Source organism: Arachis ipaensis, chromosome B5, assembly GCF_059453495.1.
Source record: "Arachis ipaensis isolate K30076 ecotype BB chromosome B5, ASM5945349v1, whole genome shotgun sequence".
NCBI classification, from domain to species: domain Eukaryota; kingdom Viridiplantae; phylum Streptophyta; class Magnoliopsida; order Fabales; family Fabaceae; genus Arachis; species Arachis ipaensis.
Window position 1 is genome coordinate 50,007,333 of NC_142440.1, and position 72,089 is coordinate 50,079,421.

Consider the following 72,089-nt stretch of genomic DNA (forward strand, 5'->3'; position numbering starts at 1 on the left):
TTCTTGGGTCTTTTTCCATGCAGAACCAGCTTAAATTTGGGCTTCTTGAGCCTTAGAAATCGCTAGGCACGATTTCTTTAATGAGGTCACGTGCAACTCGTCACGCGTACGCGTCATGCACTCGTGCGTGTCGCCTGAATTTTGCCAATCCATGCGGAAGCGTCATTCTTTGCGCGTCGTGTCCAGCTCCTTGCATCCACGCGTGTGCATGGCGTGCGCATGCGCATCGCAGCCGATTTCCCCAAAATACAATTCTTCATGTTCCTTCCTATTGTACATGCTTTCTTTCTCTCTTCTAGGTCATTCTTGCCTTATAAACGCTGAAACCACTCAACAAACATATGACGGCATCGAATGGTAATAAAAGAGGATCAAAATATGACAATTTTAAGGCAAAAGAAGCATGTTTTCCATCATGAAGCAATATTAGGAAGAGAACACAAAACCATGCTATTTCATTGAATAAATGTGGGAAAAGGTGATAAAATCCATCAAAATAAGCACAAGATAAACCACACAATTGGAGTTTATCAGCTATCAATCCACTACAGAGGGCAAGAGAGCATAGAGCTCATGTGGAAGCACCACAAGAGCCACCACAACAAGAAGAGCCATATGTCCAAGCACCAATTCCAAAAGTCCAAGCACAATTTCCATAGGGTTTTAATTGGAAAGAGATGCAGGGGAACATCCACCATAGGCAAGGAGATATCAACCAACTTATGGAACAATAAAAGCACTGGGAACAAATGCAAGAGAGCATCCAGCAACTTCAAGGAAATGTGGATTAAATCAGGGAGCAACCAGGGCAATTCCATTGGGAAGAAATGCAAGGCAGCCTCAACAAAATTCTGGAGCAACAAATGGTTCAACAGAGGAACCTTGCTGAGTTTAGGTCCCTTTATGAGGCTAGAACCACTTCAAGAAGGCAATATGAGATAAACACACAAGCGAAGCTGAATCACTTGTGCAATGTGCCCCTGAACCCAAACTATCCAACATTTATGCAAGGAATGGAAGAGCTAAGTTCCAGGCAGGAGGAGATTTTAGCCAAGCATAACGAGGATGAAAGGATTTTTATGAGGAGGTTAGGGTTTTGGAAGCCAAAGAATACTCAAGAACAAGAAGGAGCCACTACAAAGAAGAATGGTGATGAGTCCTCCAAGAAAAAGGATAAGGGGAAGAGACCAATGCACTGATCAAGGGAGAAGCATCATGACAAGCAAAGGTTGTTGAGTCCCATTTGGGAAGCTATTTTCTAAATTTATTGCTTAGTAGTTTCTTATGTTAGTTGTTTGTGTTTTAAGAGTCCTTCTGTGAGTCCTTAAGTTTAGTTTTATTTTGAGAAAGAAAATGTTGGTTGTTAAGCTTTACAATATCAATGAAATTAGTTTATTTCCACAAGGAGTCAATGATGAGTTGTTTGCAAAACAAAAGTAAGGAACTAAGACCCAAGTGAGTTTAATTCAAAATAAGAGATGAGAAACAAGTATAAAATTATGAATTGAAGTTTGGAAAGTGAGTAATCCATAATGAACAAGTAGACAGAGAGGACATAACAAGAAGATACTAAGGATGACCCTTGAATATAAATAGAACCAAGAAGTAGTAAGCAAGACCCAAGGCTCTAAGCATCAACTACTAGGAAGAAAATAAAGAAACAAATGGCTCAAAGAGCCAAGATCCTAGTAGATGCTTGTGGTGAAGATGTGTCAAGAAGAAAGACCTGAGCAAGTAAATTCTTAAAGGTGTCTCAACACCTAATACCCTAAAACCAACTGGTTTGGGAGTGCTAATTGAAAGCTTACTTTAAAAGGTCGTCTTGAGACAAAACATTTAGAGTCGTGGTCAATCAAAGAAGCAAAAGAATAATGAAAGAAGAAAAGAAGAACAATCAAAAGCAAAAGAACAACCTTACTACTTCAAGGTGACAATCAATAGAGGGGGCTTCAGAAGCAAGCACTTAAAGAGGCCACACAAACTCACCGGCAAGTGTACCAGGTCGCATCAAGTAGTAATAACTCACAAGAGTGAGGTCGATCCCACAGGGATTGATGGATTGAGAAAATTTTGTTAGGTGATGAATTTAGTTAAGCGAATAGTTGATCATTTGAGTGAAACTTGATTAATAGAAGTAAAATTGCAAGAAAATAAAAGGGAGAAGGTAAATTGACAAAATATTAAAGTGCAGGAGAAGTAAATTGAAAAAACTTAAAGTGTAAGAAAGTAAAAGAGCTGAAACTTAAAGTGCAAGAAAGGTAAATAACTGAAACTTAAAGTGCAAGAAATTTAAATTGCTGAATCTAAATTGACAGGAATCTTAAATTGCATCAAGAATAAAGAGATTTTGGTATTGGAATTCAAATTGAACTCGAAAATGTAAATTGAAGAGAATTAGAGAGCTATGAGATGAAGAGATTCAGATCTGGATCTCAGTAGCAAAACAGAAATGGAAAATTTGCAAAGGAGTCAACACGGAATGAGAACTTGAATCAGATTTAAAATCTTAAAGAGAAATCAACAATTGCCTTCAAATAACAAAACAGAAAGAAGCTTAAATCTGAATTACTCTCTTGACCAAAAAGCAAAGAAGAAGTTGTAGAAGAAAAGAAAATGAAAACAGAAAAGAAGATTCAGATCCAATCTCCAATTCTCATAACTATAAAAAGGAAAAATAAGTTCACTTCTTGCCTCCTACCAGCGTTCCCTTAGTGAACGCTAAGTTCACTTCTTGAGCCCTCCCCCTTGGCTTCTTTGGTGTGCAGCACCATTTGGTGCGCTTATTCCCTTGCCTAACGCTCCCTTTTGAGCGCTAAGTTCACTATTTGAGCGCTACTTAGTGCTCACTTGGTTGAGCGCTTCTCCTAGCGCTCCCTTAGTTGAGCGCTACGCTCAATATTTGAATGCTCCTAGTGTGGGGATGGCACGAGGCCTTGGCTCCTAGGCTGATATTCATGAAAAAGTTCACAAAGTGAATGCCACGTTCACTTCCAAAGTGAACGCTTAGCCCAAAAGCGTTGCTGAGTATGGCGTTCTCTTTGTGAACGTAACGCTTCACTGATTGCTTCTCTTTCTTTCTCATTTCTTCACCTTCAAGCAACCAAACAACCAATCAAAGTCTCACCAAAATTATAAGATCTTTGCATCATTCATAAAATCAATTAATTCTAGCATAAACCTCATGATTTGGTGTAAAATAAATGATGTTTGATTGATTCAAGATAATCATGAAAATCCACTCCAATCACTTACTTATTGTGCAAGAAAGTTCATAAAACCTAATGAAACAAGTAAAAAATGCTTGTAAAACTAGCATAAGATGACCTGTCATCACAACGCTAAACTTTAATCTTGCTTGCCCCCAAGCAAGCACTAAACATGAGAAGAAATGAAACAAAATAGAGAAGTATATGTGTCCTTATTTAGCAGGTAATTGAATTAGGACCATGGGGTTTTATGCAGACAAAAATGCAGCTCAATTATTCTTTGCTGATAGATATGAAATGTCTCTTTGAGGATTCACTAGAGTTGCTGCTATAATGCCTTGTTCTTTTATTGATCCCTGTTAGCTTTTTCCTTCTTTCTTTTGCTTAGAAACTTATTTCTCAATGATAGTTAAGTGTCAAGTGTTGCAACAGCCTTTTGGCACAATTTTTCTCAACACCTCTTCACTACAAACACTTGACTCACAATCCTTCTTAGGAACATTGATGCCCAGCACCTCTTTGGGTTACTAAATGATTTGTAACTAGGTTGCTCTTGATAATGGACTTTCGGTTGGTAATCCCGGATTAGTTAATCCAAGTTACCAAGTTTTAAAAGACTCCTCAGAACCTAATTGTCCAAGCATATCCTAGTACAAGAAGCATCACAGACATATGTCCTAAGGTCTAAGCTATTGGTGTCTAGCCTTATTATTTGTTTCTCTCTTTCTTGTTGCCATTCATTGGCTTTTCTTTTCTTTGTCTTTCTTACTTTTCTTCATTTTCCAAGGATGATCAGTAATAAAAAGTTTTATACCAGCAACTAAGTTCACACTACAAGAGATATTCTATTCTGCTGCGTTTATTACTGAGCTTATCATCTAATCAAGAAATTACCACCACAAGTCTTTATTCTAATTCCCACTACATTGGACAATCACTTTATATTTCAAACATTTTCTCTTATTAATGCAAAAGGGAACCAAGACAGAATTTAATGCAGATGAGTGATAACAAACATAATGCAGATCCTAATAAGAAATATACTAAAGATATAAAAGTGCAGAATATAAAATATTTGGAGGCATCTCATGTTTCAAATATGCATTATCCTTATTCAATTAAAACTATAAAAGGGACTCCACCACCTCTAGTGGTTGTGCTATTTCCTTTGCTAGATTCTCCTTTCTTCTTCCGCTTCTTGCTTATTTCTTGGGGTTCCTCAACAGGACATCTACGATCCCAAATGTGGTTTACTTGATCCCAGAGCCCAGCATCCTTCAATCCTTGTTGCATGTGTGCTGCATTGTTCTTGGCTTTTGCTCTACCAATTCTTGGCATTGAACATATGGCTTGATCTCTCGGTTTAATATTGGCATGCCACTGACTACATAGTCTAACTTTGCTTGAGTTTCTATATCATACTCCATCCTGTCCAAGTTTCTATGCTCTCCAATTGTATGATATATATTCTTCCATTGGTAGAGATTTTGGATGTACTCTCCTTGCTTGGCTTGTTGTAGGGATAATCTATTAAATGATTCTTTAGAGTGTGCCGATTGTTCCCTTTGCCAATCAAGAGTTCTTGCTTGAAGTTCTTTCTGTTGATCCAACATCTTGAGCTGGAAGTTTTCTTGTTGTTCCATCATTTGCTGCTGCCAATGCTCTTGTTGCTCTTGGACTTTCAAGTACTGCTCTTGTTGCTTCAAGTATTGCTCCTGTTGTTGCTCCTGTGCTCTTATATATTGTTGAGACATTTCTTCAATGGCTATTTGAATTTGGCTTAAGTCCATTGCACCAGAAGCTTGTTCTCCCTCTATTTGTGGCCTCCTCCTTCTTCCTTGAGCTCTTCTCTCCTCCTGGGTTTCAGGGATACCATCCATTTTTTGCTTGGTGATTTCTCTGCCTCCCTTTACCCGATCTGTATCTGCATCCTCAAAGAGTACTCCTGCTCTATTGCACAGCCTCAGAATGATGCTTTGGTGACCAAGTCTGCTTGATTTGCTAGTAACCTCAGCCATCTCTTGAATGCTATTCGCTATGAGCTGTGGTATATTGATTCTCCTCCCCTAAGTATGCAATATGTCAGAATTGCTCTCTTTATTGTGACCTCAGATGTGTTTGCAGTGGGGAGTATGGATCTTCTCACTATCTCATACTACCCTTTGGCCTCAGGTATGAGATCCATTTTCTTCAAGCGGCTTGGGGCCCCCTCTGAGTCCCTTTTCCAGTCTTTGCCTTCAAAGCATAAACCATGTAATATCTCATCAGGATCACTCTCACCCGCTATTCTTTCATCAAAGCTGGGTTCTCCATAGGGTATCACTTTTATCTATAAGACTCTCATGATGGATGGTGGGCTGAAATCTACCTCAACCCCCCTAACATAGCTCTTGTAGGGAGGGCTAGTCTTGCTTGACCTCACAACATTTGCATGGAACTCCCTTATCATGGTTGCACTTATGTCTGTGAGAGGTTCACATAGAAGCTCCTATCTCCTCTCTGCGGTTATTCTTCTCATGATGGGGCACTCTCCATCTTTCAATCTGAAACCCATCTCTGGAATGACCTCTTTTGATTCCATTAGCCTATGATATCTTGATTCATGAAATTGAGACTTAAATCTCTTAGTATCATAGGTTGGTGGTTCGATTTCAGCTGGTTCCTTTCCTTTCCTTCCTTTGGAACTTGATGAAGCCATGAATTAAGAAGGAAAGAAAGGAGAAGGAAGGATGAACTTTGATTAAGGCACGATTTAGGATTGATGAAATAAGAAGTTGGGTATTGTGTGATGTCTTTGGGTTAGAAAGGGCTGTTGTAACGTATTTAGGAAAGGTGTATGAATGAAACAAAGGCAAATAGATTAGGAGGTGCCACGAACTGATTTATAGCACGGGAAGGTATAGTTGGAGAAAGGCATTGGTGGTTCGGTTATGTAGCAATGGAGGGTGAGGATTGAGCATGCCTTTATTGAAAATTCATGGAATGGACAGCTTGCATGTAAAAATGAATGAAGACAAGGATTGCTCCTTCATTGAGCACAAGGTTCGGCCTCCTAGGTACTGATTCCTGCAGCGTTGTGCTTCCCAAACATGCACATGTGACTTGCTTTTCTCCTTGGGACAACCATGCATGCATGAGTTTTGTCCTTTCCTCAAATTTCATTATTCCTATCCACGTGAATCAAGGCAATAGTGAGCACAAATTTTAAATTCAATACGGTGGAGGTTATCAAGTGAAGAGTGATGTAGTGGAAAATGATTCGACACAAAACTCACCGGCAAGTGCACCGGGTCGCATCAAGTAATAATAACTCACGGGAGTGAGGTCGATCCCACAGGGATTGAAGGATTTAGCAATTTTGGTTTAGTGGTTGATTTAGTCAAGCGAATCAAGATTTGGTTGAGTGAATTGTGATTTGCAGAATTTAAATTGTATGAGAAGTAAAGGGAATGGGTAAATTGCATGAAATTAAAGAGAACTGAAATTTAAAGTGCAGAATCTTAAAGAACAAGAAATTAAATGGCAGAAACTTAGAACGCAAGAAATGTAAATTGCAGAATCTTAAAGTGCAAGAAATGTAAATGGCTTGGATTGTAAAGGGAATTGGGAATTGGATTTGCAGAAATTAAACAAGGAAAAGTAAAATTCAACAAGTAGAGGAGTAGAAGATAACTTGGATTGAACCGGATCTAAAAAAACAGAATTGTAAATGAGCATGAAAAGCATTAAACAGAGGATGTAAAATTGAAATTTAGATCTCAGGACCCAAGAGACTAGATAACCAAGTCTAGATCTCAATGCCTTCCTAGATCCAACAAGAACAATCGCAAAGGAAATGTAAATTGCAAAGAAAGTAGATGAAGAAGCAATTAACCGAAACTGAAATTCAATTAAGCAGAGAATTAAACAAGATCCCAAGGTGAGATTGAAACAGATTTCCTTCAATTCTCCAACCCAAGATCCAAGACAATTGTAATTGAAATTGAAAGCAAGAAAACTAAGAGGAAGGGAATTCAATTCTCCTTCCCCGAGACTTAGAAATTAAAATTCACTCAATACCAAAAGCTCTCCGAAAACTCTCTATGAAAACTAAAAGGAAAGCTCCCCGGAAAACTTAAATCCTATGCTATTTATACACTTTCTTCAAATGGTCTTCAAGCCTTCAATTGGGCCTTTGCTCTTGATGGAATTGGGTTGATAGAGGCCTTGGTTGATTGCTCTTGGAGTTTGGAGAAGAACCGAATTGAACCGGGTTTGGAATCATGAAAGCTTGAGTAAAAGTTTGAGGCAAACTTTTACTCCAACTTTTCACATCAGCCACCCTCTTTTGCTGATACCAACATTGGGGCAAAAGTTTGGGGTCAAACTTTTGCTCCAACGTTGGCCTCCCCTTGCACACTCATGGCGCCAACGTTTGCCAAAAAGTTAGAGGCAAACGTTGGCGCCAACTTTTGCTCTCCAGGGTGTGTTGTTCATGCGCCAACGTTTGCTAAAAAGTTTGAGGCAAATGTTGGCGCAAACTTTTGCTCTCCAGGGTGTTGATTTGTGATGCCAAAAGTTTGCCAAAAAGTTTGAGGCAAACTTTTGCTCCAACTTTTTGCCCAAAAGTTTGCTCAAAAGTTTGAGGCAAACTTTTGGTCCAGCTTTTTGCTCCCTGGTTCATTTTCACTTATTCCAAAAGTTTGAGCTAAAGTTTGAGGCAAACTTTTGCTCAAACTTTTTGTCCTCTCTTCCTCCTAGCCATTCCTTCTTGCTTCAACCTTTCTCCAAGCTTTCTTCACCTATCATTAATCAACCAAACACATCAAAGCTATGCTCAAAATCATGAGATATTCATTCTTTTATAATATATGACAATTATAGCATAAAACCTCATGAAATTGCATTAATTCATCTATGGTTGATTAAATCAAAGGAAGCATGAATATCTACCCAATTGGCTTGCTTATGGCTCAAGAAAGTGCATAATTCAAATGAAAACAAAAGAAAAAGGCTAATGAAACTAGGCTAAGATGACTTGTCATCACAACACCAAACTTAAAGCTTGCTTGTCCCCAAGCAAGAAATGATTTATTGAGAAGAAAGAATGAAATGGAAGAGGATGTTCATGCTAGTAGAGTGTTATTGGTAGTTCATGGGGTTTTATGTGGATATGTAAACACTCGCCTCTTATTGACTCTTAAGCCTAGAAAGTCTCCTTCAAGCTTCAAGTAACATACTGCTATGACCTCTCATTATTTCTTTATCCTTGGCTATTATTTTGTTCATAAGCTTTATTTGAGTGTCATGTGTAGCAAGTTCATTTCCTTTTCTTTATACTTGACACATTATTCACTATAGACACTTGGCTCACATTCCTTCTTAGAACATTGATGCCCAGCACCTCTTTGGGCTACTAAATGCCTTGTAGTTAGGTTGCTCTTGATAGTGGACTTTCAGCTGATGATCCCGGGTTAGTTAACCCAAGTCATCAAATGTTGATGCACTCCAAAGAGCTTAATAATCCAAGCAGATCCTAATACAAAGACACCACAGGCATATATTCTAAGGTTCAAGCTATTGGTGTCCAGCTTTGTTTCTTTTTGTTTTTCTTTTGTTCTGTTGCCATTTTTGGCTTTTTCTTCTCTCTTTTTGTTTTTGTTTTTCTTTTCAACCAAGGACTTTTATTTGATTGAGATTTATAGACAGTAAGCCACTTTCTACTTAAGAGGAGACATCCTAGTTCTTTTATTCACTAAAAGTGAGCTATTATACAATCACACACACATACCACCACTTACTTTTATTGTACTTCTGTCTAACAGAGAACTATCTCACTTCACTTTCAAACATTTCTTTTATTGAATTGAAAATGCAGGGGACAAAACATGCTTTTTGTTCAATGAAAGTAAACACACAAGCACACACTTGGACTAGCTTACTTATTGCAAAAGAAAATTGAATCTACTTGAACTAGATGAACACTTTAGCAAGACATAAATCAAAGCATTTCTCAATAGCAAAAGTTAAGTATAAATACAACCTATTGGTTTGCAGTTCTTTTGTTCTTCCTTATGTTGTGCCCCTTTTGAGTCATGATGCATAATGTCTTCAAATGGTGGTTCGTTCCCTGCACAATTCTCAAAAGCTGCTTGCTTCTCAAGCCCTTAGGTGACTGGTTAGTATGCATGAATTGAGTGTGGCTTTTTGGATTCAATTTGGTGTGGGAACACCAAACTTAATTCCTTGCCACTGTCTCTAATGCAATAGGTTGTATATTTATAAATTCTTTTGGCCTTGCTAAAGGTTATGGAACCAAACTAAGAAGCAATTAACTGGTTGAATAATTTGTCTGATTGCTTGGAGCTATCATTATGCAAGAGGTGAGAGTATGCTTTTAAATGAGATTTTGGTGGAACACCAAACTTAGAATCCTTCATTCTCCCTTAAATTGTTTTGGTGTGCAACACCAAACTTAGTTCCTTGCAATACAGACAAAACTACTCAACCTTTTTATTGAAATAGCTATGAAAAGAAAACTACCTCAGGTTGGGTTGCCTCCCAACAAGCGCTCTTTTAATGTCACTAGCTTGACATCTTGTTTTTTGATCATGGAGGTTGAAAATCATAGTGCCTCAGCTTTTCTCCTCTTACTGTGAACTTTCTTCCGGTCTCCTCTTTGATGATCTCTAGGTGTTCAAGTGAAAGGATCCGGTTCACAGTATAGCATTCAGATGATTGTGGGGACACCTTCATTGGTTGGGCGTTTAACACTACTTTATCCCCTGGTGAAAAGCCTTCAGTAGGGATCTTCTTGTTTCTCCACCCTCTTGGCCTCTTCTTCTTTTCTTTCTCAAAAGATACTCCCTGCCTTGGTGGTTCCTTATCTGAGATGTTGAATTTCTCATCTGGAGGTTTTGGATCTAGTTCCTCCTTGATTTCTTTGGTCTGTTGCACCATCTCTACTTCTTTCAAGCATGAATTTGGAAGTCTTGGAGCTAACTCATTGACTACCTCCTACAAACTTTGATCTCTGGCCTTATCCTCCGTACACTCTTCTTCTTGAGTGGGCTCATGTGGGGTTTTAAAAATATGGAATGCTAGGTGCTCATCATGCACTCTCAGCAATAATTCTCCTTTTTCAACATCTATCAATGCTCTGCCCGTAGCCAAGAAAGGCCTCCCCATGATGATGGGAGTGTTAGGGTCTTCATCCATATCCAGGATGACAAAATCAGCTGGGAGAAAGAATTTTCCCACTTTTACCAACACATTCTTCACAACTCCCAGTGCTTGCTTAATGGATTTGTCAGCCATTTGGAGAACTATTCATGTGGACTTCAGCTCAGAAATTTGAAGTTTCCTCATTAGAGACAAAGGCATTAAGTTTATACCTACACCGAGGTCACAAAATGACTTCTCAATTGTTATGTTTCCTATGGTGCAAGGTATGTAAAAACTCCCAGGATCATCTTTCTTCTCTGGCAACTCTCTTTGGAGGATGGCACTACATTCCTTTGTCATCTCAACAATCTGTCCTTCCTTCAGGGATCTTTTCTTTGTGAGTACTTCTTTCATAAATTTGGCATATAATGGCATCTGTTCAAGTGCTTCTAAGAAAGGAATATTGATGCTAAGAGTCTTGAATATATCCAGGAATTTTGAGTATTGCTTATCCTCGTTTTCCTTTTTGAACCTCTGAGGGTACGGAAGTTTGGGGACATCTGGCTTCACCCCTTCCTTCTTCTCTTGTAGCTGTGTTTCAAGGATGTCCTCATCTTTCTTTGAGCTTTTTGCATTCTTGGTCTTTCTCTCCTCTTCACTTCTCTCTTCTGTCTCTTCTTGTGGAACTTCTCTGTTGTGTTCTTCTTGATTGATGACTTTCTCCTCCCTAGTCTTTTCACTTCCCACTATGATTGCTTTGCACTCCTCCCACTTTATAGCTTTTCCTTTGTCCTTTGGATTGGAGATTGTATCACTTGGGAGAACATTGGTTGGCCGTTCAGCTTGTTTGGCCAATTGTCCCACTTGTCGTTCAAGGCTCTTCATGGTAGCTTCATTTCTCTCTTGCATTTTGACCAAGCTTTGAGTGGACTGAGCAATTGGTTGTATGGCTGCCTCAAGACTTGAAATTCTACTTTCATGGTGGTCTATTGGTGGTATGATGGGGTGGAATATGGTTGCTGGAAGTTATTTGTAGGGGTAGTGTGGTAGTTTTGGGGGTTAGATGTTGGTGCGGAAATGCTATTTTGATGAGTTTGTGGATTGTGGTGGGGTGGTTGATATGTATTTTGTGGTTTCTTGTATTGATTATTATTAGCGTTTTGTTGGTCGTGGTTCTGGTTGCTTCTTGAGTTGTTTTGGTTTGAATTCCTTTGCCATGGTTGTTGGTTTTGAGTGTGGTTATCTCCCCATCTGAGATTTGGATGGTTCTTCCAGGATGGATTGTAGGTGTCACCATAAACCTCATTTTGGCCTGAACCTTGGTTGTGCACATATTGAAGTTGTTCCTGCTGCTGATCTTCTTGGTTTTCTTTATTTTGCCCCCATGTGGTTGATGGTTGGCTTGTATTCACTGCTGCAACTTGCAAGCTATCAATCTTTTTAGCCATCTGCTCAAATTGTTGTTGAATCTGCTCCTGCATTATCTTGTTTTGAGCTAGGAGGGTGTCAACCCCTTCCATTTCTAACACTCCTTTCCTTAGTGATGGTTGGCGTTGTCTCTGATGGCCAAAGAAATATTGGTTGCAAACCACCATGTTAATGAGGTTCTGAGCTTCTTCAGCTGTCTTCATGAGTTGCATTGAGCCTCCTGCTGAATAGTCAAGTGCCTCTTGAGCTTTCATTGTCAGTCCTTCATAGAAATTTTGGAGTTTATCCCATTCATTAAACATCTCTGGTGGACACTTCCTGAGTAAAGCTTTGTATCTCTCCTATGCTTCATACAATGACTCTCCATCCATCTGAGTAAATGTTTGAACCTCTGTTTTGAGCCTGATGATCCTTTGAGGTGGGTAAAACTTGGCAAGAAACTTGGTTACTAGATCATCCCAGTTGTTGATGCTGTCTCTTGGAAATGACTCCAACCATTGAGTAGCTTTGTCCCTCAGGGAAAATGGAAACAACAAGAATTTGTAACTATCAGGATGTACACCATTGGTCTTCACTGTGTTACATATCCTCAGGAAGGTGGATAGGTGCTGGTTTGGATCTTCCAAGGGGCCTCCTCCATAAGAACAGTTGTTCTGCACCAAGGTGATGAGTTGGGGCTTCAATTCAAAGTTATTTGCATCGACATTTGGGGTAAGGATGCTACTCCCACAATGCCTTGGATTAGCAAATGTATATGAAGCCAAGACTCTCCTCTGGGGTTGACCATTGTTGTTGGCCATTCTCACTGGTGGATTTGTTGGATTTGTTGAGTGTTCCTCCAATTCATGATATTCTTCATCTGATTCTTCCTCTCCAGCAACATTTTTTTCTCTTGCTTCTCTTCTTAGCCTTCGGATGATTCTTTCGTCAGTTTCATGAAAGGTAGGGATCTCTCTTCTTGTATCTGACATACAATCAAAACACAAGAATCACACAATACCAGAAAAGCAATAACACTTCAATCCATGGCTGAAGTGAAATATTAGTTAGCTTAGGCAAAAATTCAAACAGTTAGCTGATGACAAGTCATCCTAGCCTATTTTAACTAGTCTTTTCCTTTTGTTTTCATTAGAATTATGCACTTTCTTGAACCATAAGCAAGCTAATTGAGTAGATTTTCATGTTTCCCTTGATTGAATCAACCATGTATGAATTCATGCCATTTCATGAGGTTTTATGCTATAATTGTTGCATATTATGATAGAATGGATATCTCATGATTATGAGCATAGCTTTGATGTGTTTGGTTGATTAATGATAGGTGAAGAAAGCTTGGAGAAAGGTTGAAGCAAGAAGGAATGGCTAGGAGTGAAGAGAGGACAATGGAATAAGTGAAATTGAACCAGGAAGCAAAAAGCTGGACCTAAAGTTAGCATCAAACTTTTGCACAAACTTTTGGTTGAAAAGTTAGCCCCAACGTTAGCCCCCTAACTTGGAGGCTAACGTTGGAACTTGAAAATCAATCCCTGGGTACCAAAAGTTTGCGCCAACGTTAGCCCCCTAACTTTGAGGCTAACGTTGGCATGAAGAAAACCTCCCTGGGCACCAAAAGTTTGCGCCAACGTTAGCCCCCTAACTTGGTGGCTAACGTTGGCACATGAAATTCACAAGGAGGAGCAAAAGTTTGCGCCAACGTTAGCCCCCTAACTTGGTGGCTAACGTTGGCGCCACAAGTACACAAGGTAAGGCCAACGTTAGGGCCAAAGTTAGACCCCTAACTTTGGCACCAACGTTGGTATCAGCAAAGTGGTGTTAGCTGATATGAAAAGTTGGAGCAAAAGTTAGACCCCTAACTTTTGCTCAAACTTTTGGTCCAACTTTTGCAAAACTCAAACCCGGTTCAATTGGTTCGTTTTGGTTCTTCTCCAAACTTCAAGAGCAATCAACCAAGGCCTCTTTCAACCCAATTCCACCAAGAGCAAAGGCCCAACTCAAGGCTTGAAGATCATTTGAAGAAAGTGTATAAATAGGATAGAATTCAAGTTCTTTGGGGAGCTTTCTTTTGGAATTTTCATAATAGTTTTCGGAGAGCTTTGGATATTGAGTGAACTTTAATTTCTTTGTCTTGGGGAAGGAGAATTCACTTCTCTTCCTCTTCATTTATTGCTTTCAATTTCAATTGCAATTGTCTTGGATCTTGGGTTGGAGAATTGAAGAAATTCTGTTTCAATCTCATCCTTGGATCTCTCTGTTTATTTACTGCTTAATTGAATTTCCGTTTCTGTTACTTGCTTCTCATCTACTTTCCTTGCAATTTACAACTTCCTTTCAATTGTTCTTATTGGATCTAGGAAGGCATTGAGATCTAGACTTGGTTTTCTAGTCTCTGGGTCGTGAGATCTGATTTCCCATTTTCAATTCTCTGTTTACCGCTTTATATGTTCATTTACTTTTCTGTTTCAGATCCGATTCAATCCCAATTCCCTTTTACTCTTCTGTTTAATGCAATTCAACTTTTCCTTGTTTAAATTCTGCAAATCCAATCCCCAATTCCCTTTACAATTCCAGTCGTTACATTTCTTGCACTTTAAGATTCCGTTATTTACATTTCTTGCATTCTAAGTTTCTGCTATTTAATTTCTTGTTCTTTAAGATTCAGCACTTTAATTCCCTGTTCTCTTTACTTCCATGCAATTTAATTTTTGCACATCACAAAACACTCAACCAAATCTTGATTCGCTTGACTAAATTAACCACTAAGCTAAACTTGCTCAATCCTTCAATCCCTGTGGGATCGACCTCACTCCCGTGAGTTTTTATTACTTGATACGACCCGATACACTTGCCGGTTGAATTTGTGTGTTTTGGAGGAAATTTATTTTTCACCAAAATACTCATCAAGTTTTTGGCGTCGTTGCCGGGGATTGATTAGATTGACAATGATTAAGTGAGGTGGTGATCTAGATCAAGCATTTTTTTCTTTAATTTTTGACTAACCCACTAACTGTTTGAATTTTTGCCTGAGTTAATTGAAACCTCACTTTAGCAATAGAGTGAAGTTTTCTTGGTTTATCTTGCTGAATATGATTCTCATAGCTTGATAAATAAACGAGAGAAGTGATTTTCGTTCATTAATCTCTCAAGTTTACCAACTGTTTGACACATGGTGTCAACTAATCCTCTGACTACATTCTGGCATGAGAATATCCAATTTCCATTTGGATTGTTTGTGATTGTGCAGGTCATGGAGGAAAGGAATCCTACAGCAAGAGGAGAAAAACTGAGGCATTATGATTTCCAGCCTCCATAATCAAAGAGCAAGATGTCAAGCTAGTGACAATAAAAGAGTGCTTGTTGGGAGGCAACCCAACCTGAGGTATTTCTCTCTTCATATCTATTTCAATAAAAAAGGTTAATCAGTTTTATCTATATTGCAAGAAGCTAAGTTTGGTATTGCACACCAAAACAATCTAAGGGAGAATGAAGGATTCTAAGTTTGGTGTTCCACCAAAATCCCATCATAAAATACATTCTCACTTTCTGCATAATGTTGGCTTCAAGCATGTTGGATGAACTAGTTAACTATTCTGCTGTTTCCTAGTTTTCAGTTTTATTGCTTTTGAAAAAGAAAAAAAAAAAAAAGAAAAAGAGTTTCACACATGGTTAATTTGATGCATGAAAACCATTGGCAAGGTACTAAGTTTGGTGTTCCCACACCAAAGTAAGTTCAAAAGCCCACAAATAAATCATGAAAATTAACCATTGTTTCCAAGTGCTTGGGGAACAAGCAACTTTCAATATCACTGCAGAGTATCATACAAGCTTTTGGAGATGTTTAGCATCATCAATCAAAGAGGTGAAAGATGAACATGAAGGCCAGCAATGATGATGATGAGAAGAAGGAAAGCAAGTAAACTTCAACAAGTTGTATTGTTAAGTGATTGTTTTACATCAAATATTGCTGTGATTGAAAGTTGGATTGTATCCTGATCTGCCCTGCCTGTCTGCATAGCATAGTTTTTTTTTATTTATTTACCCCTGCCTGCCTGCATAGCATAGTCTTTCTTTATAATTCAATAAGCAAGGTGTCTGATCATTCACAACATTCTTATCTTCAAAACTTGTTTGCACTCAATTTTTAAGAAATGCATCACATGAAAGTTCTTTGAAAAGAAGGATTGAGGAATCAAACAATTTTGAGGCAAGCAAAAGATTAGGAGAAGTGGTGGTTCTAGTTGTATGATTATGTATTGAGGTTGCATGCTTGTGAAAACTTGCATGGGAGCTCATAGGCGGGACATGAAGTTCAAAGAAGTATTGTGGAGATTCTCAAAAATTTATTGATCCAAGAAGCAGCAAACAAAATAAAAGAAAATAAAGAAGATACAAAAGCAAAAAAAAAAAAAAAGAACATGGCCCAAGGCTCTGAGCATCAATTACTAGGCAGAAAAAGAAAGAAAGAAACAAAAACTCAAAGAGTTGTTATCCTAGTAAATGCTTGTGGTTGAAGTATGTCAAGGAAAGAGGCTTGAGCAAGTAAATCCTTAGGGGTGCTTTAACACCTAATACCTTAAAACCAACTGGTTTAGGAGTATTGATTGAAAGCTTATCTAAAGAGCCGCTTTGAGACATGATACTTAGAGTCGAGGCCAAAGCACAGAAATTATAAGCTGCTTCAAGGTGATTACATATAAAGAGATCTCCATGATACCATTTGGATGAAAATCCTAAGACCTACGACTCCCAATATGTAAGGACTAGTGAGCACTGAAGCCCTTGCATAAGCATATGATTTAGAGTTCACCCCACTGTTACTTGATCACTTCACTCACTGTATTTTACAAGTGTTCCTCAATCCATCTTAATTAAAAGAATCTCTGAGCATAATTCATTTCTTGCTTGGGGACAAGCAAGCTTTAAGTTTGGTGTTGTGATGACAAGTCATCCTAGCCTATTTTAACTAGTCTTTTCCTTTTGTTTTCATTAGAATTATGCACTTTCTTGAACCATAAGCAAGCTAATTGAGTAGATTTTCATGTTTCCCTTGATTGAATCAACCATGTATGAATTCATGCCATTTCATGAGGTTTTATGCTATAATTGTTGCATATTATGATAGAATGGATATCTCATGATTATGAGCATAGCTTTGATGTGTTTGGTTGATTAATGATAGGTGAAGAAAGCTTGGAGAAAGGTTGAAGCAAGAAGGAATGGCTAGGAGTGAAGAGAGGACAATGGAATAAGTGAAATTGAACCAGGAAGCAAAAAGCTGGACCTAAAGTTAGCATCAAACTTTTGCACAAACTTTTGGTTGAAAAGTTAGCCCCAACGTTAGCCCCCTAACTTGGAGGCTAACGTTGGAACTTGAAAATCAATCCTTGGGTACCAAAAGTTTGCGCCAACGTTAGCCCCCTAACTTTGAGGCTAACGTTGGCATGAAGAAAACCTCCCTGGGCACCAAAAGTTTGCGCCAACGTTAGCCCCCTAACTTGGTGGCTAACGTTGGCACATGAAATTCACAAGGAGGAGCAAAAGTTTGTGCCAACGTTAGCCCCCTAACTTGGTGGCTAACGTTGGCGCCACAAGTACACAAGGTAAGGCCAACGTTAGGGCCAAAGTTAGACCCCTAAATTTGGCACCAACGTTGGTATCAGCAAAGTGGTGTTAGCTGATATGAAAAGTTGGAGCAAAAGTTAGACCCCTAACTTTTGCTCAAACTTTTGGTCCAACTTTTGCAAAACTCAAACCCGGTTCAATTGGTTCATTTTGGTTCTTCTCCAAACTTCAAGAGCAATCAACCAAGGCCTCTTTCAACCCAATTCCACCAAGAGAAAAGGCCCAACTCAAGGCTTGAAGATCATTTGAAGAAAGTGTATAAATAGGATAGAATTCAAGTTCTTCGGGGAGCTTTCTTTTGGAATTTTCATAATAGTTTTCGGAGAGCTTTGGATATTGAGTGAACTTTAATTTCTTTGTCTTGGGGAAGGAGAATTCACTTCTCTTCCTCTTCATTTTATTGCTTTCAATTTCAATTGCAATTGTCTTGGATCTTGGGTTGGAGAATTGAAGAAATTCTGTTTCAATCTCATCCTTGGATCTCTCTGTTTATTTACTGCTTAATTGAATTTTCGTTTCTGTTACTTGCTTCTCATCTACTTTCCTTGCAATTTACAATTTCCTTTCAATTGTTCTTATTGGATCTAGGAAGGCATTGAGATCTAGACTTGGTTTTCTAGTCTCTGGGTCCTGAGATCTGATTTCCCATTTTCAATTCTCTGTTTACCGCTTTATATGTTCATTTACTTTTCTGTTTCAGATCCGATTCAATCCCAATTCCCTTTTACTCTTCTATTTAATGCAATTCAACTTTTCCTTGTTTAAATTCTGCAAATCCAATCCCCAATTCCCTTTACAATTCCAGCCGTTACATTTCTTGCACTTTAAGATTCCGTTATTTACATTTCTTGCATTCTAAGTTTCTGCTATTTAATTTCTTGTTCTTTAAGATTCAGCACTTTAATTCCCTGTTCTCTTTACTTCCATGCAATTTAATTTCTGCACATCACAAAACACTCAACCAAATCTTGATTCGCTTGACTAAATTAACCACTAAGCTAAAATTGCTCAATCCTTCAATCCCTGTGGGATCGACCTCACTCCCGTGAGTTTTTATTACTTGATACGACCCGGTACACTTGCCGGTTGAATTTGTGTGTTTTGGAGGAAATTTATTTTTCACCAAAATACTCATCATTAGCGTGTTAGTCAAAAGTTAAAGAAACAGAAAAGAAAAAGTGCTTGATCTAGATCTCCACTTCACTTAATCATTGTCAATCTAATCAATCCCCGGCAATGGCGCCAAAAACTTGATGTAGCGAAAAATGATCCGACACAAAACTCACCGGCAAGTGCACCGGGTCGCATCAAGTAATAATAACTCACGGGAGTGAGGTCGATCCCACAGGGATTGAAGGATTGAGCAATTTTGGTTTAGTGGTTGATTTAGTCAAGCGAATCAAGATTTGGTTGAGTGAATTGTGATTTGCAGAATTTAAATTGCATGAGAAGTAAAGGGAATGGGTAAATTGCATGAAATTAAAGAGAACTGAAATTTAAAGTGCTGAATCTTAAAGAACAAGAAATTAAATGGCAGAAACTTAGAACGCAAGAAATGTAAATTGCAGAATCTTAAAGTGCAAGAAATGTAAATGGCTTGGATTGTAAAGGGAATTGGGAATTGGATTTGCAGAAATTAAACAAGGAAAAGTAAAATTCAACAAGCAGAGGAGTAGAAGATAACTTGGATTGAACCGGATCTAAAAAAACAGAATTGTAAATGAGCATGAAAAGCATTAAACAGAGGATGTAAAATTGAAATTTAGATCTCAGGACCCAAGAGACTAGATAACCAAGTCTAGATCTCAATGCCTTCCTAGATCCAACAAGAACAATCGCAAAGGAAATGTAAATTGCAAAGAAAGTAGATGAAGAAGCAATTAACCGAAACTGAAATTCAATTAAGCAGAGAATTAAACAAGATCACAAGGTGAGATTGAAACATATTTCCTTCAATTCTCCAACCCAAGATCCAAGACAATTGTAATTGAAATTGAAAGCAAGAAAACTAAGAGGAAGGGAATTCAATTCTCCTTCCCCGAGACTTAGAAATTAAAATTCACTCAATACCAACAGCTCTCCGAAAACTCTCTATGAAAACTAAAAGGAAAGCTCCCCGAGAAACTTGAATCCTATTCTATTTATACACTTTCTTCAAATGGTCTTCAAGCCTTCAATTGGGCCTTTGCTCTTGATGGAATTGGGTTGATAGAGGCCTTGGTTGATTGCTCTTGGAGTTTGGAGAAGAACCGAATTGAACCGGGTTTGGAATCATGAAAGCTTGAGTAAAAGTTTGAGTAAAAGTTTGAGGCAAACTTTTACTCCAACTTTTCACATCAGCCACCCTCTTTTGCTGATACCAACGTTGGGGCAAAAGTTTGGGGTCAAACTTTTGCTCCAACGTTGGCCTCCCCTTGCACACTCATGGCGCCAACATTTGCCAAAAAGTTAGAGGCAAACGTTGGCGCAAACTTTTGCTCTCCAGGGTGTGTTGTTCATGCGCCAACGTTTGCCAAAAAGTTTGAGGCAAACGTTGGCGCAAACTTTTGCTCTCCAGGGTGATGCCAAAAGTTTGCCAAAAAGTTTGAGGCAAACTTTTGCTCCAGCTTTTTGCCCAAAAGTTTGCACAAAAGTTTGAGGCAAACTTTTGGTCCAGCTTTTTGCTCCCTGGTTCATTTTCACTTATTCCAAAAGTTTGAGCTAAAGTTTGAGGCAAACTTTTGCTCAAACTTTTTGTCCTCTCTTCCTCCTAGCCATTCCTTCTTGCTTCAACCTTTCTCCAAGATTTCTTCTCCTATCATTAATCAACCAAACACATCAAAGCTATGCTCAAAATCATGAGATATTCATTCTTTCATAATATATGACAATTATAGCATAAAACCTCATGAAATTGCATTAATTCATCTATGGATGATTAAATCAAAGGAAGCATGAAAATCTACCCAATTGGCTTGCTTATGGCTCAAGAAAGTGCATAATTCAAATGAAAACAAAAGAAAAAGGCTAATGAAACTAGGCTAAGATGACTTGTCATCAAAGAGTAATAAAGAAAAAAAAATAAAATTTGCTGTATGTTCCTTATTTATGAAAAACCAACTATGTCCCTTAGGAATTTGAACAAAATTTTGGTGAACACCAAACTTGTTTTCTGCTAAGTTCTTTATGTGAAATCTGATGAATGTCTATCATAATTAATTAGTATATTCATTATAAGGAACACTTTATTTTCTACTTTAATGCAATAAACTCATAAAATGATGCAATATATGGTTTACCTATTCATGAATTTGAAGCTTTGAGCAAAAGTGATTTTCTTGAAATTCATAGCATATGTAGACACCAAACTTAGTGTTTGGCTATATACTTGATAAAACACTATTTTATGATTCATCTTATGCTTAATTGAGTGTTTTTATCAATTCTTCACCCACTTATTCATATAATTTGCATGGTTTTATAATTCCTTCCTTATTCTGTGATATATGTGAAAACAAGTTTCCTATGCCTTAAAAATATTAATTTTAATTATCCTTTATTACCATTCGATGCCATGATCTGTATGTTAAGTATTTTCAGGCTTCATAGGGCAGGAATGACTTAGAGGACAGAAAGGAAACATGCAAAAATGGAAGGAACGCACAAAATGGAGTTTTGAAGAAAATGGCAGCGACGCGCACGCATGGACGACGTGGACGCGTGCGTAGCGCAAAACGCAAGCGACGCGCACATGTGACTGATGCGTACGCGTGGCAAGGAAAATGGCAGAAGTCGCCCCCAGCGATTTTTGGGCCCTTTTTTGGCCCAAGTCCAAGCCCAGAAACACAGAATAGAGGCTGGAGAATGAGGGAATCAAAGGATACAACATTCATAATTCACAATTTTAGGTTTTAGATGTAGTTTTCTAGAGAGAGAGGTTCTCTCCTCTCTCTTAGGTTTTAGAATTAGGATTTCTCTTAGTTTATGGTTAATTCTTCAATACCAGGTTCAATGTTCCTTTACTTTATGTTCTCTTCTACTTTTATTTATTCTATTACTCTAGTTGATTACTTGATGTTGCCAATTTGGTTTATGGATTCCTATGTTTAATTTTATTTTCTATTTAATACAATTCGAGGTATTTTCAGATTTATGATTGCTTTCTTCCATTTATGATATAAATAATTTAGATTTTTCTTCCTTTTGGCTTTGGTTAAGTAATTGGTGATGCCAGGGCATTTTGGCCAGTTTCACTGACCTTTTCTTTATTGTTTTTAGGGTAGTTTCATGCATTTTCTTAGGGAATAAGCAAGTTTTGGGTAGAATTTCACTTACATCTTGATTCAAGCATACATTGTGTACGTTACATGATTTCATGAGGATTTTGCATGAATTTAATGACAAATTGGATGATGCATTTCCCATGACTGGGACTAGAGCTTTGATGCACTTTATTGCTTGATTTCAGGACAAAGGAAGCAAGGAAGAACCACGTTAGCAGCCACGTTAGTCTAACTAACGTGACCTCTAACGTGGAATGGGAGCTAACTTGCAAAGTTAATAAGAAAAGTAATCGCCAATAACGCCCTCGAAGCCATAATAGCCCACGTTAAGAGTCACGTTAACTAAGTTAACGTGAACTCTAACGTTGAAGAAAGAAATGAAGCCAACGTTAGTGACACTTACCTTTGTCACTAACGTTGGACCAAGCTCACAATTGGCCACATTAAGAGCCACGTTAACTCAGTTAACGTGGACTCTAACGTTGAGAAGCAAAAGAGAAGCCAACGTTAGTGACACTTACCTTTGTCACTAACGTTGAGCTAAGCCACAATGAGCCACGTTAACTCCCACGTTAACTTAGTTAACGTGGAAGCTAACGTGGAGGGAGCAAGAATCGCCAACGTTAACTCCCACGTTAACTTAGTTAACGTGGAAGCTAACGTGGATAAGGGAATGATGAGCCAACGTTAGTGACACTCACCTTTGTCACTAACGTTGGAAATAGCTATCATTGCTACGTTAGAAGCCACGTTAACCTAGTTAACGTGGACTCTAACGTGGAAAGTAGGGGCACATTGGAACGTTAGTGACAAACGTAAGTGTCACTAACATTCTGGAAGGATTGGTAAGCTTACGTTAAGAGCCACGTTAACTTAGTTAACGTGGACTCTAACGTAGGGGGAAGGGAAGACTCTCAACGTTATTGGGAAAGGTGAGTCCCAATAACGTGTGCGAAGGACCAAGAGGCAATTTTAGTGGTCACGTTAGTGCCACTAACGTTGAAGTTAACGTGGACCATCCCTGGGTGAGGAACGTTAGTGAAAAAGGTGATTGTTACTAACGTTCTCAAACCCACACTCTCACTTAACGTTAACGCCACTAACGTCCTGAGCTAAACACCCTGCCTACTTCACACTTTCTCTCTGTAAGTAAAGCTAAGCCCACTGCAGAAGATAACTGCTTCAAACTCAAGATCCAAAGGCCCATATGCAAGACTTGAAGAACCAACTAGAAGATCAGAAGAGTAGTATATATAAGGGTAGTTTTGAAATAGGAAAAAAGCTTGGAGGGGGATTGGAAATTGGGAACTATTCTCTGTATAATTTACTTTTTCTGCACTTCTAGTTCTAATTTTCATGATGTATTCTCCATCTTTGTTTTCTATTTCTAGAGCTATGAACAACTAAACCCCTTTCATTAGGTTAGGGAGCTCTGTTGTAATTTGATAGATCAATACTAGTTTTCATTACTCTTCTTCTATCTTTTCTCTTGATTTTACTAGAAAGCTTTCAATCTTCATCCAATTGGGTAGTTATCTTGGAGAAGAAGCTATTCATACTTGGATCTCTTCTAAACCTTGGAAGAGGAATGAAGAGATCATGCTAGAAATGCTTTCTCATGTTGGACCAAATTGGGTTTGGTTGGATATGGTGACTATAATCCTACTAACACTTGATTTGGGAATGCATGTGGTATAATCAGTGACCATACTTCATCTCTTCTCATGAGCAATTGACTAAGGAATTGGCTATTGATCAAGATTTGAGAGATTGAATTTCCAAGGAATTGGAATTCGATCAATTAAGATTGCCAAGGAGATCAATGAATGCATTGATTGAGGAAGAGATGAAAATGAATTTGATCCGGAGAATGCAACATCTCCTAATCCCAATGAATCCCCATTTCTGATCTTACCCATTCTCTTTAATTTCTGCAATTTACTTTTATGAGCATCTTCCCAATTCCCATTTAAATTCTGCAATTTACCTGATGCCATTTACTTTCAGCTCTTTACTTTCGGCATTTACATTTTCTGCTATTTACTTTCTCGCCCTTTAATTTCCTGCAACACTCAAACCAAATTCTGCTTCGCTCAACTAGAACATTCCTCTAATTAAAGATGCTTGACCAATCAATCCCTGTGGGATTCGACCTCACTCTATTGTGAGTTTTTACTTGACGACAATTCGGTACACTTGCCAAAGGAAAATTGTTGAGAGACAAGTTTCTGTGTGCATCAATTGGTGACACTTGAGTTATCAAACTCAACTGTTGATTGAAAATTGGGAATTGCTGATTGATTTGGATCCCTCTAAAGCTAGTCTTTCCACAGGAGTTGACTAGGACTTGAGGAATCAAATTGATTAGTCCTCTTGACTTTCCTTTATTTAGTAAGGGTTAACTAAGTGGGAGCAATAACAATTCTCATCACACCTGATAAGGATAACTAGGATGGGATTTCCAGGTCTCATACCTTGCCAAGAGTTTTTCTAATTATTAATTTATTTTTCTTGCCATTTAAATTTTTGTTCCTTATTTCAAAAAACCAAAAAATATACAATTTCTTAACCAATAAGAAATCATACTTCCCTGCAATTCCTTGAGAGACGACCCGAGGTTTAAATACTTCGGTTATAAATTTTATTAGGCTTTGTTACTTGTGACAACCAAACTTTTGTACGAAAGGATTTTCTGCCGGTTTAGAAGCTATACTTACAACACGATTATTCTTATAAAATTCTTTACTAGCAGTTAATCCCGTTCGTCAAAAAATGGCACCGTTGCCGGGGAGGTGCAATTGTGTGCCTTATTATTGGTTATTGTAAATATTATATTTTGCTTGTTTATTTGTTTTTATTTTTGTTTTTAATTTTTATTAGCTACTACGAGTTCTCACCACGTCGCTTTGAGTTTAGTTCTAATGTTGTCGAAAGGAATGGAAGCTATAACAGGAACATGCATCACGATCGAAAGAATCACAGATGGAAGGAGCCACGAGGATCTGATCAACCCTTTCGGCAATAAATCCTTCCAAGATACCATGGACAACGACCATTTTACAATGCATGCCAAGATAATAGTTACGGTGGACCCTTTCGTGACAAACCACCTCGCCAAATTACTATGGTCAAGAGCCATTCTGAGGTGCATACCAAGATGATAGATATGGTGGACCCCCTTGAAGTTACCAGCAAGCCCCATCATATGCCAATGAACCACCTCCTTAACATATCTTTGAACCACCATACTCACAAACCACCTACAAATATTCACCTCCATATGACCCTAACCTTTATCCACCCCAATTCCAATCCAGTTACTCCTAAGAAAAACCACTTTCATATGCACCATGTCCATATCCATCAACCCAAGAATCACAGGCTCGCCTCAAGGAAACAGTAGATCAATTTCATGCAACCCTTCATCAACTGGAGCAAGCGATAAATCAATTAGCTTCCTGACGTTCCGACACTCAAGGAACTCCCATGGCTTCATGTGGAGAATCTAATGAAGAACGTAACATGAAGGAGATACTAGAAGCTCCGGTTAGCAATACAGAGCATAACTTTATACTAGAACAAGTAGAGGAAGCTGAAATTATCAAGGAAAAAGAATTGGTTGAAGACTTAGGAGACGCTGAACCTCCATGGGAATCAAGAATTGTAGAGAATCCCGCCAAGAAATTCGCAATCGATGCTAAGGAGGATAGTGCACAACCCCCAAAGCATGTATCTTATGAAGAACTGGATGGAACAGATCAAGAAGCGAGTTTCCTTGGTAATGATGAGCATGAATCAAGTTCTCCTAATGATGACCCTACAGTCACAATTGAACTCTTTGAGCTAGAAGAATCTTGCCCAAGTGAATATGAAGATGATGTGGAGGTAGACTTTTCCCAACCTTCAACTTATGACTTGAGTGATGAGGAAAAATTGAAGACTTTGATCAAGACGTAGTTGCAATTGAAGAGGTCTGTAAGGAAGTGGAAGAATTCATAGAAGAATACAAGGGAGTGGAGCTTGAAAGACCACTGGAAACACCTCTCCCAAGGCCATTACCACCAATACAAACTTCAAGTGGGTAAAATTCTTAGCCTTTATCTTTACCTTTCCACTTGAATATGGTTTGCTTGAATCCGATGGTCAGCTTAGAGCTCTTTGTGGCTTTAAGAGTAAAAGGGAGATGGTTAGTAATAAGAGTTGGCATCCAAAGTTTAATACGGTTCCATGCTCCAAATGGAAATGCAAGAATTGGTATAGAGCTCAATTGAATGAATTTTGGAAGAAGTTCTGGTATCCCAGTGGAAATTCTGATTGTGTACCGCCCAGTTGGAACAATGTAGATAAAAGCAAAGACGGTTACAAAAGCAAGGTTTGGGATCCTGGAATTTATTCTGACAATCAACATCCCTGGGGCCTGAAATCCTACTTTAACTTGCTCGAAGGCATTACGTGTCTAGTTTAGGACCCCGGAGGCTATTGGAATTACAAACGCTGGTGGAGGTTTCTGGATGAGTTCAATCACAAGCCACCATAACAAGGAGCTCATCAAATGTCCAACTTCAGAACTTTAACTAAAATTGCTAGATGGGAGACAACCCACCATGGTATGATCGTTCCTTTTTCAATTTTAATTTTATTTCGTTTTGTTTGATTTTAGTTTTATTTTATTTTATTTCATTCTCCCTAGAATCATTCATAACATCCGCATCAGCATCTGCATTTTGCATTTTGCATATTTCAAAAAAAAAAAAATCACACCACGCGTGCGCATCGGCCACGCGTGGGCATCGATCTCAAATCGACGTCACCATCCAACGCCCAGAAAGTTGGGCTGGAATCGTGCGGCTGGTGTACGTTAGGCACAATTGGGCCACGTGTGCGCGTCAATAACGCGAACGCGTCATTTTCACTTAGACACACCACGCGTGAGCATGGGCGACGGGTACGCATGCTGAATTCGTACGCATGCTGAATTCGCGTCGCATTAAAATCTTTGCCCCCTTAATTGAAACAGAGAGTTGTGCCAAAATGACGCTGAATTCGTGCGTTTAGCACAATTCTAGTCGACGCGTCCGCATGCTTCACGCGTGCGTGTCATTTTCATTATCCCTCAATTACGCATTCGTGTCAATGACGCTTTTGCGCCGTTTCAATTTTACCTTATCCACGCGCTCGCGTGACCCACGTGCTCGCGCGACCCACGCGTACGCATGGATTTGAATTCACTAACCCCCCCTGACGCGAAAACCCTAGCCCTCGTGTGCTCACTTTTCCCCCCTCCCTCACAGTCTTCTCCTCTCCTCTCTCCAACCTCCCAAGCACCACCGCCATCCCAGCCGCCGCGCCACCACCATCGACAACCCCTCGTCGCACCGCCCTCACCCCCTATTTTACCCTATCTTCCTCTTCTTCCCCCTACGCCTCTCCTCACCCCTGCCCTGTCGCCAACCCAACCCCGCTGCCGCACCTTAATGCCGTCCACCACCACCCCAACGGCACACTTCTCTCATCACCCCTCCCCTTCTTCCCCTACCCTCCCTATCCCTCTTTCACCCCCTGCCTCCACCCGGACCACCGCAGGCACCCCAGCGCCGCCGTGCCGCCCACCAGTGCCACCACACCACCACCCTCTCTCTTCGTTCAATTTGTTTCACTACGCGCACCAGGTTCTACTTCACTCCGATTCCTTTCCCATTCCAGTTTGTTAGTTTGCATATTTTTTAACTCTGTTCAAATTAGGATAGTTGGTGATGCATGTTCGTAGTGGATTTTAGGTGGTTAGGTAGCTAGGATGTGGTTAGTGGATTTAGGTCTGATAATTGCGCCGTTCTTGCTGCTTGCTTTATCTGTTTCGCAATTATGAAATTGCTGTGCTGTTGATGTTGCTATTCACTGCTGTTCCATTCTTGTTCGATACTATTTTGTTTCATCGGATCTTAATTGAGTGTTGCAAATGCCTATATAACTGCACATACATTAGCATTCTTGTTGCCATTTTCTTTTTATCCTCAATGATTCAGTATGCCGAATACATTGCATCCATATCCTATATTCTTGCTTGCTTACTGAATTTGCTAAAGCCAGGCTGATTACATATACCTAATTACTGTTGTTTTGGATTAGCTAAATCACTTATTACTGTTTTGGATTGGCTAAACTTGCTTATTACCTATACTTGCTATTTTTGGTCTTACCTGTTCTAGGATTCATATAAGCTGCTAATCTTGCTTAAAAGTAATGCTCCTTGCATTATTAGGCTATTTGATATTCCGAGAACGTCTAATTTTTAGCCAAAATGCTGCCCGATTTTTCTGCAAATTGTTTCACTCAACTACCATTTATAAATTGGCTTTGGTACTTTTGAACGCTGCACTAATTGGTTTCAACCAAGCCAATTCATGGATGAATGGGCTAGCATTCCTACTTCTTCTGGTTCCCTTCTTAGTTAAATCGTATTATTGATGATTTTATTCATTTTGCACTTCTTTTAATTTACATGATTTATCATCATTAATCTGCATTCTCTGCTTGAATGTGAGGTGCTGGTTCTTTAAGTTTGTGCAATTTTTGTTAACTAGGAACTACAATACCATGCCACTAACTTTAACTTCACTCTTTAACCCTTAACTGCATTAACTTTTTAACTTCTCTCTTAGTTTTGAAGTAAAAAATTTCAACCCATTTCAAGGCATGATTATTGTCGTTCCTGATAAACAAGCATTCCGCATATCATAGATCTTGGATTGTGACTCTTATTTAAATTCTTTGACTTTTAGCTTGCCTATAGTCCAAAATTCTACATCTATCTAACTCACTTCATGCTTATATTGCTATTATATTCCTCTTTTGCCCATCTATGCTTATATTGCTCAAATACTATTTGCTTACCTATTTTCCTGCTTTAGTTTAATAAACTGTATCCTGGACCTCTGCTTTTCAGGATGTCTGACCCAAAAGGCAAAGGAAAAGCCAAAACAGGCACAGGCAAAAGAAAGAGAGGAGAATCCTCTACCACTATTTTAGATATCCTACATGACGATTCCTGGCGGGAGAAGAATTTTACCCCGCAGGAAAAAGCTGATCAGTTAGTGCCTGCAACCGACCCAGTCAAGTTCGCAAACCGTTATTGTGAGCTAAAGTATGATGTCTTTGGGACTCACAGGCACCTATACTTGGAAAAGACCCTCAGAATCCCAGCTGAACTACAGTAGTACACCACAGAACAAATCAAACAGAGAGGCTGGTTCTTTCTGGAGAGGAACTTGATTGAGGTAAATGCATCCTGGGTTAGAGAATTTTACTGCAACTATTTTAAAACAACCCTGGATGTAGTACAGCTCAGAAGGAAGCAGATTCTAGTTACTGAGGAGGCAATTAAAGATATCCTCCAATTCCAGCTTAAGTCAGATGAACCAGATGGTTACCAGAAGGCTGAAGAAGATATGAGGTTTATGCGTTTTGATTGGGAAGCAGTCAAACGCACTATAGCTATTGATCCTGCTGTCCCATGGGTTATGGGAAAGTCAACAGTGCACCCTAAAGGCATCAAGATCAATTATCTAAACGATGAGGCTAGGCTATGGTAGCAAAGTCTGAGCAACTATGTGATGCCAAGCACTTACGAGACTGAGGTGCCAGCTGCCATGATTACTCTTATCTGGTGCGTGATGGAAGGCAAGGACCGGTACCTTCCCCGATTTATCCGGTACTACATGGCCAGGGTCCATGTCCAAGGCACTCTGCCCTTCCCCTATTTGATTACTCAGATGGGCCGCCGAGCCGAGGTACCCTAGGAGCTTGCGGATGAGAAGCCACCAGCCGCTGACTGCAAGAAGATCATCCCACATGGCAGAAAGTTCATAGCTCTGGGCTACAGACCGCCCTCACTTACTGCCCCCACTGATGCAGCCACATCTTCTACTGCCCCCTCAGCATCTGCTGCACCAGCCACCACCACAGCACCTTCACCTGCTTCCAAGCCCATTTACCACTTAGTGCACTGCCTCTTTCAGCGGCTAGACCAGATCGAGTGCCGCAGCCAGCGGCAATATGAGTGGTCTGAGCGTCGCAACAACCGACCCTATGAGCATTTGAAGTTGATGATCCGGTCGGGCCACACTGACATTGTAACGACCCAATTTTCAATATGTGTAGATCATACTGGAAACTGAGTGCTACCAATTTTTCTTCCTAATTATTATCTATTATTTATCATATGAGCCTGATTTGTTTTTAAAAGCGTAGTTAATTTGCGAGGTGTATTTTTTTTTTGAAAATGTTTCGGTTAATAGACGGAATCACTCGTAATCAATTCACAAGTGATAACAGATAAAACAATTATAAACAACCACACATAAATACATCACAAGTAGCTAGCAACATTTAGTGATCCAGCCTTTGTTAGAGTATAGACCTTTAGTTAGAACACCCCTAGATATAGCTAGATAATAACTATATACATATACATACATACAACATCCCAGGTCCTGACCTATTCAAGAGGTCCCTAAGCTGGCACCTAGGCTAGCCTAGACTCTATACTCACCTAGTCCCTCTAAACTACTAAACTGAGGGAATGTACGTTCTAAGTCTTCAAAACTCGAGTTAAGTCGAATTTTATCAAAAGGTGGAAGGTCGTCTACTACTCCTCTGCATGATCATACATTTTAATATGACGTCCTACTGGTACTCCGTCAAGTAGCGACACAACAGGAGTCCCATACACAGGATTTAGGCTAAAACGCGCATACGAACGGGGTGCAGACGTTGGCTGGTCTCATAGTATATACATATAAACAGAGAACGAGATTCACCCTAGACTCAGAAGACTACCTAGAGCAGAATCTTTTTTGCATACGACCGTCAGCGAACTACGGAAGGGAACACATGCTTCCATCTGAAGGGGGAAGGGAGAGAGAAGGGGTAATAACTGGGAAGTTCTTAGTAGGGTCGGGGTTATTAGTTAAGTTCATTAATTTGTGTCGCTTAGCAGACATATAGCAGAATATAGAGATGCAGTAAATAGAAGATACAGATAAATAGAAAAAATAGAAAAAATAGAAAGCAGAACGCAAACAAAAGAATACAAGAAAATAAAACACAAATACAAAGAATAGAATACAAACAAACAAAGCATACATTCATTCAACAATCATAACAGAGGAAATGCACAACCAAATATGATGCATGTCTGTCCTATGCAGGCTATGAGCTCACGTGTCGGTTTACACCCACCCTGCAGCCCGACATTACGTAGGAACTAGTCCTAGATATGGCTTTATCTCTGTAGGTGAACTTCGGTCTACAGAAACAGCACTCCCATAAGTGAACTTCGGCTTACAGGAATAGTTTAATCACAATACAACAACTTTCTGTAGGTGAACTTTGACCTACAGAAATAACACCTCTGTAAGTGAACTTCGGCTTACAGAAATAGTCTAATTACAGCACAACAATTTTCTGTAGGTGAACTTTAGCGTACAGAAATAGCACCTCTGTAAGTGAACTTTGGCTTACAGAAATGGCGCCCCTGTAAGTGAACTTCGGCTTACAGGTATTACAACTCTCTGTAGGTGAACTTCGGCTTACAGGAGCAACACCCTGAGATACACAATTGATATTCACTGCAGGTGAACTTCGGCCTACAAGAATAATAACTCACTGTAGGTGAACTTGGGCCTACAAGACCGCTAGGGCCAATGGAAAAGCATCAGATGAACATATAATAAAATATCACGCCACAAGGCTTAACTCTTTATTTTTATACTCTTCTCCTCTATTCTCTTTGTTATATTACTCTTTTCTCATTATCATCATTCATTATCATTCTCATTATTCATAATCACTTTCACATTCTTATGCAGTACTTCTTTCTTTCTCTGTTCAATCATACTATACAAACTTTACAGCTTTTACTTTTACAACATCTTAACTCAAACCATTTCTCTTTATCAGATTACTCTTTTCTCTGTATCCCTTTATTCTACTCTAGTTACTCTTTTTTCTGTATCTCTTTACTTTTCTCTGATTACTCTGTTCTCTGTGTTTTTCTACTCTGCTCTGATTTTTCTGTTTAACGTATGTATTTAAAGCTTGTGTAAATTTCGGTATGAATAGTTAGTCTATCCCAAGTATAGGTTCATTAAGTCTATACTGAAACAGTCTAACTTTTCATATAATACCTAACCCTAGTCACAATTCAATGACTAACTATGTTGCCCTAGTTCGTTCACTAAATCTCTGTCTGATTTTCTGTTATTAAAACTTTACAGACTTTTTCTTCGACTTTTATTTTTTCTTCAACTTTTTATCTTTCTTTTATCTTTGTCTCACTAACATGTTATTACCACTCCCTAAGTGTTTTATGAAGGTAATTATGAGATTCTGCACTTAAAGTTATCTTTCTAAAACTTTTCCAGAAAACTGCCTTTTTCGTATTATTTTATTATTTTTATTAAAATATTATTTTTAATTAAATATTATTATTTAATATTTTATTATTATTTATTATTTTATCATTAATTTTCGAAGATTACCTTACCTTTTACTTTTAACCTTTAAAATTTACTTTCTACCAAACGTAACTTTTAATATTTCTACCTTAACCACCCTAACTTTCAGAAATTACCAAATAACCCCTCAAACACCAAAATATTTACTTCCTTACCCTTTCTAAGATCTAAAAGGTGTTCTCCAATGTTCTTCACCTCACTTAAAGTGTTCTTCGTGTTCTTCGTATATTCTTCAAATTCTTTCTCTGTTTTTACCCGTTTTTCAGTCTTTTCAGCAACCGATTTTTACCATAATTCAAATTAAATTAGCAGCCACTAAAACCCCATCTTTTCTACATGATTTCAACACAAATTGAACCTCAATTTAAGCCTAGGGTTTCGTTTTTCCAGCTGCCCCAAGAACATGAACTTTAAAGCTTGAATTTCATCAAATTTCATCAAAATTTTACCAAATTTTCACCAAGAATCAATCATATATGCAACCAATTTTTAGCACAGCCAAATCATACAACATTCACACAACTCAAACACAAATAATCAAGATTAATTTCGTGACACCCTACCTTGATTTGCTGCTCCAAATCCGGTTACTCTTTGAAGTGTTCTTAAAGCACTGTTTCCTCCTAAAACACATCAAGAACCACTTTAAAACTCTAAACCATCAACTAAACAAACTTTAGCAGCATCTTAGGAAGGTTATCCTCACCTTAAACATGCAGGAAATCAAAGATCTTTGGCCCACAAGTCAATCTAAGCAAGAGATCTAAGGAAGAACATCAAGAAAATACTTTTTTAAGCATGTTTCCTTGAAAACCAAATTGAAGAGGGAGGGAGACAGCCATCTCACCTTATTTCCAGCCTTGATAAGTCACATGGTTATGTAGAGGAAGAAGAGATGATCATTTTGGTAAAATCGGAGTTTTGATTTGAGTTTTAGTTCAGAAGAAATCAAGCTTTGAAGATTAAGTGTTCATGAAGTTTTCTCTCTTTTCTCTCCTTTCAATTTCGGCCAAAGGGAGTAAATGACCAGCTAAGTTGTGATTGCTGGCTTGGAGGTGGATTAAAATAATATTAAAATATCTCAGGTGTATAACTACTAAAACTAGATGTATCGGAACACTCGTTAAAACATCTCTAAAAATTATTTTCTGAGCTACTAGCATAAATGACACTAGTAACATATTTATTATGAGAATAGAACATGTATGATGAGGTCTTAGCATTGCTAAAGTCATCAGAGAGTGCTGGTGCTAAGCTGCACCAGTAAACCGTAAACCCGGTTAAACTAATTTTCTATTTTTAACTAAAACAGACCAGGTAACCTTATAATATCATTCAAGCATTTTCTAATACTCATATAATGATAAAATTATACTATTATCTCTCTCCTCTCATGAATCGACTCCGGTTCGTCAAATAGAGACTATTTACGAAAATCAGAATCAAAACTGCCAACCGATACGGTTCAAAAACTAGGTTCTTCGTGACCGCGTTATCGAGCTTGCCTCGGAAAAGGTTCTAGTTTAAGGATGACATAATGACAATGAGGATTGAGATACTTGTTGATATAGAAGAGGTGTTCCCTTTACTGATCTTCTGGCGAAATCCGTGCCTTCGGAAAAGATCTCGCATTCTCGAAAATCAGTGTTGTTACAGACATCCCCTCCAAGCCTGACACACCATTAGAGCCATCTGAGGAGGAGGAGGATGAGCAGGAGAACGATGCACAGGCAGAGGCTGAGCAGGCTGTGCCACATCATGAAGAGTCCCAGCAGATACAGCCAGCAGATCCAGAGGTCCCTATACAGACTGAGACTCCGCTTTAGCAGGCAGACCCCCAGGCACCCACACAGACTGCAGCACCTCAGGCCACCACAGAGACACCAGCAGAACACCCTTCCGGAGATGACGCTTCTTCACACCCAGGTTGATTGAGCATCAAGGACGATGCTATTATATAAGTGTGGGGAGGTCGCCATCATTGGCAAACTTTATTTTGGTGAACCACTTTCAGACTCTTTATCCTATTTTATTCTTTTTTTGTATTTTTATTTTATTTTATTTTTATTTTATCTTATTTTCCTTTTCAGTACTTGCACATTTTCTTTTGCTGTTTTTTTGTCTATTTCTACTTTACTACATTTTTCACTTTGGACTGTGTATATATCTTATATATTTAGCTTAATTTTCCATCTTAGCTTATTTAGTTGTGATATAGAAAATATGGATTATTTAGTTTAGTTTACCCTTTTAGCATATGACAAATTGGTTTAATTGAAAATAAAGAGTAAACTAGAAATTTTTAGTTTTTCAGAATCATAACAATCCACCCCACTATATATATATAGCAATAAATGTTGGTAAATTCACAACATTTTTCAAAGAATATACTTATTTTTATATGAGCCATTCAAAGATTCACATTGAATTGAATGGAAACTCTTAATTCCTTCTTGCATGATATCTGATAGCACGAAAAACTTGTCTCTCAACAAATCTCCCTTCGGCAAGTATACCGAATTGTTGTCAAGTAATAACTCACAAAAGAGTGAGGTCGAATCCCACAGAGATTAACGGATTAAGCAATCAATGGTTAATTGATTATCCTAGTTAGACGGTTCATATTTGGATGATGAGCAATAGGGAACTGTAAATTGACAGAAAAGTAAAGAAAGCAATAAAGTGCAAAAAAGTAAAATGGCAAGAAAAGTAAATGTAAGAACTAAAAATAAACGAACATTGGGTTCAAGAGATATTGCAACCCTCTGGATCAAGTTCATTCTCATCTCTTCCTCAATCAATGCATTCATTGATCTCCTTGGCAATCTTAAGTGATCGAATTACAATTCTTTGTAATTCAATCTCTCAAATGTTGATCAATAGCCAATTCCTTGGTCAATTGCTCATGAGAAGAGATGAAGTATGGTCACTGATTATACCACATGCATTCCCAAATCAAGTGTTGGTAGAATTATAGTTACCATATCTTTCCAACCCCAATTTGGTCCAACGTGAGAAAGTATTTCTAGCATGATCTCTTCATTCCTCTTCCAAGGTTCAGAAGAGATCCAAGTATGAATAGCTTCTTTTCCAAGATAACTACCCAATTGGATGAAGATTGAAAGCTTTCTAGTGAAATCAAGAGAAAAGATAGAAGAAGAAGAATAAGAACTACAATTGATCCATTGAATCACAATAGAGCTCTCTAACCCAATGAAAAGAGTTAGTTGATCATTGCTCTACAAAAATAGAAAAGAAAAAAGTGTAGAAAAGTAAAGATGAAGATTAAAACTAAAACTGAAACTTCAAAATTCATAAATGAAAATTACAAAGAAAAGAAAGAAAAGGAAAAGTGTGTGAGGGGGGGAGTTCGAAGACCCCTCTTCAATCCCCCCATTCCAGAATGTCCTTTGAATGTAAAAGCTAAGGCCCTTATATAGGCTCTCCTAAATTACAAAATAAAATTAAAAGCAATTTAAAATTAAATGAAAATTCCTATTCTAGATGCTTCTTGTGGCCTTGATTGGTTGACACTTGTGGGCTTGCTTCCTTGAGGTTAGGTGGTCCTTGAAAGATAATCAAGTTGAGGACCAGGTGCTAATGTCAGTGCTAACGTTAGCCATACTAACGCTACAAGTGTGGCGTTTGTGCTGAAGCTAGTGTGGCTAACGTCACACTTGCTACCCAGTTGGTGTTTTTGGGGCTTAAAAGAGGCCTCTGGTTTGTGCTCCAATTTCATACCCATTATAGATTATTATATATCGTTGGAAAGATCTGAATGTCAGATTTCTAACGCAACTGAAATCACCTCAATTGGACCCCTGTAACTTAAGTTATGCTCTTTTGAAGGGGACAGGGTTGCTGGCATAGTGGCTGGCGTTATTGGCAAACGTGAGTGCCAATAATGTCCGCGATCAGGGGCTGAAAATTGCCAGTTTCTGAAGCTCAACTTAATATCCATGATAAACCACTATTTTATAGTTTATATTGTGTTTAATTGTGTGGTTTTGTCATGATCCTTACCCACTTATTCATCAATTTAGCATGCATTTAGATTTCCTTCCTAAATTCAGTGCATGTTTGAAAATTGCTTCCTAAAGACTTTAATTATTTAATTTTAATTCTCCTTTATTCCATTCGATGCCGTGATCTATGTGTCAAGTGTTTCAGGCTTTGTAGGGCATGAATGAGATGGAGATTGGAGAGGAAGCTAGCAAAAATGGAAGGAACACAAGAATTTGAGGAGATAACCAGCGAGAAGTGACGCGGTTGCATGGCTCACGCGACCGCGCGAAGGAGCGCAAATCGCAGTGACGCGACCGCATGACTCGCACGGTCGCGCGAATTGGAAAGCGCAAGTGACGCGGTAGCGTGGACGACGCGAACGCGTGGAGAGGAAAAAGAGCAAGCGACGCGTCCGCATGGATGACGCGATCGCGTGACATGTGCGATCTGCATAATCTGCAGGATTCACTGGGGGCGATTTTGGACCTTATTTTCGGCCCAGTTCTCGGCCCGGAACAGCAGACTAGAGTCAGAGAATATGCAGAAACAAGACACATTCATTCAGTAGTTTTAGATCCAGTTTTACTCTCTTAGGTTTTTCTCTCTAGGTTTTGAGTATTCTAATTTGGAATTGATCCGAGCATTGGAACATTGAGAAGAGTTATTTCCCTCATCAAGACTTCGTCATTCTAGTTCGTTTTCTTAACTTGGTTTCATTCTTCCATGTTCTTTGCTTTGTTCAATTTTGTATTTGAATGCTTTTATGATTAATTAATGCAAGGATTATTTCTTCTTAATTCAATTTCAATTCCAATAATCATGTCTTCTTTTAATTCCCTTTCATGTGCTATGGATTCTTTACTTACAATGCGTGAGTAGTTTCCTTACATGATGGGGAGTTGATTAAAAGGAACTCTTGAGTTGGAAGGATTGAAGGAAAAATTTGTAATTGGGTTAAATGTTGGATTGCTATCCTATCACCGACACCAATCCCTTTGAACTAAGTGGGTTGCAACTTGTGAACAGATCTGGCATTCCAACTTGTTTGACTTTCCCTTACCTAGTAAGGATAACCAAACACAGTAACCGTTAATTATAAATCAATCTTAAAAATCACTCCATCAATGATAGAGATTCTAACCAATCAATTCCCAGTCAAGGCTTTTATTTATATTATTTAAAATTCCTCAATTTAAATTCCAATTTACTTAGCTCAACTTCTTGGAACATCTGATTAATAAAACAACACACTTTTCTGCAACTCGTTGGGAGACGACCTGGGACTTAAAACTCCCATTAATTTTAATTTAAACTCTCTGTGACATATTTCTAAATTGATAGGCAGATTTTCGGTGAGTTAAGAACTATACTTGCAACGTAACCATTTTAATAAATTTTTAATTCACCAGCTTCTGCGTCCTATCAATTTTTGGTGCTGTTGCCGGGGAGTTGCAATAGAGTGCTAATTTTATTAATTAGAATTTATTTATTTGCATTTTATTTAATTTTGCTACTATGAGCTGCATGTTTCTTCCGTCAAATGACACGTTCACTTTCTGATCCGCGCTTGCTAATATTCGATCCTGAAATTGAAAGAACAATTTCACGAATAAGGCGAGAACATCGTAGGTTAACCCGCTCTGAGGGTGGATCTGAAAGTGAATATGAGGAAGAAACCAGCCCCCGTTCTACTGATTCGGTTGTTTTACGTGCAGAAAACATGGCAGCTAGAAGAGTTACCATCCAGGAGGAAGGAGCTCCTGATTTTACAATGCAACCGTTTCAAGCACATCATCCAGCGGTAGCTACAGATTTTGAAATAAAGACCGCACTGTTAAATTTGATGCCCAAGTTTCATGGCCTACCTGCTCAAGAGCCTATCAAGCACTTGAGAGATTTCCAGGCAGCCTGTTCTACTGTCAGGCGTGACGGCACTGATGAAACTTCAATTCTGCTGAAAGCTTTTCTGTTTTCTCTAGAGGGAAAAGCAAGAGAGTGGTACTACACTCAACCTATGGCAAATGTATCCAACTGGGATACACTCAGAAAGGAGTTTCTGGAGAAATTCTTTCCATCTGAAGTTACTGATAAACTGAGGAAGCATATCTCTACAATTGTTCAGGATGACAGTGAGACTCTCTTTGAATACTGGGAGCGCTTCAATAATCTTCTGGAAGCATGCCCCCACCACATGATTGACAAGATCGTGCTACTCAGCTATATCACACAAGGTATGAGGCCCCAAGATAAGACCACATTGGAAAGTGCCAGCAATGGGTCTATGAAGAAGTACAAGACCACTGATGAAGCTTGGCAATTGATTAGTGATTTAGCTGAATCTACTCGGAACCACAGACAGAAGCAAGGCCATTCAAAAGTCGTTGCAGAAGTATCTTCTGGCAGAGAGACTGCTGCTCTAACTCAAAGCATCTGTGAGATGACCAACCTGCTGAAGCAAATGCAGTTGAATCAACAAGCTCAGCAAACTCAACCGTAATAAAATCAACAACTAGTCCCATAAAGAGTTTGCGGAATTTGTGCTGATTACAGCCATTACACTGATGAATGCCCGCAGCTCCAACAAGAAGACAACATGGTGGCATCCACTCACAACTTCTATGACCGCCCCAACCAAGGGTACAATCAAAGTGGAAATAATAACCATGGATTGCAGGACAATACAAACCAGAAATGGAGGGACAACAATAACAGGGAAGGCAGAGATAATCAGAAAAATCAGAGGTGGAATAATAACAACAACAGGCAGCAAAATCAACCTTACCGAGCACCTCACCTGAGGCAAAACCAAGGACCACCGAACAATCAGCAGCAAACCTCTTAATTTACTCATTCTTCTGTATCTTCTAATGAAGATTTATTACAAGCTTTTGAGAAAAGACAACTGGCCATGGAAAGTACCATCGTGAACACTATTAATACCAGTCTGAATGGTCTCACCTCTACTCTGCAAGCTTTTATGACACAGCTTGGTTTAACACAAAATTCCAGCAACCAACCTTCAAGCACCACTAGAATCCCCTCTCAACCGTTACCCAATCCAAAGGGAGGCATTAATGCCATCACCCTGAGGTCCGGAACCACACTGCAGGAGAGGAATCAGGAGGAACCAAGCTCACCAGAATACGCCTCAGCTGAAAAGGTGGTAGAAATCAAAGATGTTGAAGAGGAAGAGGATATACAGGACATAGCTGAAGAAGAGATAGCTCAACCACAGGAAGGAGCACAAAAAGGCGCAGGCACCACAGAAAACACTACTCCCATTCCATTTCCACAACTTGCAAGGAAGCCCAGGAAGCAGCTGGAACCTGATCCTAAAATGGTAGAAATATTCAAAAAGGTTGAGGTAACTGTTCCCCTTTTTTATGTTATTCAGCAGGTACCTAAATATGCAAAGTTTCTAAAAGACTTATGTATCCATAAAGACAAGATTAATGAATTAGAAACTATTCATTTAGGTAGTTCTATATCTGCTTTAATGGGAGGATTACCTGAAAAATATAGTGATCTAGGTCCTTGCATAGTTAGTTGTACTGTTGGTGGTGTAGTAATTTATGATTGCATGTGTGATTTAGGAGCATGTATCAGTATAATGCCTTTGTCCATATATGATGTTTTGAGGCTCCCTCCCTTAAAAAGGTCAGCAGCTCGTTTTGTGTTAGCAGATAAAAGCATTATTACAGTGGCTGGAGTTGCTGAAGATGTTTTGGTGAATATTAAAGGGCTCACATTTTCCACTGATTTTTATATCTTGGAGATGTCCCATAATGATTCAGATAAGCCATCATCGATCCTACTTGGAAGACCATTCCTGAAGACATCAAAATTCAAATTGGATGCTTTTTCAGGAACATACTCCTTTGAAATAGATGGCCGCATAGTGATCTTCAATCTGAATGGAGTCATTAACAACCCCCCAGAAGATCGTTCTATGATGTCATAGACGAAAGTATGGCTGAAGTTCAAAAAGAAGAGTTTGAAGAGAGGCACACTGGACAAGGTCCGAGTGTGGGGACCCTCTTAACTGACAGTGAGGGCACTTCGCCACTTTCACAAGCCCCAGATAATCCAGAGCCTGCCCATGATCAAAAGTTAGAATTGAAACCTCTCCCTCCACATCTCAAATATGCTTATCTTGAGGATGAGCAGAAGCTTCCGGTTATAATTGCAAGGGAACTGACTTCTCAACAAGAAGAGCAGTTACTTGATGTACTGAGGAAGCATAAGAAGGCAATTGGGTGGAGTTTGGCAGACATAGTGGGAATTAACCCTCAAGTATGCGAGCACAGAATATTTTTAGAAGAGGGAGCAAGACCTGTCCGTCAACCCAAGAGAAGATTGAATCCCACCATCTTGGAAGTTGTCAAGAAGGAGGTGACCAGACTATTGGAGGCCGGTATCATATATCCCATTTCAGACAATAAATGGGTAAGCCCAGTACAAGTGGTGCCCAAGAAGTCCGGAGTCACTACCGTGAAGAATGAGCATAGAGAGCTCATAGCAACTAGAGTTCAGAATGCTTGGAGAGTCTGCATTAATTACAGGCGTCTCAACCAAGCTACCCGTAAGGATCACTACCCACTTTCATTCATTGATCAAATGTTGGATCGCCTGTCAGGTAAATCACATTATTGCTTTCTAGATGGTTACACAGGTTATTTCCAGATTCATATAGCTCCTGAGGATCAGGAAAAGACTACTTTTACATGTCCTTTTGGGACTTACGCTTATAAGAGAATGCCCTTTGGCAATGCACCGGCCACCTTCCAAAGGTGCATGATGAGTCTTTTTTCTGATCTTATTGAGGACTGTATGGAAGGTTTTTATGGACGATTTTAGTGTTTATGGTTATTCTTTTAACCTTTGCTTAGATGGATTATCTAGAGTATTAGATAGATGTATTAATACAAACCTTGTATTGAATTTCGAAAAATGCCACTTTATGGTAAAACAAGGGTTTGTATTAGGACATGTGGTATCTAATAATGGCATTTCTGTAGACCCAGCAAAGGTGAATGTTATTTCTAGTTTACCTTACCCCTCTTCTGTGAGGGAAGTCCATTCGTTCCTTGGCCATGCAGGTTTCTACAGGAGATTTATTAAGGACTTTAGTAAGGTGGCACTTCCCTTATCCAGATTACTGCAGAAGGATATTGAGTACGAGTTCAGTAAGGATTGCAAACAAGCGTTTGATAAGCTGAAAACTTCTCTGACTCAAGCTCCAATTGTGAGAGGACCAGACTGGAGCCAGCCGTTTGAAATCATGTGCGATGCTTCCAACCATGCAGTAGGAGCAGCGTTGGCTCAGCGTGAAGGTAAGGATCCTTTTGTTATTGCCTATGCGTCTAAGACTTTAGACACTGCCCAGTCCAATTATACTACTACTGAAAAAGAGCTACTTGCTATTGTTTTTGCTCTGGATAAATTCCGGACTTATTTACTTGGTACTAGAGTAGTAGTGTATTCAGACCATGCAGCTCTAAAGTATCTATTAGCTAAAAAGGAATCCAAACCAAGACTTATACGTTGGATACTGCTGTTACAAGAATTCGATTTAGAAATAAAGGATAGGAGTGGTAATCAAAATTTAGTAGCAGACCACTTGAGTCGCCTTGAACATATTAAGGATGATTCTACTCCTATAGATGATAATTTTCCTTTTAACAACCTGCAAGCAGTATCTGAGGTAGTCCCTTGGTATGCACCTGTTGCTAATTATTTAGTTAGCCGCACATTTCCTCCACATTTTTCTAAACATCAAAGAGACAAACTGAAAAGCAAGTCTAAATATTATATATGGGATGATCCATATTTATGGAGATGTGGCGCTGACCAGATAATTAGACGTTGTTTACCTCAATCAGAATTCCAGTCCATTTTAGAGGCCTGTCACTCATCTGAGAGTGGAGGTCACTTTGGCCCTCAAAGAACAGCTAGAAAGATCTTAGACTGCGGATTCTAGTGGCCTACTCTTTTTAGAGATGCTGCTGAGTTTTGTAAATCTTGTCACCCATGCCAGAAATTTGGTAACATATCCAAGAGGGATGAGATGCCTCAACAATATATGCTTTTCTGTGAAATTTTTTATGTTTGGGGCATTGACTTCATGGGTCCATTTCCAAATTCTAGTGGATATTTTTATATATTGTTAGCTGTGGATTATGTTTCCAAATGGGTGGAAGCAATTCTTACCCACACTGATGATGCTAACACTGTTGTTTCCTTTGTGAAAAACCATATTATATGCCGCTTTGGATCACCACGAGCGATCGTGAGCGATCAAGGCACCCATTTTTGTAACAGGAGACTAACAGGATTGATGAAGAAGCATGGGATAATCCATAAAGTTGCAACAGCTTATCATCCCCAAACTAATGGGCAAGCCGAGGTGTCGAACAGAGAAATTAAGTGTATCTTGCAAAAGATAGTGAAGCCTCATAGAAAAGAGTGGAGCACCAGGCTACAAGATGCACTGTGGGCATACAGAACAGCATACAAGACACCCATTGGGATGAGTCCCTTCCGCTTGGTTTATGGAAAAGCTTGTCATCTCCCAGTTGAAATAGAACACAGAGCCTTCTGGGCAGTTAAGGAGTGCAACATGGGAATTGAGAATGCTGGAGCTGAAAGAAAGTTGCAACTGCAGGAACTGGAGAACCTTCGCCTGGAAGCTTATGAGAACTCCAGAATATACAAGGAAAAGATGAAAGCTATGCATGATCAAAACATCAAGAAGAGAGAGTTCCAACCTGTAGATTTTGTTCTCCTTTACAAATCTCGACTGAAGCTCATGCCCGGTAAGTTGAGATCAAAATGGGAAGGTCCATACAGAATAGAGAAGGCTGAACCGTACGGAGTTTATCACCTAAGCCATCCTTCAAGCTCTGAACTTATTAAGGTTAATGGACAATGCCTGAAGCTATACCATGGTGAGAAGGTGCAGAAAAATAAGGAGCTTGAGATCTTCCGCTTGGAAGACCCCCACATCGCAGCAGATTGAGCTATTGGAGCGTCCAACTTACGGACGTAAAAGCAAAGTGCTTGGTGGGAGACAACCCACCGCGGTATGATCGTTCTTTTCTTCATTTTTAGTTTTTCTTCTTTAGTAACTCTTCTCTTTATTAGTGCTTTTGTGCTCTTTCAATTACATGTCTTTATCTTTCCTTAAAAAAAAATAAAATAATTTTTTTTCCGCGCGACGTGATCGCACCAGCGACGCATCCGCGTGGCAGGGGGAGTAAAGAAAAATAAAAATGAACAGAAAGTTACGCATGAGGAGCGCTGCAGTCGTGCCAATGGCACAAGTTACCCCACGCGACCGCGTCGCTGACGCGACCGCGTCGCTGACGCGACCGCGTCGCATGGAAATCATGGCCTCCCACGCGACCGTGTGCCCCACGCGGCTGCATGCCCTGAATTTTCGACGTAAAAGGGTGTACATCGACATTTTGTGCGAGAGTGATGCTGGATTGGTGCTGGAAGCACAATCCTTGTCACGCGACCGCGTCACCGACGCTGCCACGTCACCCATTTTATGACGCGCATTCATGCGATCGCGTGACCCACGCGATCGCGTCACCCCAATTTGGCAATTGAATTAAATTGAACAGAGAGTTGTGCTGGAGCGAGGCTGCACTCGCGCCAGATGAATAACATGGGTCACGCGACCGCGTGACCGACGCGATCGCGTCCCCCTCCCTGACGCGCACCCACGCGAACGCGTGCCCCACGTGGCCGCATCGCATGCGCCGCACAGCTCAACCTAAAATTGCCATATATCTTATCTTCTACTCCTCCAAATCCTAATTTTTCTTTTCCCTCCTTCTTTCTTCCTTCCCCCTTTCCCTTTCTATCTCACCTTTCACTCTCTATCTCTCTCACCATCATTAACAAGGTTTTACCTTCTTCTTCCTCCTTCTCTCTTCCATCATTCTTCTTATATTATATATATTTTTATTTTCTTTTTCTTTTCCTTTTTACATGGTATTAGAAATTCTTTGAGTCATTATCCCTCATTATATGCTTGTGACTTGTTACAATTTATTTGACAATTATTATTTTTAAGGAATTGCTTGCATGTTCAATTTTATACTTTTTATATCTTATTTACCATGCATGCCATGTGTTTGTGAAAAAGCCCATATAGCACTATGCACTTTTCTACATTACTTTACTCTACTATTCAATGCTTGCTTTTCACAAATTCTCCTTCTTATTTTATTAATTGAATTTAATTGTCAATACAAATGTGATGGTTTGTTACAAAGTATTGCTTGGTCTATGCTACTCATGCCCTTTGCCAGCATGCCAATAAACACCTTGCATTCATTTGTCTTTATATGCACTAGCTATTTTCCATCGTTGGCTTTTCACACGTACTCGCGAGCATGTGTTAATGTCAGCATATCTTAATGTGCATCCATCACCCTCTTTTCCGTTTCCTTCCTTGCTGTATATCTCTTTGAATTTGATTTACTTTCTCTTCCCTTCTTTCAGGATGGCCACTAAGAAAGGAAAAGAGAAAGCTACTTCCAAACCACCAGCAAGAAGAGGAACTAAAAGAGCATTAGTGGCAGAGCCTTCTTCAACCGCAGTCAAGCCATCAACAAAACGAGTCAAGAGGATAATAAAGGTTGACAAAAAGGAGAAAGACTTTCCAGCAAAGGACGCTGCGCGATTTTCCAATCGCTACTGTGAGCAGATATTCCCTATCCTGGCAGAAAGGAACTATAACAATGAATACCTTCTTATCCTCCCGTCCAATATTGCCACCTTTGTTGAGCCGCAAATTGAGCGAAGACAATGGGGTTTCCTACGAAAACAGCCAAGGTAGGTCAATCTTTCTTAGGTAGTTGAGTTCTACTCCAACTTCTACATGCCGACCCTGCAGTCTGTTTATGTCCGGCAGAAACAAGTCCCCATCACAGAAGAGGCCATTCAGCAAGCTCTGAGTCTCCCCCCTATTCCAGCAGGAATGGACACTTTTCAAGAAGCCGCCCTTCAGCGCCAGAGATACCAATTCGACTGGGACTCCGTTCTCGGAGTCATCGCATTACCTGGCAGCCGTTGGATCTACGGATACCACCGTACCCGCCCTAAGGGAATCTTGGCTTCAGCACTTACCTTGGAGGCTCACGTATGGGCACAGATCATGTCCCATTACGTCTTTCCGAGCACTGATGAGTCCTCTTTCACTACAGACATGGCTGTTCTACTATGGTGCATCCTTACAGACTAACCTCTGAATCTCTCAAGACATATCCGGAATGCTATGGAACACGTACAAATTGCGGGCAACTTATCTTTCCCCGCCTTGGTCTCAGATCTTGTCTCAGCAGCCGGAGTCTCCTACAGAGCTGGGGACACCAAAGCCATGCTTCCACGGGATGATCAATATGTCCCTAACGGGAAATACCTCAGACTTTCAGTAGCCACTACAAGCCTTCCTACTGCTCCAGTTGAAGATAATCCTTCTTCAACACCACAAGCATCCACAATTGAGAAATTGCTCCAGCAGATAATCGAACGGTTAGATCGGCAAGAACAGAAAGTAAAGATGAGAGAGCGCCGCAACGAGCGCCGATTCAAACACCTCAAGGAGCTACTCAAGGGACGCTTCAGAGACTCAGACACCCCGGACTCCACTTCCTTTACTAGCACAGGGAGCCATGACGGTCCCGATGATGGAGATACTGCTACCAGCCCACCCCTGTTTCTAACAGATGGCACCGAGGACGGTGCAAAGCCTTAAGTGTGGGGAGATCGGTTAGTACCTGACTTCCGGAGGTAAATTCTCTTCTCTGGCACCAATAATTAGGATATTTTAGTTAGATTTTCTTTCTTTTATAGAATAGAATAAATTACATAGGTTAGAATAGTTGCATGCATGTTCTACTTGATTGAAAAGACAATAAGTTGCTTTTAAAAATCTATCCTTGGAATAAAATTTCACTAATTTTTCAAAATTTTTATGATAAATCTGCTTGAGTTGTATTTGGAACATGATGTTTGAGCTAAAGAACACACAACTGTGAAAGATTTGAGCCTTTATGTATGGTTACATTATTTAACCATAATTATTTTATTCTTGTGTATTTACTTCTCTATGATTGTAATCTATATTTTGTTTTATCTTATATGTTCAATATTTATTATATTTACATGCTTGCACATGATTGAGGCCATTAATTGCTTAAACTCACTTATCCAAATCAAGCCTACCCTTTTCAATTACCCTTGTTAACCACTTTGAGCCTTTAAAACCCCATTTGTTCTATATTTTACCACATTACTAACCTTAAGCTGAAAAACAATTGCATATCCCAAATTGAATCTTTGGTTAGCTTAAGATAGAATTGTGTGTGCTAGTTAAGTATGGGAAATTGTGGGAACAAAAGTTGTTAAGGGGATGTGCCATAAAAATTTAAAGGGAATTTGGATACCTATTCATGTGAAACTATAAGAATAAAAAATCTATGTGCATTGGTAAGCTTTATTTATTTCAATTCAAAAAAAAAAAAGATGATAAACAAATAAATAAGGGGACAAAATTACCCCAATGTTAAATTCAGAATTCAAAGATCAATGCACATATGATAGAATTAAAATACAAAGTTGAAACATGAGTATGGGTTGAAAAAAAAAAGGGAATTACGGGTAGCTAGGCATGAATTTAAAAGTATATAGAATATATGTATATTAGGAGAGAGCTTAGGTTAATTAAAGATTCAATTTATAAAGCTCACTTAGCCATATGTATACCCTTACCTGCACCTTGGCCCCATTACAACCCTGAAAAGACCTCATGATGTTTGCATTGGTATATTAACTGTTGTTGATTGGTTAGGAGAAAAACAAAAGTTAGAAAACATGACTAGAGAATAATAGAGTGATTACCTTATACACTGGAGATTAGAGCGTACATACACTATCGGTGAGGGTTCAATGCTTGAATTTTCATGTTTCCTGCTTTTATAAGCTATCTGCTTGCACTTTTATCGGTTTTATTGTATAATGATAGAATTAGTGGAATTTGATTTGTAATTATTTTGAAGGGCTTATTTACTTTTGATTAAGTGGACAATAATCATATAGTTGCATTTATTTATATATGTAGGATTGCATTGCATTTCATGAGTTTCTACATGTTCATACTTATTTCCTTGTCTCCTTCAATTTAGCATGAGGACATGCTAATGTTTAAGTGTGGGGAGGTTGATAAACCACTATTTTATAGTTTATATTGTGTTTAATTGTGTGGTTTTGTCATGATCCTTACCCACTTATTCATCAATTTAGCATGCATTTAGATTTCTTTCCTAAATTCAGTGCATGTTTGAAAATTGCTTCCTAAAGACTTTAATTATTTAATTTTAATTCTCCTTTATTCCATTCGATGCCGTGATCTGTGTGTCAAGTGTTTCAGGCTTTATACGGCATGAATGAGATGGAGATTGGAGAGGAAGCTAGCAAAAATGGAAGGAACACAAGAATTTGAGGAGATAACCAGCGAGAAGTGACGCGGTCGCATGGCTCACGCGACCACGCGAAGGAGCGCAAATCGCAGTGACGCGGTAGCGTGGACGACGCGAACGCGTGGAGAGGAAAAAGCGCAAGCGACGCGTCCGCATGGATGACGCAATCGCGTGACATGTTCGATCTACATAATCTGCAGGATTCGCTGGGGGCGATTTTGGACCTTATTTTTGGCCCAGTTCTCGGCCCGGAACAGCAGACTAGAGTCAGAGAATATGCAGAAACAAGACACATTCATTCAGTAGTTTTAGATCCAGTTTTACTCTCTTAGGTTTTTCTCTCTAGGTTTTGAGTATTCTAATTTTGAATTGATCCGAGCATTGGAACATTGAGAAGAGTTATTTCCCTCATCAAGACTTCGTCATTCTAGTTCGTTTTCTTAACTTGGTTTCATTCTTCCATGTTCTTTGCTTTGTTCAATTTTGTATTTGAATGCTTTTATGATTAATTAATGCAAGGATTATTTCTTCTTAATTCAATTTCAATTTCAATAATCATGTCTTCTTTTAATTCCCTTTTATGTGCTATGGATTCTTTATTTACAATGTGTGAATAGTTTCCTTACTTGATGGGAAGTTGATTAAAAGGAACTCTTGAGTTGGAAGGATTGAAGGAAAAATTTGTAATTGGGTTAAATGTTGGATTGCTATCCTGTCACCGACGCCAATCCCTTTGAACTAAGTGGGTTGCAACTTGTGAACAGATCTGGCATTCCAACTTGTTTGACTTTCCCTTACCTATTAAGGATAACCAAACAGAGTAACCGTTAATTATAAATCAATCTTAAAAATCACTCCATCAATGATAGAGATTCTAACCAATCAATTTCCAGTCAAGGCTTTTATTTATATTATTTAAAATTCCTCAATTTAAATTCCAATTTACATAGCTCAACTTCTTGGAACATCTGATTAATAAAACAGCATACTTTTCTGCAACTCGTTGGGAGACGACCTGGGACTTAAAACTCCCAGTAATTTTAATTTAAACTCTCTGTGACATATTTCTAAATTGATAGGCAGATTTTCGGTGAGTTAAGAACTATACTTGCAACGTAACCATTTTAATAAATTTTTAATTCACCAGCTTCTACGTCCCATCAGTCCACCCCATACTATTATATATTGTTGGAAAGCCATGGATGTCTACTTTCTAACGCTTTTGGAAGCGCATCATTTGGAGCTCTACAACTCGAGTTATACTTCTTGGAAGGTGAAGAGGTCAGCTGGCCTTACTACAGGTTGATACCATTTTCATCTTTGCACTTTCGGGGCAGGTTTTCTCCCTCAAATTTAGTGTCCACCATGTAGTGCTATATATGCTTGGAAAGCTCTGGAATCCTACTTTCCAATGCCACTGGAATCACCTCATTTGGAGCTTTGTGGCTCAAGTTATTCTTGTTTGAAGAAGGCATGGTCAGGCTGCTGGGTGAGACTTTTGCCCACATTAACTACCACGTTAATGTAGTTAACGTGGAAGCTAACGTGGGTCTTTTTGCTTCGCAAACGTTAGTGGAGATCACCTTTTCCACTAACTTTGGCATCTCCCTTTCCTTCCACGTTAGTTCCCACGTTAATGTAACTAACGTGGAGACTAACGTGGGTCTTCTTGCACCTTCGCTTGCATTATTGGCACTCACTTTTGCCACTAACGCTGTTCCTTCTTCAAAGTTGATGCCATTAAAGTTCCCACAAACGTTCCAACTTTCCTTCCTTCCACGTTAGTGGCCAAGTTAGTGGTACTAACGTAGCCACTAACGTGGCTCTTCTTTGCTTCTTGTTACCTGAAATCAATCAAACAAAGTGCATCAAAGTCTTGCTCTTAATCATGGGATCATGCATCATCCATTTTATCATTCAATTCATGCATAATTCTCATGAAATTATTCAAAATTCACAATGTTTACTTGAATCAAGGTGTGAATGCATTTTCATCCAAATACTTGCTTATTTCCTAGAAAAATGCATGAAACCACCCTAAAGCATACAAAAAATGGCTAGTAAAACTAGCCAAGATGCCCTGTGATACGTGGAAAACTTGTCTCGCAACAAATTTCCTTCGGCAAGTGTACCGAATTCATCGTCAAGTAAAAACTCACAATAGAGTGAGGTCGAATCCCACATAGATTGATTGATCAAGCAACTTTAATTAAAGGAATGTTCTAGTTGAGCGAACCAGAATTTGAGTTGGGAATTTGTAGAAAATTAAATGACGGAAAAGTAAATAGTGGAAACAGTAAATGCTGGAAATAAAGAGCTGAATGTAAATGGCGAAAAGTAAATTGCAGAATCTTAAATGGGGATGGGGCAATTGCTCATAAAAGTAAATCGCAGAAATTAAAGAGAATGGGTAAGATCAGAAATGGGGAGTTCATTGGGCTCAGGAGATGTTGCATTCTCCGGATCAAGTTCATTTTCATCTATTCCTCAATCAATGCATTCATTGATCTCCTTGGCAATCTTAAGTGATTGAATTACAATTCCTTGTAATTTAATCTCTCAAATCTTGATCAATAGCCAATTCCTTGGTCAATTGCTCATGAGAAGAGATGAAGTATGGTCACTGATTATACCACATGCATTTCCCAAATCAAGTGTTGGAAGGATTATAGTCACATATCCATCCACACCCAATTTGGTCCAGCATAAGAAAGCATTTCTAGCATGATCCCTTCATTCCTCTTTCAAGGTTCAGAAGTGATCCAAGTATGAATAGCTTCTTTTCCAAGATAACTACCCAATTGGATGAAGATCGAAAGCTTTCTAGTAAAATCAAGAGAAAAGATAGAAGAAGGGGAATGAAAAACTAAAATTGATCCATCAAATTACAACAGAGCTCCCTAACCCAATGAAAGGGGTTTAGTTGTTCATAGCTCTGGAAAATGAAAACAAAGATGGAAAATACATGCTGAAAGTAAACTAGAAGTGCAGAGAAAGTAAAATACAGAGAGTAATTCTAGGCCAAAGGCTCCCTAAAGTTTTCAGCCTCCTAACTAATTCAAAGCTACTCCTATATATACTACTCTTCTGATCTTCTAGTTGGCTCTTCAAGTCTTAGGTATGGGCCTTTGGATCCTGAGTTTGAAGCAGTTATCTTCTTCATTGGGCTTAGCTTTGCTTGCAGAGAGAAAGTGTGAAGTAGGCAGGGACTTTTAGCTCAGGACGTTAGTGGTGTTAACGTTAATTGAAAGTGTGTGTTCGAGAACGTTAGTGACAATCACCTTTTTCACTAACGTTGCTCACCCAAGTATGAACCACGTTAACCTCAACGTTAGTAGCACAAACGTTACCACTAACGTTGCCTCTTGGTCCTTCGCACACGTTATTGGGACTTACCTTTCCCAATAACATTGATGAGCCTCCCCCTTCTTTACGTTAGAGTCCACGTTAAATTAGTTAACGTGGCTCTTAACGTAAGCTTGCCAATCCTTCGAGAACGTTAGTGACACTTACCTTTGTCACTAACGTTCCAATGTGCCCCTATTTCTCACGTTAGAGTCCACGTTAACTAGGTTAACGTGGCTTCTAACGTAGTCATGCTAGCCATCTCCAACGTTAGTGACAAAGGTGAGTGTCACTAATGTTGGCTCATTACCTCTTTATCCACGTTAGCTTGCACGTTAACTAAGTTAACGTGGAAGCTAACGTTGCTCATGGTGGCTCTTGGTGGTTCACCCCAACGTTAGTGATAAAGGTAAGTGTCACTAACGTTGGCGACCAATTGCTCTCTCCATGTTAGCTTCCACGTTAACTAAGTTAACGTGGGAGTTAACGTGGCTTATGGAAGCTTGGCCAACATTAGTGACAAAGGTGAATGTCACTAACGTTGGCTTCCCTTTTGCTCCTTAACGTTAGAAGCCACGTTAACTAAGTTAACGTGGCAACTAACGTGGCCAATTATGAGCTTGGTCCAACGTTAGTGACAAAGGGGAGTGTCACTAACGTTGGCCTTATTGTCTTCTCACTACAAGAAATAAGGCCTATCGGTACCCTTTTTTCTTGCCACGCTTTAAAAGCGTGGCCAAAAGTGATCAATGGCCACGCTTTTATGAGGGTAGCCACTAATTTGTGATTTGGCCACGCTTTTTTTGTCACGCTTCAAAAGCGTGGCCATAGAGAGATTTTGGCACGCTTTTATGAGGGTGACCACTGATTTATGATTTGACCACCCTTTTTTTTGTCACACTTCAAAAGCGTGGCCATAGAGAGAAACAGGTACGCTTTTAAAGCGTGGCTGGTTTGTCGGGATACGGGCACATTTTTAAAGCGTGCCTATATCCTCTAATGATTTGGAACCCTAAAAAAATGTGACAATAGGGTTCCCAATTAATTTAATTTCTCACTCAAACACTTCATTTTTTTTATCAAAACTCTCAAAACAGCCCTCACTTAAGTGAGAACCAAACCCTCGAAGCCTCTTCATTACTCAACTAAGAACCCTAAACCTTCGCAGCCCTCTCAGCTCGCAGCCCTCTTCATCATTGAGAAGTGAGAATCCCTTCATCTTTCAGCTCGTAGCCCCCTCTTAACTTGCAACCCTCTATCCTTCTCTTGCAATCATTTATCCCACTTTTGTAACTCTTGGAAACTTCAATCGGTGCTGCCTCCGTCGACGAACCCTCCATCGGCGCGCCCTCCGTTGGCATTCAGTCTCGCTCGCAAGGCCTCCATCGGCGCTCGCTCTCTCTCGCTCAAACCTTACCTCCATCGACGCTGACTCAATCGTCGCTGCCTCTCCCGCAATCGTCGTTCCTCCCTCAATCGGCGCTCAACCCTCATCGTAACACAAGAAGGTACAGATTTAATCCCTTTTTGTTTCTCTATTTCAACCCTCACCATAACGCTGATTAATGTTTTCCGGAACCCAAAGAACAAGGAAATGTTGCCGGAAAACTTCAAAGAACAGCTTGCTTTGTCTGTGAGAAGCATCCAGTGGAGCTATACAATATTCTGATCTACTTCATCTACCCAACCCGGGTACTAACTTCTAACTAACTGTTTCCTTGAATTTCAGTTCTGTTTTGGGATTTTTTTTTTCATTTTCTGTTTCTTGAATATTTGTTGTTTGTGAAAATACCTCACTGGACTTCATATGACGAGACACATCATGACTTGTTTCTTCTTCTGCTTCTTCTTCTCTAATATGAACAACTCAATACAATAGCTTCTTAGACAACACCACAATTCTCGTCCTTTTTCATACTGATAACATTGTCGTGATTTGAGTACTCATCTTATATTATGTTTTTGTTATTTTTGGTCCAAAGTTTCAATCTTTTGAATTTTATTTTAGGCTATAAGGGTTGCTGCCATGAACTGTATTGATGGGCTAAGCATTGGGGCTCGTATTGCATGTTCTAGCAAGAAAAATGGTACTTAACTGTCAGAACAATTGGACTTAGCTATTACTTCTTAATTAATATTACCTTGATATTAAGATTTTCTAAACAGGAAACAAATGTCTTAATTGATGGTTACTATACTTGTGAAAATGTTTCTATAACAAATGCTTGTTATGCATGCTTTAGTTTGTTGAAGGGGTGCATGGGTATTATTAAAACTCATTCTTCATCTTATACAGTAAAAAGAGGTAAATAAAACTGCAACTGTGATAATGGAGATGCAATGATTTCTGAAATTATAAAATCCTCTTTCTTGCAAGAATTAAACCTTTTGTGTTTGGTCTATATGTCTACTTAATTCATTATCATGCTCCTAATTTTATATTGCAACAGCTGGTTGGCTAATACATACAAATCCATTGCCTTGTATAATCCAATATTTAAGTTGGTAAAACCAGAAGGCAATTAACTCGTTGATATATATAAAAGTTTACATGGTGAGATGTGAATCATTTAATGGAGCACCTCATATCGATACTTTTACTTCTACTTCTACTTACTGCTATTATTATTTTTATCAGTGCACAAAGTGATGGCAAATCTGATCAGGTCAATTTTTACATTATATATTCATGAGGTTGTTTCTTTTTCTGTCTCTCTCTGAGTTTCTTTGTTTTTTGCATCACCCATTTTAATTCTCTTGTTAATAAACCGAGGTGGGTCTATGAGCTCTGAACTTGTTTCTTCAATTGTCTATTTTTAGGTTAATTGATTGTAAACATTTTGATTCCTCTATTTCCTGAGAATTTGAGCTGTTTCCTGAGAATTTGAGCATGGTTTTGATTCCTCTGTTTGTTTAGCAAATGTCCTTGAACTGATCTGAACTTTAATATGCATGGTTTGTTTAGCAAATGATTTTGATTCCTTTGTGGCTCACCTTCTATCAGTGGCTACTATTGTCATGGTCTGGCTTTGGAACATACACTTTAGGGGTTTAGTTTTTAATACATTTATTTATATATAACACAAGATAATCATATAATATTACACAAGTTGAAGTTACTAATCTATATTAAGCCTTTATATATCTTATATTTGTGACTATTATTATATATAAATTGTCAATATATAGTTAGTGAAGTACCCCTAACTTACGTATTTCTTTTTCTTGATACAGATCCACCTTGTTCTTTTGCTAATTGGATTAATAATCATGGGAGGTGAAGGTAACCAAAAAACTTTCACAAGATACCGTTTTAGTATCTGTGTTGATTCCTGAACTGCTTTTTTTTTTAAGGAAAAAAAATCTAGTGTGAATCTAATATTTTTTTAAAGATATTTGAGCATTAGTTTTCTCTGAATTTGATTTTCATTCTTTTTACCAAATTATGGAAATTAGATGAATAGTTTGATACAAAAGAAACTGAATGATAAACCTTGAAAGTTTCGGTCTCATTAATGCTCTATTCTGTTTGGCATTACTCTGTTTCAGAATTTTCTCTAGTCTTTCATTATTTTAATCTCTCATTCAATTTGTTACTCCACCTAGGTACCAAGCATAATATAACTTATGAAAAATGAGGTGTTTGAAGGATGCTGCTGAACCACCTTTGAACAAGATGCATCCCCATGAGAACTCATCATGTCACTAATGGTAAGATTTTTATCCTCACTTGCTAGGGGCACATAACCTCCCTCTTTGTACACCTTATATTGATCATTCAGCATATAGCTAAAGCTTCTACAATATTCCTGATGGTTTCCCTGTTTATCCCTACTTTTATTAAGAACCTATTCTGCTGCTGTTTTTGTTTCATGAGAGTTAGGCTTAGCTAGAGCTGCTTGTTATTTTCCTTTTTGATTAATTAGAGCATTCCTCTTGGTTTGATTAGTGGAGATAGCGCCTTTTTTATTTGAGACAGAGCTTTGCGATTTGGTTTTTTGCATGTTAGGTTTGGGATTCTGAATAGTAACTATTTTTTGCCCGTGACTTTTAGGGATTTCCTTGCTTTTGATGGCTTGATTATTTCCTTTCTGGGAGTGGCCAGCATGATGAATGATTTATTAATATTATATTTTAGGGGGATTTGGTTTTCTGTAGGAATTTTAAGTTTTAATATGCAAAGTATATATAATTTCTTAATGAGTGGAAGATCAAATTTTGGATATTGCGTTGCAAAGTTGTTTAATCAGTTTTTTTGTTGGCGAGCGAAGACGCTATATTTTGTGAACATGTTCTAATTGATTCATTTTTGCAGTGTTTGTGAAATCGCAGTTGGTGAAGCACGTTATTTTAACTTCTTTAATTGCTGCTGTTACATTTAATGGAAGGCTTCTGACTCCTAAAGCAGTAGTTGATGACACCTGGTTTTTCGATCACGAACTTTGTAAGGAGTCGAAGGTATGTGCCATGTCCCTACAATTGTTATCATATTCCCCTAATTAGGTCAAATTAGTAGGAGTGGAATTAGCTTTATGTTTTGCTGATTTAATTTTGATTCATATGAATAAGCTCAATCCCTTGTAAATTTGAGACTTTGGTACCACCAATTTTGTTTCCCATTTTCCTTTTTTTTCCAGTCATGGTACTGGTATGTGCTTTCAAAGACATTGGCTGAAGATGCTGCTTGGAAATTTGCAAAAAAAAAAAAAAAATTAACCCAGTAATGGTGATTGGACCTCTTCTGCAACCAGTACTTAACACAAGTGCTGCTGGTGTTTTGAATGTAACTAATGGTAATTTTTAAAATTCTATTTCTGCATGTGGAAATGAAAATTGAAATAGTAAATGATAAAAGTACAATATATAATGTGTAAGTCTATAAAGCTTATCTTTCTCTTATGATGTGTTTGTCAATGTGATGTTGATTCAAGTGTCTTAATGTGTGGTTCAGGAGAAGAAGCCTTATTCCAATAAAGTTGCTAAGCTTAAAGCAGAATATGAGAAGGCTATGGAAAGTTATAATGCTGCTGAAGCAGGAGGAGAAAAGGGAGAAGGAGAAGGAGAGCATGAAGAGGGCTAATGAAAAATATGATAAGGAAGAAGATGCGGCCAGTGAAGATGAGGAGTTTTAAAAGCAAATGGTAGCAGGAGTTCTTCCCACATCAACTTTTTGTTAATCATAGTTCTGCTGTATATCACATTTTGGTTTTCCATCCTTCATATCTTTGGGAACATTATAGTTTTAATTTAAATTATTATAGCATGTAAATAATTCATGTAAATCAATAAAAAATCAATTCTTATGCCTTCTAATTTTCTCTTTTTAATTATTATTATAGAATTGTAATTTTTCAATTATTATTATGCATTCTAATTTTTTCCTTTTTTTTTAATTTGACAAAAGAATAGGCCACGCTTTGAAAGCGTGGCAAAAGGCTTTAGTGGGAAAGCCACGCTTCAAAAGTGTGGCTGTATGTGCTCTATCGGCACGCTTCAAAAGCGTGGCGATATGTGAACTTTTCGGTACGTTTTTAAAGCGTACCGATAGATTAACACCTATGGCCACGCTTTTAAGCATGGCAAGAGTTGAAAGCGTGGCCAAAAAGAAAGCGTGCCGATAGATCCACAAAAGCGTGGCGATAGAGCAACCGGCACGCTGGCAGATGTGACCCTTTCAAAAGCGTGCCGATAGCTCAAAAAGCGTGGCGAAAAGCTATCGGCACATTTTTTAGCACTTTTCGACACGCTTTAAAAGCGTGGCAGAAAGCTTATTTTCTTGTAGTGTCTTCCACGTTAGAGTTCACGTTAACTAAGTTAACGTGACTCTTAACGTGGGCTATGATGGCTTCGGGGGCGTTATTGGCGATTACTTTTCTCATTAACTTTGCAAGTTAGCTCCCATTCCACGTCAGAGGTCACGTTAGTTAGATTAACGTGGCTGCTAACGTGATTCTTCCTTGCTTCTTTTGTCCTGAAATCAAGCAATAAAGTGCATCAAAGTTCTAATCCAAGTCATGGGAAATACAACATCCAATTTGTCATTAAATTCATGCAAAATCCTCATGAAATCATGTAAAGTGCACAATGTATGCTTGAATCAAGATGTAAGTGAATATCTACCCAAAAAGAGCTTATTTTCTAAGAAAATGCATGAAACTACCCTAAAAACAGTAAAGAAAAGGTCAGTGAAACTGGCCAAAATGCCCTGGCATCACAACACCAAACTTAAAGCTTGGTTGTCCCTAAGCAAGTACTGGAACAAGAGAATGATGAATGGAATGCCAAGAGAAATGAGTCATTCTTGTGGAAGTCATGTTTCTGGTTTTATGGTGGTTTCATGCATAGAAACTTAGGTTCATTCCTTCACTGGCTTTTAGACCTTTATCATGTCCTAGAATACTCACTTTGATTGCATCCCATGAGATTTTTATTCATTGATCCTTTTGTTGTCATTTCAGGGCTTATTTGTGTTCTTAGGCTAAGTGCTCTATAAGGGGGAACTCTTTAAAATAAGCTTTCAGCCAATACTCCCAAACCAGTTGGTTCATGGTACTAGGTGTTGAAGCACCCCTAAGGACTTACTTCCTCAAGTCTCTCCCCCATACATACACACCATAGGCACATGGTTTGTTTATTTTCTTTCCTTGAGGTCTTGGTGTCCAGCACCTCTTTGGGTTACTAAATGTTCTGTAGAAAAGATTGCTCTTGATAGTGGACTTTCAGCTGATAATCCCGGGTTAGTTAACCCAAGTTACCAAGTGATAAAGCACCCCTGAGAGCTTAGTAATCCAAGCAGATCCTTGGTACAGGAACACCACAGACACATCCCTCAAGACTCGAACCCTTGGTGCCTAGCCTCTTTTCTTGCTATTTTTCTTTTATTCTTCAACTTTGATTGTTCTTTCCCTTTTTCTTATTAGGATCTTATTATTTAGCTAGTCTCATGGGTATGTTCAAAGCATAGTATTCATGACAGATAGTTGTCTTCCCACCTTGTGGTTAAACCAACTTAGCTAATTTATGACCACACCACAAACTCAGGAACTTACTCCATAGTATGAACTTCACTATGGTCTTTTATAAAGCACTCATTCTCTTTTTCATATGATTCAAAAGGACAAGCATACAAGTAAGCAAAGTGAAGGTGCAGTGACATAAAGACTAGCAAGCATAGACCTATTCAACAAAAAGCTTAAAAGACAGAATTGAAAAAGGTTCAAACTAACATGGAAGCATGTTCTATTTCATACAAGATCTTCCTTATTTAAAGCATAGAAAAAGATGGACCAAAGAAGGAACTCCACCACCTTTTACTCATGTGGTTGCCTATGCTCTCCTCCTTGCTTGTCCTCTTTGTGTCCTCTAGCATTTCCTTGCACCCGTGCCAATCTTGCTTGCTTCCAATCCTCAAGTGCCTTCCTCACTGATTCATGACTCTCTTCCACCCTTTGTCTTTCTTCTCGTGCTAATTCATCCCTCATTTCTTCATACCTTGTGATTCTTGGATGCAATATAGGGAGCTGTCCTACCAAGTATCCGAGCCTGGCTTGAGTGTTTATATGATGCCCAGTCTCGCTCATGTAAACTCCTTCTGCGAATGCCCTTTGCTCGTCCAATAGTTCTGCCTGTTCTATTTGTCTTCGATGCATCTCATGTATGTGTGCACCTTGATGTGCTTGGATGTTGATTAGCTTCTGGATAGACTCTTGTTGTTGATTTTGTCTTTGTTCTATCCTGTGGAATGTTTCACTCCATTATTGTCCATGACTCAGTTGCTGCTCCATCATTTGCTTTTGCCACTCCCCTTGTTGAGTCATCCATCTTGAGAGTGATTCCTCTTGCTGCCCCATCATTTGTAGTTAAAGCTCTTTCTATGCTCCTTGGCTTTCCAAATATTGTCGAGATAGGCCATTAATGGCTTCCTGTAGTTGGTGTATATCCAAAGTGGCTGGTGCTTGCCCCTCTAAGACTTGTCCTTCTACTACTTGAGGGGCTGGCCTCTTCCTTTGCTTCTGTTGAGGCAGGGGAGATGTGGTAGCATGCATCCATCGAACGGTTATTGGAATGCCTTCTTTTATCCACACAGGATCCTCATCTTCAAACACCACCCCAGCTTTCTTGCATAGTCGGTAAATAGTGTTGGGGTAACCTAACTTTCCTCTTGAGTCGCTTTTCTCTGCCATCTTTCTAATGCCTACGGCTATAAGTTCATGAACCTTGATCTCTCCTCCTTTGAGTATACAGTGCACCATTGTGGCTCTCTTGAGATTCACCTCCGAGTTGTTCCCTGCTGGGAGGATAGACCTCCTTACAATTTCGAACCACCCTTTTGCTTCCGGAGTGAGGTCTGCTCTCTTGATGAACCTTGGTTTACTATCCGCATATCTTTCCCAGTCAGCTCCGGGTACACAAATATCTTGCATAATCTGCTCATAATTAGAGTTGTTGTCCAGTCTTGAATGATAACTCTCTTCTTCAAACGGTATGGACCGTAGCTTTAATGCCCTCATGACACTAATGGGACCGAAATCCACAGTCTTTCCTCTTACAAAGCTTGTATATGACTCATCTGCCTTATCATATCGGACCGCATTTGCATAAAATTCTCTTACAAGATTTGCATTCACCTTAATGACCGGATCTGTGAGGAGCTCCCATCTTCTCTTTTCTACCTCCTTTGTGATTTCGGGACACTCAGTTTTCCTAACTTGAAACCCCAGCTCATAAATGATCTCCTTATCCACCATCCACCCGTATTGCAATGCATGGTGCAAGCTTCTAAATATCTTTTCATCATACGGGTGTTGCTCCATAGGTTCCTTTCTTTTATTTCTTTTAGAGCTCGAAGATGCTATGAATGAGAGTTAATGTGTGAAGGTGGCAAGGGTGTGGAGACTTTTGGCTGTTTAGGGTTGAGCGTAATGAAGGGAGTGAGTGGGAATGTTTTTAATGGGATAGGAAGTGCTTGGTTCCGAAAGGGAGAGGTGTGAAGAGTGGGCGTGGAGTGTGAAGGTGGGGTACAGAGCAAGGGTTACTTATATAGGGAGATTGTAAATGAATGTAGGGTGTGGATTGATGGAGTGGTTGTTTGATGGACGGTTGGGTTTGTGCATGGAGAAAGGACAAGGATCATCACTTTATGATGGAAATTGCTCGGTCTTCAAGGGTCCCATTCTTTTCTATGTTGCATGGCAACATTTTCCAATGCGTTCCCTTTTGAGAACAAGTGTGTAATCCCTCTTCATGAAGTGGCCGAACCTTCTTCATTTAATTATCCAATCAATCCTCTCCAATGCTCCTTTCCTTTTTCCTATAAAAATAAAATAAAAAAAATCAATATCATAAAAAAAATTTAAACTTTACGGCTAGAATAATAAAGAAAAAGAATTAGATTGTTTATTCATGAACACCAACTAACTAACTAACTGTGTATCCTTATATGCATATTCGTGGCACCTTGGGTGACACCAAACTTAGTTTGGAGCATTGTGATGAAAAAGTCTTTGTTCAAAGCTCCAAGACTAGCATGCTCTGAGTTGCATTCATGCTTTCTTGGCATGCTTTGAATACCAAACTTGTTCTTCACTATAAACTGCATAATAAGGATTTTACCAAGTGTTTGTCAAGTTTGGGTTGGAATTCATAAATATTGACTTATTCACTATTTTCTAAAAGCATATAAAACATGGGTTGCCTCCCATGAAGCGCTTCTTTAGCATCACTAGCTTGACATTTTGCCTTCATCAGGGAGATCGATAATGCTTCAAGTCTTCTCCTCTGGCAATAGACCTATATCCAGTAGTTGTATCAATGATCTCTACATGTTCCAAGGAGAGAACTCTGTTGATAGTGAAGACCTTAGGTAACTGAGATGGTACAGTGGGGAGATCAGGGGGGATATCTGGGAAGTAAGCTGAGATCACTTTATCCCCTGGAGAGAAGTCCTCTGTAGGGATCTTTTTGTTCCTCCACCTCCTTGGTACCTTCTTCTTTGTTCCTTGTGATGTTGTCTTACTCTTTGTGGCCTCTTCTTCTAAAGGAATTTTGATGTTGTCTTCACATGCCTCTAGTGGTTTAGGTTCCTCCAGCTTTTCCTTGAGCTGTGACAGCTGCTTGTTTCCTTGTCCATCAACCAAGGAAATCTCCAGATAAGCTTGTTGTTCTTCAGTACTCATCTCTTCCTTCAGTATCTCACTGTGATCCTTCCTTGGTTCCTTGTTCTCTTGATCTATTTCTTGTGAGTGTTTGAAGACAGTGAAGGCGAGCTGTTCATCATGGATCCTCAAAATTAGCTCCCCTCGCTCCACATCTATGAGTGCTCTGGCTATAGCTAGGAATGGTCTTCCCAATATGATTGGGTGAGTGTAACTCTCTTCTATGTCCAATATGACAAATTCTGCTGGGAGGAAGTATTTCCCAACCTTTACCAACACATTTTCCACCACTCCTATTGCTTGTTTTTGAGTTTTGTCAGCTAGCCTGATGACTACATCTGTGGGCATTATCTCATTGATCTGTAGCCTCTTCACAAGGGATAAGGGTATTAAGTTGATGCTTGCTCCCAAATCGCAGAGTGCTCTGATAAACCACTATTTTATGGTTTATATTGTGTTTAATTGTGTGGTTTTATCATGATCCTTACCCACTTATTCATCAAATTAGCATGAAATTATAATTCCTTCCTGAATTTATAACATGTTTGAAAACTGCTTCCTAGAGACTTTAATTATGTAATTTTAATTCTCCTTTATTCTATTCGATGCCGTGATCTGTGTGTTGAGTGTTTCAGACTTTATAGGGCATGAACGAGTTGGAGATTGGGAAGGAAGCTAGCAAAAATGTAAGGAACACAAGAATTTGAGGAGATAACCAGCTAGAAGTGACGCAGTCGCATGGCTCACGCGACCGCGCGAAGGAGAGCAAATCGCAGTGATGCGGCCGCATGGCTCACGCGGCCGCATGGATTAGAAAAGCTAAAGCGACGCGGTAGCGTGGACGACGTGAACGCGTGGCAAGGAAAAATGCGAATGACGCGTCCGCTTGGATGACGCGATCGCGTGACATGTGCGATCTGCATAATCTGCAGAATTCGCTGCGGGCGATTTTGGACCTTATTTCGACCCGGAACAGCAGACTAGAGCCAGAGAATATGTAGAAACAAAAAAAAGAACATTCATTCTATACAGTTTGAAGTTTCAGATCTAGTTTTACTCCTTTAGGTTTCTTTCTCTAGGTTTTAGGAATTTTAATTTTCAATTGGTCTTAGCATTGGAACATTGAGAAGAGTTGTTTCCTCATCAAGACTTCGTCATTCTAGTTCGTTCTCTAAACTTAGTTTTATTCTTCCATGTTCTTTGCTTTGTTCAATTTTGTCATTTGAATACTTTCATGATTATTTAGTACAAGGATTATTTCTTCCATTTTAATTTATTTTCCATTCCAATAATCATGTTTTCTTTTAATTCCCTTTCATGTGTTATGGATTTATTATTTACAATGAGTGAGTAGTTCCCTCACTTGATGGGGAGTTGATTGAAAGGAACTCTTGAGTTGGAAGGATTGAAAGAAAGTTTGTAATTGGGTTAATGGTGCACGAAATTGGAAATCACAATTCTTCACAAATTCGCACAACTAACCAGCAAGTGCACTAGGTCGTCCAAGTAATACCTTACGTGAGTAAGGGTCGAATCCACGAAGATTGTTGGCTTGAAGCAATCTATGGTTACCTTGTAACTCTTAGTCAGGAAAACAATAAAACAATTCACTTATCAAATTTGATTGCAAGGAATAAAAGAGCATGAAATAAATACTTATTATGCAGTAATGGAGAATATGTTGGAGTTTTGGAGATGCTTTGTCTTCTGAATTTCAGCTTTTCTTTTGTATTCCTCTTCCCTCATGCATGAAAAAGTGAAAAGTTCCTTCCATGGCAAGCTCTATGTAAGGTGTCACTGTTGTCAATGGCTACTTCCCATCTTCTCAGTGAAAATGGTCCAAATGCTCTGTCACAGCACGGCTAATCATCTGGAAGTTCTCGATCATGCTGGAATAAGATTGACTATCCTTTTGCATCTGTCACTACGCGCAGCACTCGCGAGTTTGAAGCCCGTCACAGTCATCCAATCCCAGAATCCTACTCGAAATACCACAGACAAGTTTTAGACATTCCGGATTCTCATGAATGCCGCCATCAATCTAGCTTATTCCACGAAGATTCTGATTAAGAAATCTAAGAGATAATCATTCATTCTAATGTAGAACGAAGGTGGTTGTCAGACACATGTTCATGGATTGAGGAAGGTGATGAATGTCACGGATCATCACCCTCTCCATCGTTAAGCGCGAATGAGTATCTTAGAGAGGAACACGCATGTTTGAATGGAAAACATAAGTACTTGCATTAATTCATCGAGACGCTGCAGAGCTCCTCACCCCCAACAATGGGGTTTAGAGACTCATGCTGTCAAAAGGTACAAAATTCAGATCTAAAATGTCATGAGATACAAAATAAATCTCTAAAAGTTGTTTAAATACTAAACTAGTAACCTAGGTTTACAGAAAATGAGTAAACTATGATAGATAGTGCAGAAATCTACTTCTGGGGCCCACTTGGTGTGTGCTGGGGCTGAGACTAAAGCTTCTCACGTGCCTGGGCTGTTTTGGGCGTTCAACGCCAGGCTCTAACCTATTTCTGGCGTTGAACTCCAACTTGTAACGTGTTTCTGGCACTGGACGCCAGACTACAACATGGAACTGGCATTGAACGCCAGTTTACGTCCTTTATCCTTGAGCAAAGTATGAACTATTATATATTTCTGGAAAGCTCTGGATGTCTACTTTCCAACGCAATTGGAAGCGCGTCAATTGGACTCTTGTAGCTCCAGAAATTCCATTCCGAGTGCAGAGAGGTCAGGATCCAACAGCATCAGCAGTCCTTTTTCAGCCTGAATCAGATTTTTGCTCAGCTCCCTCAATTTCAGCCAGAAAATACCTAAAATTACAGAAAAACACACAAACTCATAGTAAAGTCCAGAAATATGAATTTTGCCTAGAAACTAATGAAAATAAACTAAAAACTAACTAAAACATACTAAAAACTATATGAAATTAACCCCAAAAAGCGTATAAAATATCCGCTCATCACAACACCAAACTTGAACTGTTGCTTGTCCCCAAGCAACTAGACAAATAAAATAGAATACAAATGAGTCAAGAAACAGTAATATCTCAGAGTTTTTGAGTGAAGCTTAGATTCTAATTAAATGAGCGGGGCTAGTAGCTTTTTGCTTCCGAACAGTTTTGGCATCTCACTTTATCCATTGAAGCTCAGAATGATTGGCATCTATAGGAACTTAAAATTCAGATAGTGTTATTGATTCTCCTAGTTCATTATGTTGATTCTTGAACACAGCTACTTTTATGAGTCTTGGCGGTGGCCCTAAGCACTTTGTTTTCCAGTATTACCACCGGATACATAAATGCCACAGGCACATAATTGGGTGAACCTTTTCAGATTGTGACTCAGCTTTGCTAAAGCCCCCAATTAGAGGTGTCCAGGGTTCTTAAGCACACTCTTCCCTTTGCTTTGGACCTTGACTTTAACCGCTTAGTCTCAAGTTTTCACTTGACACCTTCACGCTACAAGCACATGGTTAGGGACAGCTTGGTTTAGCCGCTTAGACCAGGATTTGATTTCCTTAGGCCCTCCAATCCACTGATGCTCAAAGCCTTGGATCCTTTTTATTACCCTTGCCTTTTGGTTTTAAGGGTTATCGGCTTTTTCTGCTTGCTTTTTTTTTTTTGCAAGCTTTGTATTCAATGCTTTTTCTTGCTTCAAGAATCATTTTTTATGATTTTTCAGATTACCAATAACATGTCTCATGTTTATCATTCTTTCAAGAGCCAACATATTTAACATTCAAGAACATCAAATTCCAAAGACATATGCACTGTTCAAGCATTCATTCAGAAGGCAGAAAGCATTGCCACCACATGTAATTAATCAGAATTTCTTGTATTAAAAACTCGAGAAATATTGCCTCCTTATCCTAAAGAAAATCTTCTATTTTATTCATGTTTAATGATGATGAGAAAAATAAATTATAGCTTAATTGGAGATAAAATCAAAATATAGATACTAATTACTACTATATGACTCCTAAGGTAAAACTCAAATAAAAATAAAAAAAAATTATCACAGGGTTAAGGGTAAGATCAGAACTCAACAACCTTGACTTTGGGAAACGGATGCCTCTTTAGTCTGTGGAGTGCTTGGCCCTTCAAGAGATAGTTTCTGACGCTTTAGTTCTCTTAATTCACGCCCTTGCACTTCTTGTTCTCTGAGCAGTTTGCAAAGCATGCTGTTTTGATTTTGCTGTTCTTCTTTCATTTGGTCCATGGTTTCTTGCAACTTAGTGACAGATGCCTCAAGATGCTCCCAGTATTCAAATTGAGGGAGTTCTGGTAGGAATTCTTGCACCCTCCTCTTGATGGGGTCATCCTGCATTTGTTATTTTTCCATTGTGATTTTAGTGATTGGTTGCTCCACTGAGATATACTCTGTTATTCCTATCTTTACTCCAGCATCTTTGTAGAGCATAGAGATTAGGCTTGGATAAGCCAACCTGGCATCCTTGGAGTTCTTGTTGGCAAGTATGTAGAATTCAGATGGGATCAGTTGATGAACTTCTACTTCTTTTCCCAACATAATGCAATGGATCATCACTGCTCTTCTAATATTGACTTCAGAATGGTTGCTGGTGGGCAATATAGAATGCCCAATGAAGTCCAGCCATCCTCTGGCGACTGGTTTGAGATCTTCTCTCTTGAGTTGATTTGGGACACCCCTCGTGCTGGTGGTCCACCTGGCTACAGGGATGCATATATCCTCTAGAATCTTATCCAGGCCCTTGTTTGTTCTCATCATTCTCCTATTGAAGGAGTCTGGGTCATCTTTCAGCTGAGGTAGCTTAAAGATCTCCCTGATTTTGTCAGGGTGGATGTGAACAATCTTTCCTCTGACCACAGTCCTATAGTCATAGAGGGCAGCTCCAGATATTCTCTGCCTGTCTGTTTGCCATAGATTAGTGTAGAATTCCTGAACCATATTCCTTCTCACTTTCGTTTTAGGATTAGCTAGGACTTCCCAGTTCCTGTTTCGAATCTGCTTATGGATCTCCGGATATTCATCTTCTTTCAGATCGAACTTGACTTCCGGGATCACAGATCTTAGACCCATTATTTTGTAGTAATGGTCTGAATGTTCTTTGGTTAAGAACCTCCCTTAATTCCAAAGTGGTTTTGGAACACTCTCTTTTTTGCCTCTTGGAGTGGGTTATTTTCCTTTAGGAGCCATGATCTTAGTGGGTATGGTTTAATGATCACGGATAAACACACCAAACTTAGAGGATTGCTTGTCCTCAAGCAAAAGAAAAGAAAGGAGAGGGATAGAAGGAGAGCTAGTGTTGAATGGTGGATGAGAGGAAGGAGGCCGAATGTGTTTTTAAAAGGGAGGTGGGTGGGTTTTCGAAAACAGAGAGAAAGATAAGATAGAAGATATGATTTAAAAAGAAATAAGTATGATAAGAAAAGATATAATTTAAAATTGAAGAGATATGAAAGATATTTGAAAAAGATAAATTTGGATTTTTGAAAAAGATAATTTGGAGATTTTAAAAAAAGGATATTGATTAGTTGAAAAGATTTTAGAATGAAAAGAGATAGATTTGTTTTGAAAATTTGAGAAAGAGTTGAATTGGATTGAAAAAAAAGGATTTGTGCTTATGGATTAAGATACATTTGATATTTTTAAAGTAGGGTTTTTAGAAATTAGGGATTTTAGAAATCAGGGTTTGTAACATGTTTATGCAAGAAATCATGAATTAAAACATGAAAATTAGGATTAAAATAAAAAATATGAAGAAAAAACGAATTTACCTCCTCCCCACCATCCTGGCATTTGAACGCCCAAACGCTGCATGTTTTGGGCGTTCAACGCCCAACTACTGCTTCTCCTGGGCGTTTAACGCCCAGCTGTTGCTTCTTTTTGGTGTTAAACACCAGGAACTCCTTTGTCACTAGGCGTTTTTCTGAACGCCCAGGACGCTGTAAATCTGGCGTTAAACGCCCAAAAGGAGCTTCTTTCTGGAGTTCAACGCCCAGAAGATGCTTCTTTCTGGCGTTTAACGCCCAGATGGCTATCCTTACTGGCGTTCAACGCCTAGTGGATGCTTCTTTTGGGCGTTGAACGCCCAAAACAGACTTTTACTGGCGTTTTCTTGCCAGTGAGCTCTTTTTCTCTGTTTTTTGTGCAGAATCCTTCTGTAACCCTGTAAACTTATACAATTGACTCTTTACCTTAGTATCAATGAACTTTATATAAACAAATAAAATCAAGAATAGGGCAAAATGCTTAGAGGAAGTGATGCCCCATGGCTGGGTTGCCTCCCAGCAAGCGCTTCTTTATTGTCTTTAGCTGGACCTTGCTGAGTTTTTAATCTAGCCTCAGCCTTGAGCACTCTTGCTCAACATTGCCTTCAAGATAGTGCTTGATTCTCTGTCCATTAACAATGAACATCTTATCAGAATCAATATCTTGAAGCTCCACATAACCATATGGTGATACACTTGTAATCACATATGGTCCCCTCCACCGGGACTTCAGTTTCCCGGGGAATAGCCTGAGCCTAGAGTTAAACAACAGAACCTTTTGTCCTGGTTCAAAGATTCTAGATGATAGCTTTCTGTCATGCCACTTTTTTTACTTCTCTTTATAAAGCTTGGCATTTTCGAAGGCAATGAATCTGAATTCCTCTAGCTCATTAAGCTGGAGCAATCTTTTTTCTCCAGCAAGTTTGGCAGCAAAGTTTAGGAATCTGGTTGTCCAGTAGGCCTTATGTTTCAGTTCCACGGGCAGGTGACAAGCCTTACCATACACAAGTTGGTACGGAGAGGTCCCTATAGGAGTCTTGAATGCTGTTCTATAAGCCCACAGAGCATCATCCAAGCTTCATGCCCAATCCTTTCTACGGGTACTTACAGTCCGTTCCAGGATTCTTTTTAGTTCTCTGTTAGAAACTTCAGCTTGCCCATTTGTCTGTGGATGATATGGAGTCGCCACTTTGTGGCGAATCCCATACCGGACCATGGTAGAGTAAAGCTGTTTGTTGCAGAAGTGAGTGCCCCCATCACTGATTAGTACCCTAGGGACACCAAACCTGCTGAATATATATTTCTGGAGGAATTTCAGCACTATTTTTAGTATCATTGGTGGGTGTGGCCAATGGCCTCAACCCATTTTGATACATAGTCAACTGCCACCAGAATATAAGTGTTTGAGTATGATGGTGGGAAAGGCCCCATGAAATCAATACCCCATACGTCAAACAACTCAATCTCCAAGATTCCTTGTTGAGGCATGGCGTAACTGTGAGGCAAATTACCAGCTCTCTGGCAACTGTCACAGTTACGTACAAACTCTCGGGAATCTCTGTAAAGTGTAGGCCAGTAGAAACCACATTGGAGGACCTTGGTGGCTGTTCGCTCACCTCCGAAATGACCTCCATATTATGACCCATGGCAATGCCATAAGATCCTTTGTGCTTTTTCCTTAGCCACACACCTACGGATTATGCCGTCTGCACATCTCTTAAAGAGATAGGGTTCATCCCACAAGTAGTACTTTGCATCAGTAATTAATTTTTTCTTTTGTTGCCTGCTGTACTCCTTGGGAATGAACCTTGCAGCTTTGTAGTTTGCAATGTCTGTAAACCATGGTAATTCCTGAATGGTGAACAAATGCTCATCCGGAAAAGTTTCAGAGATCTCAATAGAGGAGGAGGACGCCCCTTCCACTGGTTCTATCCAGGACAGATGGTCAGCCACTTGGTTCTCTGTCCCTTTTTTGTCTCTTATTTATATATCAAACTCTTGCAGAAGCAACACCCATCTTATGAGTCTGGGTTTTGAATCCTGCTTTGTGAGTAGATATTTAAGAGCAACATGATCTGTGTACACAATCACTTTTGATCCTACTAAGTATGATCTAAACTTGTCAATGGCATAAACCACTGCAAGCAATTCTTTTTCTGTGGTTGTGTAATTTTTCTGGGCATCATTCAAAACATGGCTAGCGTAATAAATGACATGCAGAAGCTTGTCATGCCTCTGCCCCCAGTACTGCACCAATGGCGTGATCACTGGCATCACACATTAATTCGAACGGTAATGTCCAGTCTGGTGCAGAGATAACTGGTGCTATGACCAGCTTAGCTTTCAGAGTTTCAAACGCCTGCAGACACTCTGTGTCAAACACAAATGGCGTGTCAGCAGCTAGCAGGTTGCTTAGAGGTTTTGCAATTTTTGAAAAATCCTTTATAAACCTCCTATAGAATCCTGCATGCCCCAGAAAACTTCTGATTGCCTTAACATTGGCAGGTGGTGGTAATTTTTCAATTACCTCTATTTTAGCTTGATCCACCTCTATTCCCTTGTTTGAAATTTTATGCCCAAGGACAATCCCTTCAGTCACCATAAAGTGACATTTTTCCTAGTTTAAAACCAGGTTGGTCTCTTGGCATCTTTTCAAAACCAGTGTCAGGTGATCAAGACAGGAGCTGAATGAGTCTCCATATACTGAGAAGTCATCCATGAAGACTTCCAGAAATTTTTCCACCATATCAGAGAAAATAGAGAGCATGCATCTCTGAAAGGTTGCAGGCGCATTACACAGCCCAAAAGGCATCCTTCTGTAAGCAAATACTCCAGATGGACATGTGAATGCTGTTTTCTCTTGATCCTGGGGATCTACTGCAATTTGGTTGTAGCCTGAATAGCCATCCAAAAAGCAGTAATAATTATGACATGCTAGTCTTTCTAGCATCTAGTCTATGAATGGTAAAGGAAAATGATCCTTTCTGGTGGCTGTATTGAGCCTTCTGTAATCAATACACATGCGCCACCCTGTAACTGTTCTTGTTGGAACCAGTTCATTTTTTTCATTATGAACCACTGTCATGCCTCCCTTTTTAGGGACAACTTGAACAGGACTCACCCAGGGGCTATCTGAAATAGGATAAATAATCCCAGCCTCCAGTAATTTAGTGACCTCTTTCTGCACCACTTCCTTCATGGCTGGATTTAGCCACCTCTGTGGTTGAACCACTGGCTTAGCATTGTCCTCCAATAAGATCTTGTGCATGCATCTAGCTGGGCTTATGCCCTTAAGGTCACTTATGGACCACCCAAGAGCTGCCTTGTGTGTCCTTAGCACTTGGATTAGTGCTTCCTCTTCCTGTGGATTTAAAGCAGAGCTTATGATCACTGGAAAAGTATCACCTTCTCCCAGAAATGTATATTTCAGGGATGGTGGTAATGGTTTGAGCTCGGGTTTAGGAGGTTTTTCCTCTCCCTGAGGAAATTTCAGAGGCTCTTTCAATTCCTCTGAATCCTCTAGATCAGACGGAACATCTTTAAAGATGTCTTCCAGCTCTGATTCGATACTCTCAGCCATGTTGATCTCCTCCACGAGAGAGTCAATAAGATCAACTTTTATGCAGTCTTTTGGTGTGCCTTGATGCTGCATGGCATTGACAGCATTCAACTTAAACTCATCCTCATTGACTCTCAGGGTGACTTTCCCCTTTTGGACATCAACGAGAGTTCGTCTAGTTGCTAGGAAAGGTCTTCCTAGAATGAGAGTAGCACTCTTGTGCTCCTCCATTTCCAGCACAACAAAGTCAGTGGGAAAGGCGAATGGCCCAACCCTGACAATTATGTCCTCAATCACGCCTGATGGGTATTTAATGGAGCCATCAGCAAGTTGGAGACATATCCGGGTTCGTTTAACTTCTTCAGTTAAACCAAGCTTTCTGATGGTGGATGCAGGTATTAGGTTGATGCTTGCCCCATGATCACATAGGGCTGTCTTGGTGCAATTACCCTCTAATATGCATGGTATCAGAAAGCTTCCGGGATCTTTAAGCTTTTCAGTAAAGCTTTTTAGAATGACTGCACTGCATTCTTCAGTGAGGAAAACTCTTTCAGTTTCTCTCCAATCCTTCTTATGACTCAAGATCTCTTTCATGAACATCGCGTAAGAAGGTATTTGCTCAGTGCTTCTGCAAACGAAATCTTTATTTCAAGAGTCCTGAGATAATCTGCAAAGTGAGCAAATTGCTTATCCTACTCCTCTTGGCGGAGTTTTTGAGGATAAGGTATCTTGGCCTTATATTCCTCAACCTTGGTTGCTGCAGGTTTATTTCCTACAGTGATGGTTGAAGAAGCCTTTTTAAATGGATTGTCATCAGCACTTGTGTGTGTCTGATCTCTCTCTGGCAATTGAGTGCCAGAGTTAGAAGCTGGAGTGACATTAGACGCCAACTCCTCATCTTTCCCTGGCGTCTGAATGCCAGAACTGTGCTTCTTTTGGGCGTTCAACGCCAGTTCCTTGCTTGTTTCTGGCATTGAACGCCAGTCCTAAGCATGGCCTGGGCGTTCAGCACCAGCCTTCTACCCAATCTCTGGCGTTTTAGCGCCAGGATTATTTCTCTCCGGGCTCTTACCGTCCTCAGATGGATTTTGGGTAGTTTGCTCATTTCATGGCTTCCTGCTACCTTGAGGTGGGGTATTTAATGTTTTTCCACTTCTTAATTGAACTACTTGGCATTCTTCTGTTATTTGCTTTGACAGCTGCTGCTTTGTTTGCTTTAATTGTACTTCCATATTTATATTAGCCATCCTTGTCTCTTGTAGTTTATCCTTGAATTCGGCTAACTACTTTGTCAGAAAATCCAATTACTGATTGAATTCAGCAGCTTGTTCTACAGGACTGAGTTCAGCAGTTACTGTTTTAGCCTCTTCTTTCATGGAAGGGTCACTGCTTAGGTATAGATGCTGATTTTTGGCAACTGTATCAATGAGCTCTTGAGCTTCTTCAATTGTCTTTCTCATGTGGATAGATCCACCAGTTGAGTAATCTAGAGAGATCTGAGCTCTTTCTGTAAGCCCGTAATAGAAGATGTCTAACTGAACCCACTCTGAAAACATTTCAGAGGGGCATGTTCTTAGCATCTCTCT

At 39.3% G+C, this 72,089-nt stretch overlaps 1 protein-coding gene and 1 non-coding gene across 2 annotated transcripts; one reads left to right on the forward strand and one right to left on the reverse strand.

The window, feature by feature from the left end:
• Nucleotides 1-38,266: 38,266 nt before the first annotated feature.
• LOC148564132 (small nucleolar RNA R71) lies at nucleotides 38,267-38,374 on the reverse strand. Its single transcript, XR_015885056.1, has one exon. It is a non-coding gene; the product is annotated as a small nucleolar RNA R71 (small nucleolar RNA).
• A 16,326-nt stretch (nucleotides 38,375-54,700) lies between these two features.
• Nucleotides 54,701-56,094, forward strand: LOC148564133 (phenylacetaldehyde reductase-like). Its single transcript, XM_088486561.1, has 3 exons — nucleotides 54,701-54,725; nucleotides 55,330-55,472; nucleotides 55,966-56,094. The coding sequence occupies exons 1-3, from the start codon at nucleotides 54,701-54,703 to the stop codon at nucleotides 56,092-56,094; spliced, it is 297 nt and encodes a 98-aa protein (XP_088342687.1).
• The last annotated feature ends 15,995 nt before the right edge of the window (nucleotides 56,095-72,089 follow it).

Excerpts from the sequence above, each read along its gene's own strand:
- LOC148564133 (XM_088486561.1), top strand. The coding sequence starts at position 54,701 with ATGAGAACTCATCATGTCACTAATG. Across the intron at positions 54,726-55,329 it reads AACTCATCATGTCACTAATG|TGTTTGTGAAATCGCAGTTG; the intron begins GTAAGATTTTTA and ends TCATTTTTGCAG. Across the intron at positions 55,473-55,965 it reads AACTTTGTAAGGAGTCGAAG|GAGAAGAAGCCTTATTCCAA; the intron begins GTATGTGCCATG and ends TGTGTGGTTCAG.